The following is a 69,904-nucleotide window of genomic DNA, read 5'->3' on the forward strand; positions in this document are numbered from 1 at the left end:
GTGTTGCATTGAAAAACAGAAATGTGTTCTTCAGACATGTTACCGGGGGAAGATATAAATGTGGGGGAGATTAAGTGAAACAGTAAAGCTAGTGGGTGATTTGCTAGGTGAGGGGGAGAAAGGGCTGTACTAAGTATGCCTCTTGCATGGTCTTATTTGCAATTCCTGCCTGCCCTGGAAGAATCCCCCATGTTTCTCTCCATCTGTTTATACAGGCAGCAAACTCTTGGAGAACAGGGAAGAAAATGTGAGCTCTCCACCTGGTATTCCAGCCAGCGTTTCTCGCTCTGGAGAGGAGGTGAGTTGAGCCAGCTGGCCAGAGGGCAGCTGACAGTGCTGCAGGGCTCTGGAGGATGACATGGAGGGAGAGCAAACCCAGAGGAGCCTTGCCATCTCATCCCAACCCTGAGCCCACCTATGCTGCTGCAGCACGCTTGGGGATCACAAGGCAGGTGGGTACCCAGCATCTCACCTCAAGCATCAACTCACCACGTTCCCAGGCAGAGCATTTGAATTTTCACCTGTCACAAGAGGAACATTAGAAAGCAGCCTGCTGTTGCTGTGTTTCTTGAATGCATAAGTGCTGATGTTGAGCCCTCCTTAATTCTGGGTACACAGGTATTTGGCTGCAGCCTGTCCTGAGCTGACTCTGCCTGCAAGAAATGAGGGGCTGAAATCACTGCTCTTCCCTGCCTGGAGCCCAGGTGGGCTGGGGATGCTTGGTAGGGGACAGGCTGCCCCTGAGGCCCCCAACAATTCAAAAGAAGCCCATAAAGGGCAACTGGCAAGGGTTCAAAATGCAAAGAAAGGCTATAAGCAATCAACTGTGGCAGCAGTCACTAGGTATTTGGAAAACCTGGGGAAGCCTTAGGATGAAACGTTAGCAGGTGTCTTCCTTTAAGGGCACAGCACATGGAGTTTTTGGTGCCTGGGGTCTGGGAGCTACAGGGGGTTCCAAGAGGTGTGTTTGTGTCCCTGTGTCCGCATGGCCCCTCATGCAGAGCTGACCCCTGGAACATGGGGCTCCTTGGTGAAGTAGCGCATGTACCAGCTGGTGATGACCAGCAGCATGATGCATTTCAGCATTCATTGCTAAGTGGTTCTGCCTGGAAAATTGTCTTGAAAAATGTGTTTCAGGATGTGCCAGATATTCTCATGCTAATTTCTCAGCCAAAACCTCCCATGTGGTATCCAGTGTGATATCAGTAACTCAAAGGCAGGGGAAAATGAAGCCTCTCTTTTCTTTCAAGCAATTTATTCTCCTTTTGTCTTTTTGCATCCAGCAGCTAAGTAAATTACAGGGATTAAAATACAAAAGACATTTTTTTTAAACTGTAATTTATTAGCTCCCAGCAACAGAGTAACAAAAAATAGGAGAAATTAAGAAAAATAATTAAAACCCAAATATAATTTCTAATGATTGAAATACAAATACAATTTTAACTGATTACAGTAAGAGGACCCGTTTGAGCACAAAGAGCCAGTAGCAGGCTTCAGGATTCATGTAGCAGTAATCAGCTTCAATTTCACATACAAAACACTAAAGGGGAAAATTTCTGCTAGTGATTACTTCAACTATATTTCTGGTATATTTCTTCTTCCTCTTTATTCAAGCTGCTTTTAATTTTTCCAGCTTTATCCTTAATTCTACTTTTCTGTTTATCAAGTCTTGAGGGTTATCCAGCCCTTTGAACTGATTTCTGACATGCTCTGTGGGAGGTACGGTGCCTATCTGGGGAGCTTGTGAGATGAAAGGTCTCTTACACCCTTTTTCCAGAGGTCTGTGGCTATGTGGGAAGTCAGTTACAGAGCTGGAAATTATCTCAAGTCCTAATGTATGAGTCAGAAATAAGAGAAGCACCTACTAGGCTTAGCCCTGTTATTTTGGCACTTTTTTTTCTTAGGATACAACTTAAGTTTTCTAAACAAAACTCAACTTGGAAAAAAAAAAACCCAACACTTTTCTAAATTCTTTCAGCTTCCCATTGCCCCACCAAAACACAGATCTTCATAAAACACTGCACACTGTTTTCTGTTTTTAATGGTGAGAGCGGAGTCACTACCAGTCACAGGCATACACAAGATGCTAGCTGGAATGGTGCACTTCTCAAAGTTGTTTCCCCCTGTGAATTCCAGAGTAATAAAGCTCCTGCTTAAATCCTTTAATGTATGCTCAATATTTCAGTTGTTGCAGTACCTATATCAGGTGTAGATTGCAGGGTTGGAACAGCAATTCACAACAATTCACAGCAATTTCTCACAACAGCTCAGTGGACTTCGTACTTTGGATAGTTTTAAAGTTTTGACTTCCCATTAATGTAGTTTTTCCCAGATTTCTGTGGTTCTCAGTCTGGGATATACATGCACAAACAGGAGAAATCTGTTTTACAAATAACTAACCTAAAAGGAAATTCCTTTAGCCTTTTGCCAGGCAAAAGGCTTCACTGACATAATTTTCTACTGGATTATCGCTACTGATACACCAAGACAAATGAAAGGGCTCTCTGGACCATCTGAAGCCGTGGAGGTAGCTGCAGTTGCCTCAGATCCAAGGGTGACCAGCAAAGCCTTGCTCCTGAGGAGGATGTGGCCGAACAATGTCATCCTTGTTTGCACTCATTTAAATCAGTGCCCGGAGTCTTTCCTTCCCCCTGTGCGGCACGTCCCCCGCACAGGCTCACAAAGGGCTGTATTCATCAGTGAGTAGCAACTAGTTATAATCCTTTTGAAAGTCAACAGGCTGTGCCAGCTCTACCAAGGCTTGTTTTAAAGAGGTCATCCTTCCTTGCTTGCACAAGCCTGGGGCTGTCTCAGCTGGCTCCTCTACTTGCAGGTGGGTTCAAGCATCTAAGGACCAACTGAGGTGGTTTCCATGGGGTAGGAAAGGACTTCTTGGGTCAGCAAGTCCTGCTGAAGCAGTTATATCCCCTGTGGGAGCTTGATAACTTCCATCCCAGGAGCCATTTGTTTTCGTGCCCACACTCCTCCCACAGACAAGATGCTGCACAACCTCGCTGCTCCGGATGAGGTGAACCTTCTTTGCATTTCCAGCCTCAATTTATTCATGACCAGTTTGCTCCCATTTGTTCCCATGCCAGCACTGGCCATTAGCTTAAATAGCTCTCCCTGGTGCTGCATTTGTCCACCTCAGTGTGTTTGTAGGGAGCAAGCAGCTCCATACAGCTTTCATTTTGGAAGGATAATACTGAAGATGCTTTAGTTCTCCTTTTGCAGAGAGGCAATGCTCACTCTTCAGTCCTCCCCATTACCCTGCTCTTCTCTTGGGATAAATTGACTTTACCTGCCCTGGGCCTTCCCAGGACAAGCTGGGAGGGATGGTCACAGCCTGGCTGAGCCCAGATGCTGAGGATACAGCTGCAAAAGCCAAGAGTGAGCCAGCCATGGCAGCAAAGTCACATAAGGAGGGCAGAGCTCCCAGTGGACTTGGGCTGGAGGAAAAATTGGTTGTGGTGGTGGTGTGAAAACACTGCAATATAAAAAAAAAAGCCAGTGCATGCTTAATTAACTCTTTTCAGTCAACCTTCCTGTAGAGAGCAGGGCTGCCCTGCCTTTCCTTGTCTCCCTTTCAGAGCTCATCTCTGTGCATTCTGCATCCTGCCCCATGCCCTTCCCTGCGTCTGTCTCCTCCTGCTGATCTCCTTTCTTTCCTTTCTTTCTGGAAAAGTCTTTCACAGTCCCAGTTTAGACTGTACTGGGGGGTTGATCAAAGCTTAGCAAGGTGACTGCTTTCCCAAAAGTCATCCCCAGCATCCACCAAATGCTCTGAAGGCAGCTAAGGAAAAGCTTTAAACAGGTTTAAATTGCTAGCTATGCTTATGAGCTGCCAGCGGCTCTATGTGGGCTCCTGTTTGCCAGTAAATTGCTTCCCACTCTCACCAGAATACAGAGGTGCCCAGGGTGTTTCCTGAAACTTTGGCTCAAACCAAAAGCATGACTGAAAATTATTGTGTGACACAGAAGCTAGCAAAGGCTGTCACTTCTAGTGCACATACGTACAGTAATGAGCTCAGTTCCTGAAATTCAGACCCCTAATCCAACCTCAGCCCTGTCAAACTTGACAAGTTAAATCAGCTGCTCCCAAATTCTTCCTGTCTTCCAGTTTTGCATCCCCTCTCATGAAGCCAAGCAAAAGCTGGCCCCCAGTGGAGGTGGTTTCTGTGGCAACTCTAAGAGTCACCCTTTGGATGATCCTAGAGCTTCACACCTTCCTCGCATGGAAAGGACCAGGCACTTCAAGCAAGAAGATAATGGACAATCATAACTTGCTGTATGTTGTAGTAGTCCATGATGCTGCCTGGGAGATGCATTTATCACCTAGCAACAGCATAAGGTGACGAGGAAATAACAGATTTTTAATCTAATGGCCATGAGTCAACATCTGTCAGAGAGCAGCTTCCCAAGTCCACTGATGAGGTGGATATAACTGATTGAGGAGGCAAGAGATACCAAAGTTTTCATCAGCAAGTGGATGAGGAGGAGGGAGCAGGGGTTACCTTTCATGTATGTATAAATATATGTGTATATATATATCTCTTCATGTGGGGAAAGACAAAAAGCCTAGAAAAATTGCTCAAACTGGAGAGCAATACTCTCAGTATTGCGAAACCCTGAAGGCAGCAGTGTAGCAGGGAGCAGGCAGGGGGGTCACAGCCCACCGTGGGTTTTGGTGCACCTTTGGGCTTTTAGGGCCGGGTCCTGGCTGGCTTAGAGCAAGGGCTGGGGCTTTTTATGACATTCATGTGTTCAAGCCGCTCAGCAGTTCACAGACAGAGTTTTCCTGCTGAAGCGGCAGCTCTTTTCAGTATCGGGATCCTCTCTCAAGCAAAAGACAGGGTTGTATGCAGACCCCCTCTCAGTCAACTCTCTCCTCCCAACTTCATTACCAAGAATACAGGGGCAGGCTCCACAAATTGCCACCACCACTTGAAACCTCTATATGGGACCAACCAGCAGCAAACTTCAAAGTTTGCCTTTAGGCCAGGGAGCTGAGCAGTGACCAAATTAAATTCTTTCCCTTTTCTTGTAGAAATAGACCCAGAACAGATGCTATGCATTATTTTTCAGTACCGGGAGCTCATTTTTATACCTGCCCCTCAAAATACTGGGGATGATCCATTCAATAGCTCTAAATTGGAAGCACCCTGGATGCTGGTGTGAGGGAAGCAATTGTGAGAGGAAGAAATCTGAAATTAGTTCATTGATGGATGATCTCTCTGAAGCCTCAAATTGTAAAAGTCACAAGGTTTCCAGCAAGGCTGTGCACATTTTTATACTGCAGGAGCTTTTTCTTTTAAGAAAACAGCTAAGAAATTGGTTTGGCAATTTACTGTTGAACAAAACGGAAAAGGATTGGTCTGAACCAGGACACCAACATGTTTAGACCATTTATACTGTGTAGCACATGCCCTTAGCACCATTATGAGAGATGCTTTCTCAGAGGGCATAATTTCAGAGGCTTGCCTTTAATTAGCAGAAAATAAGCATTTGAGAACACAAGGGTTTGGACGTGGTTCATGCAAAACTTTAAAAATAAATAATGAACCTGGGTTGAGTGTGTGCATCAGAGTTGATTAGACTTCTTGACCTTTTAGTTGAAGCAAAGCCACAGAGGTATACCTCAAGAGCAGCTTAGCTTTGTCAATCATTACTGAAGTAATGGCATCACAACATAATGTCTAACTTCTGAAGTGACAGCTAAACATATTCATGGCAACACTCTTTGTGTTAAATCTGGAAGAACCACAGTTAATGGTGCATTTCAGCCATGGGCTGTAAACTTCAGTGACAATCTATTACTGACCGCCCAACAAACCGGGATCGTCCGTTCTGCAGTGAGCAGAGCTAAGGTGCAAACCATCTCTCACCCTGTTTAATTCTGTCATCCTGGATGTATCTGTTAGGATTAAATTGGTCCCTACGTTGTGCAATGAAACGTTGTATCACTTATGAGAACCACTGGGGATGCGTAGTTTTTCTGATGCATTTTCCTAGCAAACCAACCCCCGGCAGCTGAATGACAGCAGTAGAGGTGCCGGTGGTGGTTGTCTTAGGCTGGGAAGAGTTTCCTTCGTCCTTGGTGTGCATATTTGAGATCGTAGGCACAGTGCATGGGAGATGGATGGAGGTAGCATTACTTTTCCTTTAATACCAGAACTGCAGCTGAAGGTAATATGTAATGAAAGCATGGCCTCAGAAAATGATCTCCAGTGATCCTTTATTTGTAGCAGGTCCTGTTAAATACAGCCGTGGGTTAATATGGAACTAAGCCTCAGCAACAGGAATTTGTGAACAGCTATGAAAATACCGAAACAACTGCAAGGTGCTGACCTTAAACTAGTGTTCCTTTAACTTCTAGCAGCTGTTTGAGTGTGTCCATGCAAACCCGAATTCGTTCCCCAGCTAGCGGTAATTTCTGAAGCACGGGAAGCCATTGGATAACGTATTCTCTGGCTGAAGGCACAATGGGCAGAGAAGTTTTAAAAGCTCCAAATACAGAGGATAAAACACTGCTGCAAACAAAGTTCTTCCTACATTTCTCCTGCTGGCGATGAAGAGACCCAGAGCTTTGTGTTTCACTTCATGGATCACAGGAACTGGAGTTCTGTGTTTAACCTTCTTCCAGGTAACCAAACCCTTCACCGGGACCAGGCTGATTTTAAGGATTTTGTGGGGAGAAGATTTCAGCTTTTATAAAATTTATTCATCAGCCCTTTTTAATTTTTTGGGGAAGAATTTTTTAAGAACCTGATGAATTTGGGGAGGATTTAATGTTCAAAACAATTCCAATTAATGCAGAGAAAACATTACTGCCTTAATCCTTTATTTTGTCTATGGCTATTGGAATGGAAGAGCACGAGTCTTCAGCAGCAAGGGTGGGTGTTTGGCTGCATCCATAGATCACCGCCTCAGAGCAGAGGCACTTTGCTGCAGTTTAACTACGCTAAGGTAGCTCTGCTGAGGTAATTTGAAGGATGATAAAAGAGAGTCCAGAGGTTGTCATTCAGCCATGAAGAATACTCAGGGTACACATAATCACAGCAATCAGCTGTCTGTTTTTGACCTGTTATTCTAATAATCAGTTGAAGTGAAAAAAAAAAACTTAAAATATTCTGCACAAAGGTGCATGTGTGACATAGCAAATTAGCTCCGTTTTAAAAGGACACGTCTAGAAGAGTTGAAGCTTCTGTCTTTTTCTCTATTCCTCATTTGGATTTCAATCACTCATGAAATTTCATAGATAATGTTTTATATGAAAGGCTATTATACCTAAAGACCTCTGGTGAAACTAGGGACTGAAAGGCAGTGTGTGCACAGGATCAGACATGTTGTAGCGATTTGTGGGGTGATTTCTTGCTGTTTACAGTTCCACAAGCTTTGCACAACAAAATCCTTACAAAGAAGTTGTGTTAATTAGACGTGTAATATGAGATCTCTCAATTATACATATTTGGTACAAATTTCTAATACAGAATGCAGCTTTTCAGTTTGGGTTAAAGAAAGTAAAAAATCTCTGAGTTTTGGATATATGCAGAAGCAAATCCAAAGTAAAGTAATGATTTACAAATTACATTCTAACAGTTTTCTCCAATAAATAAATCTAAATTCTTTCATCTTACTCATTCTACTTCACAGTGTTATTGCGATTCTGTACCTGATCTGAAGTTTTTTGTAGCAAAGTTGGGCAAGTGTTATAACACATCTAGTGCGAGTCAGCCAAAAATTGTGTTAAATTTGATTCAATCATACCGATGAACCACTCCTGTTACTTTTTGCCCAGGTAATCTGAAACTGAGCCTAAGATCAACAAGGCTTGCAATAATAAACTTGCTTGAGTGGAGAGTAGAAAATATACCTGAAAAACAAGTTTAAGGTTCACATATTTGCAATACCTGAAACCTGATTCTGGGATTCATGCACCGCTCTATCCGAAAACAGGAAAATGCTAGGTAGAGAACACATCTGGTCAAAACAGCTCAAATTTACAGCTACATTCACAATTGGCTACTGGAAAATGAGCTACAGACCAAGAATTTGGTCATGGGACTTTTTCAGCAGACATCTGAATAGCAAAGCCCAGTTCTGTAAACAGATCTCTGACACCTGCTTGTATCTCCCTGCTCTTGTCCTTCCTTCTTTCACATCAAAAGAAACACTTTCCCCTTGGCCTAGCTTTCTTCTGCAAACTATTGAATTGAATGGAGCTCTCAGTGAGGTTATCCACCGGTATCGATATGGGCTGGCTCAGACCAGAGATGTGTGGAGACAAGAGCTCAGCCCAGTGCAGAGGTCTGGTTTTCACCCTGGCAGGAGCCAACACCTGCATGGCTCTTCCTCTCCAACTTCCCACTCCAAAATCAGTAATTATACTGGTTTTTAAAAAACAACACGTATGTGCCCTCTCTGATTTACATGTGTGTTTTCAGTTAGCAGACTCTGAGTCCGACTGTGAGCTTGACGAGAGGTGAGTGTGGCTCTCCATTTTCTCATCCATAGCTGCTCCCACCCTGGGCTCTTTCGGGGATGCTGTGCTCCTGCCTGGCACGCTGGCGCAGCAGAGGAATTGGAGCTTCCAGGAAAGGGCTGTTTAGTTTTTCTTCCAAAAGAGGAAAGGGAGGTTGGCAATCCTTTGAGTTTTCAGCAGAAATGCTGGTGGCGGGTGCCAGTGTTGAAAGGCAAACCCATCGCACGCTGCTTTGTACATCATCTGCATCTGCTCCTGTCTACATAGAGAAACTTCTAATAGGGTTCCCTTGATGGAGAAAAACTTCTGAATCCTCCACTTACCGATGATGCTTTTTTTTCATATTGGTAGGCATGCATTGGAGCCAGTACGGTCCCCTCACACTAGACTGAAAATTCCTTTTATTTTTCCCTTGTTAGGTGCATCGAGCAGAACGATGAAAACTTTAGCAGCTGGTATGTGTGGTGAGTTTCTGATCTGTTTTAGAGGGAAAAACTGACAAATAATATTCTTTGATGGATGTACAGAGAGAAAGGCATTAAGAGAGACTGATAGCTAGAGAGCATTGCTCCTGGGCTGTCCCTGTGTTCTGTCTTTACTGACTAATGGGAATCATTTATCCATATCCTCCTCACTGTACACTGACAACTGAGCTGGGCAAAACTGATGAATGATTTCGGGGAGAAATGTTTGAATTTCCAGCCAGCACTCAGCACTGAGACATTGGTTTCCGGGGACTTTGATCATGTCCAGTACACTGATGGGGAAAACGCAGCATTTAACAGCTATTTGCGAAAGATGTTAATTAATATGTTAATTTGAAGCCATGCAGCCATCTGTCAGTGCTGCCCGCAGATGGTGATGGTACTGTTCCTCCCCTGCTGCCTCTGCCTCAGGTTCCTGATGTTGTTTTTCCTGGCCTTGCTCCTGTCCTGCGGGATCTGCTGCTGCCTGCAGTGCTGGCTGAAACGGCGGAGCTGCCTCTCCCACCGACGCACCCTGGCCGTCTTTGCGCTCAGCAGCTCAGATGTCTTCTCTGGTTAGTCCTCTCCCTACCTGCTGCAAGGTCCCACTGGCCCCAGTCAGCTTCCCATGGCCCATCCATAGCCCAGTAAGAGGTGGCCAGGCTTGACTGGGAGCTGGACTGCCGCTGAGTGCTGTGTTTCTGGTGAACAGCAGGGTGCACAGCTCAGGCATTTTGGGGAGATGTTCAGACCATGGACTGGAGGGCTTAAGCAATCCGCATCCACTTTTCCCCAGCCGTACCTTCAGCTGAACTCAGTGCTGTCCATGTGTGTCCACGTGTCCCAAAGGTGCCTATTCAGGGCTTGGCCACACTAACGCTGGAGACGTGTGGGACCTTCTCCTTGGTGCCGAGACACTCAGCAGCTGGACATACTCAGCCACAGGCACTGCCTGGGGTCAGGCAGCCCTTCCCAACGTGTGACCTGCATTCCTCACTCAGGCAAGACCTCATTAATGTAATTGAGCTACCCCAGTAGGCAACTTGACTGGCTGATACACTCTGGGGTCTGTCAAAAAGTTGTCTTGGTGGGTGCTGTTCGTCATGGTAGCAACCTTCAGCATTCCCCCAGGAGCACCCAGATTTTTGAGGACTGGATTATAATGACTATGTGTAGTAGTCCAGCTCTGACCTGGAGTATTGCCAGCAGTATCAGCAGACTGGGCCAGGCAACAGTCCCTCCAAGAACAATAAAGCTAATTCTGTCATTAGACTAAGCCCTTCCCAGAGGAGGTATTGCCTGCTTTCTGGGTGGTCATGAGCAGTGTCTCCACAGGGAGGACCCACCCCAAACCCACCCAAATTCCTCTGTTCTCACTTCTTGTATCTGGAGTTCATGGTGAGAGACTTTGTGATTCCATGCTTCAAAAATTACATCCATGCATTTCTTGTTTCCAAGTGGTTTGACAGCTCCTCCCAGACTCAGCCCTCTCATCCTCATGCTTGCTCTTCAGGCCTGTCTGCTGTACGGTTACACCTTTGTTTTTTTCCAGCAAGTGAAGCTCCTCAGTGCCTGTTCTCTGGATCTCCGAGCCCCTGCATGACTGCGGCGATGTCCCCTTCTCCTGCCCCACAGTTCAGCCTTGGGGGGACTGAGTTGCCTCCATCTTATGAGGATATTATGAAGGAAAACAAGCTCTAGACGCCACATGTTGGCTTTCTGCGATTCCACTTGTTTCTTCGTAGATCTTCCATTGTGCTACAGTACTGTGGGATCAAATCAATCTTTCCACAGTTTGGCCAAGAGATTGAAAAGCAGCACATATTTCATCTGAACCTAAAAAAGGAGACAAAAATGCAACAGAATAAATGCCAAAATCATGTGTTGAATCTGTCACAGGAGCTCAGCTTGGCATTTTGATAGGGCTCTAGATTTCAAGAAGCTCCCTCAAAGGTCTGTGTGTATTCAGGGTTTCTGGCTCAGCCTCCAGATTCATCTCTCTGAGGCTGCTCAAGCTGGTGCAACCCCCCATGTTTTAGGACCGAATGTTGATAAATGACTTGATAGTTACTTCTCAAACTGGGCCGCCTCCTTCACTCGGCACAGTGCCAACAAACACCCTCTGGCAAAGTCACGTTGTTCTAATACATTGTAATGCAATCATGCCACTCTGCGATGAAGGATCGTTTGCCACATTTAAAATATTTAGCACAGCATATCGGATTTGTCTAGTGTAAAAGGCAACAAATTTATGGCCAGAGGAGGGAAAGCAAGAGATGGGGATTATTGGGGGAGTAGAAGAGGCAGGAGCTGGCTACAGAACATGAAAAAAAAAAAAGTAAGTTTGCTCATTTCAGCTGTTCTTAATTTTGTGGTGACTGTCGCCAGCTACTCTTGCCCTTGCATTGTAGACTTATGGGCTTTGTCTGGCCCAGGCCCCACATGGCAGTTCCCCACAGGCATGAATTATGAGGTTAGGTATTTGGTGCTTAGCTACAGAAATTTATTAGGACAAAGAATGCTGCTTTCTTTGAGGTGACCGCTGCAGACAGAATGGGAAGAGCCTTCAAGAAACTATACAGATTGCCTTACACCTAAACAGGATGGGCTCTACCTAAGCCTTTTCTAGGAGGTATTAACCTGCCTAGCTCTCAAATTACAGAGGAAAGATGCCGAATTTCCCCCTTAGCTGGATTTCAGATGAAAGAAAAGATTTCCTTTGTTTGTCATGGGCAGGTCACTGCAGGATGCCCAGCCTGCCCAACCTCTCTACCTCTGCTCTCTCGATGGCAAGGGCTGGAGGCTGCAGTCAGACCCCTCTGGGTACAGAAGGTAGATGCTACACCTAGTACCCTGCACTGCATGCCCTGGAAGCCACAAGCTCACAAAGTGGGCAGCTGGGTCCATCTTAGGTACCCCAAAAGATTAACGGCAGCCCACAGCCTGCCTCGTGGAGCAGCTCCCCACCTGTTCAGTGGGGTTAGTACCAGTTCTGCTGCTCAGGAAGGAAACTGGGAAGATAAATCCACTAAAGGTTATGAAGTGCTTACATATTCTCGTAATGAGGCTATATAAGTACCTTCACTGGATAGAGAATTATAGCATATTTTGAGAGACAAATTCTCTGCCAGCACCACCGCAAATTATCTCCATAAAATCTTATTTTAGAAGCAGCTTTAATGTTTGACTCTTGTGTGAAAGGAAATAAATGTTACTGTAGCAAAATGAATGTTTGTGCCAGCAGGCTAAAATATTACAGGGTTTATTAATAAGGAAAATTAGCAAGTACAGACACAGCCGGTGGAGAAGTCAAGCAATTCCTGAGTGTCCTTTCACTGGCTGCAACTAGGGTTGCAGGTAATCAGCACCTCTCAGGATCAGACCTGTTATATACATAACTGCTTCCACTACTCATCCCCTTCAATTTATGCCCTGAAGCATGAGATTTGATTATGTTTGTCACTTCAGCTTGTGTACCCTGCTAGATGGCATTAAATCAGCCATCATTTCCTTCCCACCTACACACCACGCTTGCCTCCATGACCCCTTTGTGGAAGTGAACTCCACAGGTTGTCTGCATTATATGCTGCGTAAAACACTACTGTCTCCCACTTATTAATTGCTTGGCTGTAAATAAATTGCTGCCTTTAATTTCAGTGAATGTCACCTTCCAGTCAGATGACTGAAGAGGCTAACAAGCAAGAGCTGCTCTGGTTTCAATGTCTCCATCGCTCTCCATCCCTCTTTCACAAGGTCCAGTAAGTGGCATTCATTTCCCAGGTGGTAAATTCCTCCCCAAGCACCCAAGAGAGGGCAAGCATGGCTTTCGGCAATACGCCCAGGAGGCTGCTGCTCTTGCAGAAACATTCTTGGGAAACAGGTTTGTGTTTCCGTGCTACTACTGTGCATTTAAGTGCATCCAGCTTCATGTTTGGGGTGCTTTAATTATTCACAAAAGGAATGAAATTATTCCATCAAAATTGCATTGAGTAAATTATAGTAAAGCAAGCTACTGGCTGTCACAAAATTGGGCTCCAGCTGGAGTCACTAGTGTGGGAGAACCTGTGTGCTGTGGTACTTGTGCAACATGGCAGGAGCCCTGGGTGCTTCCGAAAACTGCAGAAGACCAGGACCCAGCTGTAAAAAGAGTTCATGTAGGGTTGCTTGGGGCATAAACTGACCTTGCCGCTGGCTTAGGATGGGGAAGGAGAGTACCCTGAGAGGGGGCTCAGTGGACACTGCTCTGGTCCTTGGCTTTCTTGTCACTAAAACAGAGAAAAGGATGGGTTCTTTCCTTCCACAAATGTATTTGGGATGGCCCCACTGACATACCGTTGCCTATGAAAGCTGCTTCTCCCAGCCTGCCCCCTTACTTCCAGGGGCTCCAGCAGAATGGGCAAGTTTTCTCCAGATCTGTGTTCCCATTCTTACAAAAGCAGAGCTTTTGCCTGGTGTCTTATGCTTTTGTAAGCACTCAGCCCGTAATGAGGGCAGTTAATGCAGTTTGGCTGATGTTTCCAGAGTTAAAAGGAAAGATGAGCCATTTCTATTATAATTAATCATCTTAGGAACTGGGTCTGCTTTGGAAAAGCACTTGTTCTGCTGTGACTCTCTGGGTGCCACTCATCCTCTGACTTATACTTCCTGCTGACTTTGAGAAGAAATGGCAAACTGCTCTAGAAAAACCCAGAAAACGCTAAAATGCAGATGTATTTGTGGGGGAACTTGTTGTCTGTAAGCCTTGAAAGGGGGAAACGGGAGCAGTGCAGAGAAGCTAATTGCTTGGTGACCATCTGGAAGCGAAAGACAAAGGGAATGTGGCAAGGCGCACGGCTGGACTTTCACCTCCACACAACAAGAGCTGAATAATAAAGTCATAAACTGGCTCCCAGGCAAAATAGAGCAAAACGAAAGGCAGCTGAGTTGTAACAGGGGATCGGTCAGGGCTGCCAGCAGAGTTGCAGATTAAAGATGTGATAATGATAAAAATGCTCCTTAAACTGGTTTTTTGTGGTTTTTTTTTATTGTCATCTGAAGACTCTGGATGATGAGCTAAAGGCTTTGTGTGGGGAGGAAGAGAATGAGGCCGGCAACAGATGCTCGCTCTCTTCGGGTCACTAGATGGCACAATCCTGGCTCTTTCCTCTCTCGCTCCAAGGCATCTTACAGCAGGGACACAAGAGCTACCGGCAGAAAATTGTTCTCCGCTCCCTGTAACAGTGCTTGGACAGAATATTTTGGTCATTAATCGCTTGCCCACGATACTTAACATATGCAGCAGAGCAAACTGTGGGGGTCCAGCCCCAGTTGAGAGAGAAAACCTCGTTTTCTTGGTGGAATTTTAAGTTTCTCTCTCTAAAAGTGTATAAAATGTCTATAAGTAAATGCATCTAAGCTGGGGATAAAGTCTACAGCTGTTGAAGGGCTGTTGCTGTAGGTGTCCACTGGAGTCTGGGGTCTGTAGCTACCAGGAAAGGTCTGGGCAGCCTCCAAAATCACACCCCACTTTCCCAAGGGCTGGTCCTGCTTGTGCTGTGCCTTTTGTGTTTCCTTATGGGAGAGCAGTGATTTCCCTCACAGGAGTCAGGGCAGGTCACCGGGCAAAGTACCATTCTGGGAAAAACTTGGACATGGGTTAGAGAAACATGATGCTCAAAGACAACTGCATTTATTATATCTCACAATGTTACAATACATAAAGAAAACAGAATTCTGAAGTAACATCCTTATCTACCGAAAATAATTGTTCAGATCTACTGAATTCACACAAGAATCACATTACAATGTGAAAAGGAGGGAAATCCATGTTTTGGAAAATATTCACGCAGCTGCAGTAGGAGAAAGTCTAGTTCACAAGGTCACAGCGAGTCCTAATGAAAGCTGGAGTTATTAAGAGCCCTTACGAACAAGGCTGAACGAGGTAGTGAGAGGACAAAATATTGGATGCAGAAAAGGACATCCATTGCAGATGTCATTGTTTTATTCTGTCTCTTACTTGCCTATACCAAAATGGGAAATCAATACCTATTTGTAAGGCATGACGCTAACTTAGCAAAGAGCTTATCTACAAGACTTTGCTGTTTTCCATAACCTGCAACCAGCCGGAGGCCTGGCAGGCTGCACCCAGCTGTGAGCTGTCAGTGGAGAGGGCAATGGGGAGCCCCAAGTTCAAGGAGGCTCCACAGGGAAGAAACTGGGGAGTCTCAGGTCTCAGCTAAGTCCCTGACTCTGCTGATACCCTGAGAAATGAAGCACTGAGACTGAGATGCCCAAGCAGACAAAAGTACTCCTTGGAAGTTAGTGAAAGTCTGGAGAAGGCTAAAAGGCTGTTGGCACTGAAGGATTAAATGTTGGGCCTCAGCTGGAAACTGAGACTTAGCAGAGAGTCTTGGTAAGCCATCCACAGCCATCAGGAAGGGATAGTCAGTCTGTTGTCATTCCTAGCGAGCTGCTGCTGAATGGAATGTAGGTAGGTGTTAAGGAAATACCTTAATATCTGAGCTCACCTGCAACGTCTTTAGCCTTAGGGGCTGGTTGTGATTTTGAAAGGAAAAATAAGTCCTGTGTACTTTCTGGGAGGTTTCTTGCTGATGAATAAACAACCAAACTAAAATAGATCTGCATGGTGGCACAGTAATGAGCTAATAAGGAGTGAATAGTGCAGTCATGAAATCAGAGTCAGAATTAAACCAAAGAGTGAATTAACAATTAAATATTTACAACTGATCAAAACATCAGATAGACTGTCAGCAGGATTTGACTAATAAAGCAATGCAGCATTGGAGTGGTTGTTTCAAAACATTAACCTGGCAAACCTAAGGGTTGTTGTGACCTTTTCCTAGTCCTCTTGTGCAGGAGATAGATCCTCAAAAGCTATCATTCAGTATGGCTAGAACAGGAGTATGGTTAAAGAATTAACCCTTATTCTACATAGATGCTGAAGAAGAGGAAAGCTCACAAATGTTTATGGAACATTCTTAGTATGCAAAGAATATTTGCATGTACACTTTTTGTATGCAAAGTGTATTTGAGGATGATGGACCCTAAGTTAAGGTAGTATTTGGGGTACGTATGTGCCCTATTTGTGTACCCCCTGGAGGAGCACAGGGCTGGAGGGACAGATGAGACCAGTCTTTTATATTCACCCCTCACCAGGGCATAGATATTCAATCCCAAAGTGCCCACAGAGGCACTGCTTGGTGTGACCAATGTGTTGCAAGTCACCGAACAGCTTCCACCACGTTAAAACAAGCTGGAGACCGTTAGGACAAAGGCCCAGAAGTCTCCTCAACTATAGCATACTGGAGAAAAAGAACAGGAGAAACCAATGCTCTGAGATCTACAATTACACCCAAATTAGCAGATGATCCCAGACTATTTCTCCCCTGCTAAACAAGAAATAAATCTTCCCAGCAAGAGATAATCTTCATGTCTCAGAAAAAGCTACAGAAAACAGCAACAAGGTGCTGGTGGATGTTCCTGAGTGTTAGTGGGGAGGGCTAATGTGCTGGCTGCGTAGTCTGGGAAGGATTTGATTCAAGATTTTGATCCAAGTGATGATGTCTTCACTCAGTGCCTCCTCTCAAGGGACATTTCTGCACTGGGTGAGTCAGGCTGGGGCAGCCCACAGCATTGCAGCATCTCTCCTCCCTTGGAGAGGTTGAGGGACCATTTGTCTCTCTGGGAAGGAGTGCGGACACAGACGTTGGAGCAGGCACTCAGCACAGCTCTGCCTCTGCAGTGCGTTCACCCTCCCTCTCCCTCTTGTGTATCCCTGAAGGACAGGAGAGCAGGGGCATAGCCGAGGAACCAGACCCAAAAACGTCCCCAGACCCTCCCTGCCCTGGCGCAGTGCACCAGCGACAGCTCTTCTGCCCCAAAAGCCTCACAGAAAATACATGTTTCTGACATGACTGTGAAAAAGTTTGTTATTTTTTTTAAAAAAAAAAAAGTTCTGGATGCAGCTTCCTGCAATAACAGGCAGAAATTCCTATCATCTGCAGATTTCTTTGTGCATTCCTGGTATATTCCTTGAATGCGTCACATTGCTCATAACTCTTGTACTCCTTGTGTCTCAGGACTTTGTAAAAAAGTCTCCCTCACTTCTCCTACTGTGTTTACATCTGTTCAATATATCTCATCGGTTGGCAATAAGTTGCTTTCAGTCTGGCTAACATAAACATCTGCCAACCAGTGCAGCATGAACCCTGCAGGCAGGAAGCCTCCCTTGGAGGGGCAGCGGTGCTGCCACGAGGGCTCTTGCTGAGACGGTTGCATTGTGGTCTGAGCCTTGCAGAGGTGCTTAAGTGTGCAGCAAAGCCATATGGACCTGCTGTTGTCTCATCTGTCCCAGGGCCTGCATGTTATTTGATTAGAAGCCATGTCAGGACTGGGTTATGTTTTAATGTTGCTGGTCAGTTCAGTGCTGCAGCACAAGACGCTGCTTCCAGGACAACCTGAGAGAGGACTCAGTCCCTCATCTTCCATCGTAGGAGCTATCAGAGGTGCTCTTTGGGATGCAGCCCACTCCATCCACAGCCATCCCATCTCCCTGTGGCCCTTTTAACATAAGGCTTCACTTCATATTACCTGGGGGGAGAAAGGGAGCTTCTCCACCCAGTCTCCCCACCAAGCAGCCAGTGCAGGAAGCCTATCTCTGGTGGTGCCTCAGTACCCATGGCTGTGCACACCCTCCTGAGACTCCTCTCTTGTTTCTCCCCTGCCGCTGAGCAGGTGTATCTCTGTGCTGAGAGCCTTTTCTCAACCCCTGGTGCCCATAACCATATGATGTGGTGCCCATGGTAGAAAGGACTGGATCCGGGCAGTTCCTACCCACTCTAAGAAAACTGTGTCTCAGCTTCTCTTTCCATTAAAGGCATTTAAGAATTTTGCATACATCCTTAGGGAACATGTTAAACTAGACGGGGTTTTTTTTCACACACCCTAGTGAAGACATGGCTGATGCTCTAGCCTCATCCAGCCTATGGCAGCCTGGATTGCCACAGGGGACAGCAGTCCTGAACTGGATTTAAATATCTTTTGATAGAAAGGTCCAATAGATTTTACTATTGCTTATCTTAGTTTCTAGCTGGTACAGACATATTGTCATGTACACAGTCAAATCTTGAATGTTCACTCATTTCATCTTTGTTCAGGCAAAATTTTTACTAAGCAGAGGGAAGCTTGCAATTTCCAGATTCCAGTGAGTCTAGAGCATCTGTAATGTACATTTTAACACTTACTGAGAAGGACGGTATTTTGCAGGGGAGAATGCACGTGAATTTGCAGTGTTTCCTCAGCGTAGAGGTTCATGGGCCAAAGGGAGAGCCAGGCATTTAACACAGCTCTTTATCTTCTGCTGAGCTCTCCAGCTGCCTTCAAGAGGAGCAGACCCCCATGCTGGGCGCACAGGGTCCAGATCCTGACCAGATGATCAGTTCCACTTTTGGCCAGTATTTTCTGCTTTGTATATTCTGTTAACACCTTGCCAGACACGGAACAGATCCATCTTACAGTCTGGGGATTTTTATCCGGAACACTGGGGTCTGATCCAGGAGCGGCTGATTTATCTTACTCGTACCGATTGTGTTGAGCCAAATGCTGGAAGAGTTTGTGTTGGTTATTTCAGTCCATGCTTATGCAAGTGGCCTCAGCACTCAAGACAACAGGATTCCCTAGAGCAAGATCTTCTCTGAGATTACTTGTCTGGAGGAAGGTTTTTTTGAAGCTCTCATCATGCAAACGTAGTAGCATACAGTACATCCTTGAATTTAACTTTGTGTCTGTACCACAACCACAGGAGCTTGGGTCTCTGTGCAATCCACTACAAATAAAAGTACAGCTCTTTCTGGAGCACTTACCTCCTCCTCACACTCTTGTGTCCACTGCATACATTTTGGCAGTAGCTGTTTGCACGGACGGCAAATGCACATTTGTGACGATTGTCCCAGCTGAGGAATAGCCTTTCCTCAAGGAGTAAGCAGAGTGGAGTCTTCCAGAGCCGGTCTCTGTGAGGCAGAGGGAGAGAAATAGGATCTGCTAATGAGTTCTTGATGACTTGCGGCTCCAAAGCCTCGACATGTAGAGAAAGCAGCACTCTAAGATATGACATAATAACAAATTTTATGTCACACTTACACATCAGCTCCCATCTGAAGACCTTTATGTGCTTCCTAGAGCTGCTGAAATAACACTATTCCCATTTTACAGCTGAAGATATTGCTACTGGGGATGAGCAAACATTTTGAAGGATGTCCCTGAGGGACTTTCCCCACCCTGTGTGCCTGCAGAATGTCCCGAACGATGACTCTATCTCTGAATTGTGTTTCAGCCCTGCCACGTTTCCTCACCTCTGAAGACATACATGCAGCAGGTGAGCAGGGCCCCGGATAAGAAACAGCCAAGTGACCCCGCCATGCCGAGCCAGCACGACCAGCCAAACTTGTACTGGATGCCCAGAAACACATTGTGGAAGACCAAAGAGGACCGCTCCACGTAGACATCAACGGCGTACCACAGCGAGCCGGTAATGCCTGGGAGACCTGCAGGAGAGGAGGGAGGTGCCACACAGAGCTCCCAGATGGACTACGAGCAGATCACAAACATAAAATCTGGAGCTATAGCCCGTTGTCTGCTGGGTCAGACTTTAGGATGGGAAGACCTTCCTCGAACGGCAGGTTTGGCCCCTGTGCAGTCTCAGGTCTACCATTTTGGTGGATTCACCCTGGCTGTTTAAAAGAATCTCTCAAAGTGTTTTACATGTGCTCCCAGTGGCTGGGGTGAGTTATATGTTAAATCTGCTTATGCTGAAGCAGAGGTAGATGTTCAATATTGGCATGAAGTCAAATGAAATTACTCGGTACCTAGTTGGCTGTTTATTGTTGCATGTAAAATTCTCCCACTGGCTATAACAGCAAAGCACATCAGTCAGTCGGGCATTTATCACCTAGGAGGGGCAGATGTGTTGTTATCATTTTATTAGAGATTGGCTGCAGAGATTTCGGGCTAAGTGATTTGCCCAAGGTCACACAATCTGTAGCAGAGCCAGGAACCAAACCAGGATGCGGGGACTTTTTAGCCCTTCAGCAATTAAGTCTCTTTGCCTTAGCAACAACACTGACTTCTTCACAGTAAAACAGCAGTAAATGGAAGTCAGTCAACTCGGAGCCAACTCACCCGGTCAATACACAAAATTAAAGCAGCTCAACTCAGCTATGTGCTGAGGGGCTGGGGGCTGGCAGTGAACAGAGGAAGTTATATTGCACAAATAAAGCAAATAAAGATCCTTCCCCCATGTTTACTCTCTAGAAAATCATCAACTCCTCTCACCAGAAAAAGAGAAGGCTTTAAATCTTCTCCCCTTTGCTAAAGGCTGTCCTGCAGGATGAGGACCAGCGGGGAAATACCTGCAATGAGCAACATTACTCCAGACACCAGGCAGATGCGCAGCTTGATGAGCGGCTCATCGGGAAGGAATTTCACACAATCCAGTCCCAGGACAAGGAAGAGAAATCCAAGTCCTGCCAGGATATCTGCTGTGATCATCATGGCTCTGGTCAGCACCAGCTTCACTGCAGGACAAAAGCAGATTATTCTAGTGCACAAGGAATGGAAATGCAGGTGGGTAATGGGGTCAGATCCCATGGGAATGTTTTTTTCCTGCAGTGAAGCTTTCTCCAGCTTCCCCTGGGAGTAACACCTCACTGAGAAAAGAAACATGGCTCTAATATGTATGTGCACCAAATCACCTGTCACTGAGCAGAACAGATGCTCTTTTTGTCTACACTCAGGCATCCCCATCACTTGTAGAAACACTTGTGACTATTACATACCAGGGTGCTCGGCGAAGATGGAGTCGTACTCATCGCAAGTTTGGATCCCGTCAAAAACGTTTGTAACACATTCCCACCACAGGCCACGGCATTTTGTACTCACCTGTGGGTTGAGAAGAGAAAGAAGAGAAAGAAGACTGTAAGTTAATATACCCACCAACACAGTGGATGGTCAGCTAGACCCTTCAACAGAAATCCTGGTCCAGTTACATCGATGGCAAATGGGAGCTGTTTAGCCTGAAGAAGAAAGAAAGTGACAGGATGGAGAAAAAGGACAGTGGTTTTTTTTTTCGTGTTCCTGCTAATGGTTTTTAATTAGAGCAAAAGAAATTCAGACTAGATGCTAGGGAAAAAAGCTTTCCTGTTGGTAAGCATAAAAGTTCTGAAGGAAATTTCTGGGAGTTGCTGGGGAGTGGCTGACAGGAGAGTTCTAAGAGCAGGTTCAATCACTCCTTGACAAACGTTTGTCTAGGCTGAGCTGGGCAGGGCTATGGACCAGATGACCTGAGACTTTGCTGTCTGTGCTCCCCTTACATCATCCTGCTGCCGAGCAGGAGCAGCTCAGAGGGGAGTGTGACTGGCAGGGCAGGCGTTGCACCAGGAGCTGGGCGCCCGCAATGGGAGGTGCCTGCGGTGGAGTAAAGGAGTGCTTTGCAGAGCAGAGGTGTGGATGTGAGGCCCTCTCCAGATGCGTGTGGAAGGCTGCCCCAAAATGACTCAGCTGTAAACGCTGGCTGGAAAATGAGAGGCAGCTGGCCCCGATCTGGGCCCTGGGGCTCCTGCTGCACTGCTGTCTACAGGGCCACGCATATCTGAGCCACACTCATCGCTGAGACATCCAGACTCTGGCAGGCATTGCAGTAGCATCACAGCTAATCATCTCCGCTGTCCTGAAGCCGTAGACACCATTCCCAGCCCAGCCTTCCATAAATCACTTTAATATGGGAGGTATGTTCATTATCAATGCAAATATGGCAACAAGCACCTCTAAAACATTCCTGGAATTGCTCATACAAGGAGCGGAGTTAATGCTGGTGCAGCTTTGGGCTCCAGCCTGCCCCGCTGCTGCTGCCAATGGAAAGAGAAACTCTCCCGAGAAATGGGTTTCATGCAGGTGAAGGGGACTGGGCTTGCTTGGATGACGCCATACATTCATTTTTCTTGCACTGTGTAAATCACAAAGTGGATAATAACCTATCATCTCAGCCACTTAATAAAGTCTCATTTGGGATGTACTGAACTGCATAGCCAACTGCAATATTTTCTCCGCAATACACTGCCCAAGCCAAACTGTACACCTTCTCTGTGATACCGCACTGTGGATAAAAGATGAGCAAAAATGACTTGCTACTTCAGACTGGCAAAAAATATACTATTTCTATTTGAATGAAAACAATCTACACATTTTTTTTTCATGAAGATGAAAACTACTTACAATTTCTGAGAATTTGGGGGCAGGTTTAATAAAAAATAAAACAAAAAAAATGGAAAGCAGTGCTGGGAAAAACTGGTTTCATTGATTCTGTGTTTTTCAAGAGAACAGTGTCATGTAAAACAATTTGCCATGTTTATATTAGATGTAAGTTTGTATTGTGGCCCTCTTAATTCAGCTGCAGCTCCTGTTCTGTCTTAACTCACCATCGTTCAGGCTGTACTTGAAATTAACATGTTTTTATTAAATTACATTTTGTTCCACTTGTGTTTACACCATTTCATCTTCCTCCCAAACCACCACAGGCTCATTTATACTACTCTGGATTCGGCTAGCACTCTCAGTTACTTCCTCACTTGCTTGCATTAGTATTGTTTTATAAATCTTATAAGCAGCATCTTCATCTAAATTATTTCTAAAAAGACTAACAGGGTTCCAGGCTTTTTTAGCCTCCAAGCAAAACAGAGGTCTTAAGGTGCAACATTTGTGATCGTGGTCTAGCTTGTGAAACAACTGCTTTCCCAGACAAGGAAAAGCCTTGATAAATGTTTTGTATTTGTTGGGATGCTCCAGTTGTCTCCTACTCCTGCTAGCACTGAGCACAGGCAAAACCAAGGATCAGCCAATCTTGGTGCAGCACGTGCACGGCCAGGGATAAATGTCTCATCGCCTGTGCGGAAGCGATGGGAACAGATGTCGGAGCGGGGACTCGTGGCTGGCCTGAGCCACTGCTGAGCTGTTTGGGTTTCTGTTATCTGCCTCTTAACCTGCGTGGCCATTCCTTGCTCCCCTCTGCTTTGTGAACTGTTTGTCCTTTTGGTTGTTAATCTGCTCCCACGCTACCCTTGGGCATCTGCCCCTGTGCAGGCAGCACAGACCCTCAGGCACACAGGAGCTGGCTGCTGTGAGTCAGGGCTGGCTGGGGCGCCATGTGGGCATGGAGGGGGCACAGTTTTCTCCATCCCACGGCCAGATCCATGCACCATGTTGGTAGTACTAATTACCCACCCCCTCTTCTACCCCTCATAGCAAATCTGCTCCAGCTTCTCTGGATCCAGCCAAGGGCTCCCCCAGGAGCTAAGTAAGCATCACCGCCAAACTCCTCATCTCCCACTTTAATTACGAAACACATTGCCACAATCTGCTTTCCCTAACACAAGTATGCATGTAAAATATAAATTGCGTAACAACCATAATATATATAATTATATCCTATGCATAATGTGTAATTAGTATTAAAATAATTCTAATATAAAAAAATTACAGAACAAGCACACACTTTGCCTCCTGGGGAAAGCGCAGAAGACAAACATGTGAGCGCTGTTAGTCAGAGTGTTTTATTGCACTAAAAAGGTGCCAATATAAAATGATTACAAGCCCAGCACGAGAGTAAAACAGGCAGCATTTAACAGTAGTGGTAATATTTTTAATCCACCTGCAACAGGGAGGGACTGTGTATACAATACAGTGCTTGTTGGGAAGCAAAATACGGCTTTTTCCAGCATAAACTACTGCAAAAATTGACGCAGGCTGGTCTTTCTGCTCACACGGAGAGCACCAGTTTAAACCACTCTCTGAGTTGCCGTAACCCAGTTGTTTCGGAAGGGAAGGCAAGGTGCTGTGAGAGCTGAGCACTGGCCCACTGCAGAGGCGGCTGCTCCCAGTGCTCCCTGGCCTCTTTCTCCTGGGCTGCTCCTCTCTGGTGGGACCACAGCAAGGTCTTCATCCTCCCCAGATGCTGGGGGCCAGGCGACTTTCTGTACTAGAGGACTGGAGTTCCTCTCTCCTCAAGTCAGGCTTGCCTGAATTACCCTTTTTCCAGCTGAAAACAGGAGTCACTCTGGACTCCAGGCCCTCCTGGCCGTGGATGGTTTACCTGTGTTCCCCTGTTTAGAGAAGCAGTGGGTCATTAGGGCCATTAAGGAGATCTGCCGGTCAGGTATTAAGGCTGGGGGCATTTTTCTCCATTATTTAGTATTCACACTCAGAGCAGGAATGTGAGAGTAGTGGCTGCTAATAACCAAACTGGGTGTTAATGGAGCACTTTGCGACAGCCCAGTACAGGTGCCTTTGTGCCAAGAAGACAAGGTTACACAGCCTCAGGGCAACGGGCTGGATCTTTCCTGGACTCATTTTTCTCAGTTTCCCTCTTCTGTCTTTCTTGGAAATGATGGCAAAACCTGGGATCCATTTGGCTTTTCTGAGTGTACTGATACCTTCAGCTGACTCCAGGCAATTCCCAGCTTCCTGAAATGAATCTAAAATATCTCCTAAGTTAAGATGATAAACGAAGAGCGATATCCCAGCCAGCATCAGTGTGTACACACTGGTTTCCCTGCAAAGAGGATCACTGGGCAGATACGCCGACCATCAGCAACCTCACAGCACTGGATCTATTGCCACCTCAGCATCTACAACCACCTCTCAGGTGGAGCATTCTGCTCCCTTCTTCTTTGCAGTTTACTTCTGCCAATACTTTTCTCTAACATGAGAGGGCCAATGCCCGCACAAGTTCAAGGTATTTTTGAGTGCTGGATCTGATGTTAGTCCCCACCCTTGCCATAAATTTCTGCGAGTCTAATAGCTTAATGGGTGTTAAGAAAAAATACTTTAAAAGCGCAGATGTACATGCTGGACTTTTCCACCAAGAAGTCTGACCTACAAGATTAGAAACATCTCCAAAATATCCATGTGGGCTGGAGGTACAAGGTAACTGTACTCTAGTTTATACACATTTAAACCTCGAGCTTGTAGAGCTCTCCTGAATTTACTAAGTGAGAGTAGAGTCGGGATAACAAAGTCTGGCAGGGAGAATTACACAAAATACCACTTTTCCTCTGGTTTTGCCTCTTTCATTTTCATCCACTTTCATCCAGCATAACAGGGAAAAAGTACATGAGAGTCGAGCAGTGATAACGGGAACAAAACTCTCTCTAGGACACATTTCTTCTGGTGATTAGGCTCTCCTCACCCCGATCTTACCTCCAGGGAATCGTCAGCATTCACCATCCAGCAGTCTGTCCAGGTAGATATTATCAAAAACCCAGTAGAGAAAAAAGCAAAAAAACAACCCACATACTGGAGGAAAAACCTCATGCCAGCAGGTGATCAGCACATCCAGAAGGGTGAGAAAAACAATGCCCAGCCCTTGTTCTTAAATCTGGGATGGAGGCAGAGCCTCAGTGCCCCAGGTCACCGCTGCCCTCTTCCAGTGGCCATGAACAGCGGGAACTTCTCACTTCTGCAGATGCCATTCGTTAGTGATGGCCGCAGGAGCAACACCCACCTGCAACGGGGATGGGAGGAGGGCGAAAGCACCCACGGGAGCTGCCGCAGCCAATCCGCCCCGCACAGTTAAAGCTCTTGTCATGCCTGGCTGAAGAGAAACTGGGCTGTGCAGGTAACTGGAGTCCCGGACTTGCAAGGAAAACAGGTATCATTGCAGGGTTTGGCAACAGGGATTAGATAAGTAGGGATTAAAAAAAAATCAAAACTTGTTCTTCAGGGCAGAAGTTTTGAGCACTGCTAAAGGATACAAAGAAGAGCTCTCATGCACACACATTTTTATTCCTGCACATTGGTTCATACCTTAGCATTGAGCAACTATAAAATGTACTGGTGTAGATCCCAGGCCCTTTGGCTACCCTGTTGGTCTCTGATGGACTGATGATCTAGTTCAACACAGAAAGGTCACTGGGAAGGAAAAGGTATCAGCCACGGGCCTTCAGAGCCAACACCAACAACCATCCCAGCTCAGATATGGAGCTCTGTAACACGGGCACAGGTTGCCCAGAGAGGTGTTGGATGCCCCATCCCTGGGAACATTCAAGACCAGGTTGGACGGGGCTCTGAGCAACCTGATCTGGTTGGAGATGTCCCTGCTCCCCGCAGAGGGGTTGGACTAGATGGCCTAGGTCCCTTCCAACCCAAACTATTCTACGATTCTATGATTCTATTCTTTATTTAAGCCAAACCTAGATACTTCTTATGCCCTGGACTTGTGGGAATCTTGAACTTCTGAAGCCAGTGCCAGATGGTGGGAGTTTGTTTGTTTGGATTTTACCTGCTCACTTACTGTCATTGCAACCTTCCTGTTTTCCTGCAGGACCCCCTGTGTGAGCAGGGGTCATGCAGGCTGCCAGGGACAGAAGGACAGAGCCTCTGTAAGGAGGCTTCTCACTCAGTGCCACCTCTCACACAGCGCCAAGAAACCCTGCAGGGCTCCAGGGCATCTTCCAGGAGCAGGCCTAGACATTCCTCACATCCCAAAGGTACAAATGCACAGAAACCATTACATCCTCAGTGATCTTTATTTTTTAAAAGAGAAGTCATAAAAGATGGGAGACCTGCTTTTAGTGGGCAAGCCTTCAACACAGGCCTGAGAAGCAGATTCTTGCTCCACTTTCTGCTCTGCTTTCAATCTGCTTTTCCAAACTGATGGTGTCTGTCATCTCAGCTGTCACCTCCAGATGGAGCTCAGGGGTACTTTTACAGAACTGTTCAAAGCTTTCTCTTCGAGATCTCCCTCCAAATACAATAGCTGTAAAAAGTTTATTATTCTTACGATATATAACCCACATAATTCCTGTCATAGCCTCATGACGCAGTTTTACTGTCAGAGTTAACAATCTTTTGCCTTGATCCCAAATCACTCTTTTCCTCAGAAGTCATGCTGTAGAAGACGTCCTCAGCATGTGCTTTGGGAAGCACTAGGTAGAGAGCAAATGTCCCAGGTCAAAAAGCCAGGGTCTACAGAACCCTCTGCTGCTTTAGCTTTTCTGCTCTCTGTTTTCTAATTCCATTCTTAGAAGCTGAGAAGTGAGGAACTTTTCTTCTTCCTTCTCTGCCAGATGCATGTATTGATATGGTTATGCAGGTATGATGCTTTCTGCTGAGTTTTCTGGCATCCAAGTGTCTATACAAGGCAAAAACACCCATGATCTTCACTTCATGGCTTTCTGTGACAAGGGAAGGGTTGTGTTTCCAACAGTTCTGACCCACAGGGACTGGGCATTGGCCGTGCAGGTCCCATAAAGCATAATGACTTTTATCAGCCACATATCTATAGATGGCATTGATATGAGACGGGTACTAACAATACACATCATCTTCATGTGATTGTCTTGCACTGTGTTAATTAACTTGTGTTTTCAAAACAAGGTATCCTAGCCAATTGTTATTAGTAGTAAATCAGAAGAAGTGATATGGTGAGCTCAGAAAAGGCCTGGAAAATGTGAAAGAGCCTTCCACAAAGAGAATTAAGTGCTTAGAGGTGGCAAGAGCAAGGTTTTACAGTACCAGAGGATTAGCCAGGAAATGTATTATAGCCACATGGATCTCACTGCCTTCTCATTCTGTCCTGCACCCAAATACAAATGTTTTCCGGAGAGGATAAGCCCAAATAGGGACAATGGGGCCATTACTCCTAATTTGGTGCACGGTGAAAGTGTGCCCAATATAAGCATGACTGAGATAGAAAGTTCAGAACTTCCAGGTGAACTATAGGGCCACAGTAATAGCCAGAGTGGTGTTTCTAAGCTTTTCTAATGAGTACATCATATTCTGGCCTTCCAGCTTAGCGCTTCAGATGTCCTCAAATGTCAGCCGGACTAAACTCCACTAAGGGATGAAGGAGGGTGTCCAGGTGCCAGCACTGCCTGTGCTTTGCTCCATCTCTCAACAGCTGCCACGGCAGTCCTAGCAAAGTCTTGTTTATGTTCCATAGGTCCAGCAATTCACGTTGCTGTCGCAGCTCCACCCACCTCCCTGTGTTCACTCTCCCTGCAGGGCAGGGCAGGGCATGCCAGTGACCCTTCCTAGAGCAGGATGCCAGCGCTTCCCTGGCCATGAGTCACTGGGGGACGGGAAGTGGCTTCACACCAGCCGTTTGCATCTAGCTTAGGGCTCAGGAGCATCCTGGCCACAGTGACAAAGCAGGTCAGGATGCTCCAGTTTTCCCTGGTGTAAGACTGCTCCAGAGCGTGCAATAAAATGAAGATAGTCTTCATTTTCACCTAACAGAGAGATCAGTCCAATATCCAGTCCTTCTTTTGGTCCATGTCTCCAAAGAGTCCCATGGGAACCGCTGGAGTTACTAGAAAGAACACAATAATCTTATTCAGTAGAAACTGGCAAGGGACATATTTAATACACTTTATGTAAAACAAGTCAGCATCTTCGTGAAGCAAAGTCTGTAGCAGTTTCTCATCATACTTTGCTTCTGTAGCTTAGCATGACAGATGTCCCCTCAGCTTCAGAAAACAGCTCTCCCAAAATAACCTCCCAAGATGTCTTTGTATAGCCTAAAATCTGGCTGACATGACTTAGTGTAGCTTTCAAATGGATTTGTAGGCTGTACTATATATGCTAACTGAATTTTATTCTCTTAGCTAACTTAACATTTACAGTACTTTGACACTAACAAAAGCATTAGGGTATCCTAATACTTAATTATTACAGCTTGGCCTTGGAAGGTTCTTGAACTGCATGGTATCAATGCCGCATAATTTCGCTAACGTAACAGCCTTATCACCTTGCCTACACACACTCCCAGCTAAGAGACGAAGGCACCACGGGTCGATTGCTTTCATTACTCATTAACACAAGGTGGTCTGTGCTCCCTGTTAAAGGTGAGTCATTATATTGCAGAGTGATAGAAACTACAGCCACTCTTGGGAGGATCATAGCTGGTTTTCATCCGTCTGTCTACAAAACCACGGGCTGTCTGCCCAACCCTTCCCGCTCCTCCCTCCCAGTTGTACCCCCTCCGTTTTCCTGATTCATACACAACCGTCCATGGCCTTTAAGTGTCTTCATTTCCAGAGCAGTGCTCTCTGGACATGAGACGCATACAGACATGAATTACGGAGCAGTGCCTGTCAGCTGTGATGTACCGCTCCAGCCATGCCCATTTGGTCACCAAACCCTAGGGTTTAGCTTGCAGATAGCTTGGTAACTCCAAGGAAAACAGTAAGACTTCTGAACAACCTATGACTTTTCAAGCAGGCAGTACGTATGTTTATGTTTAAAAGAAAACAGGAAACCAAAGGCATTTCCTAGTAGATATGATCTTAAAGGATTGGTAAGTAAAAACCCTGTGTGTGTGTTTGTACAGATACTATACACAGGTACGATGCTTGCATACACGCCTTTAAAACAGTTTTTTCAATCACTCCAATGCAATAAATAATAAAATACATATTTCAGTACAGTCTTGTCAGACTTTCAAAGAACTCTGCAACTTCTCTTCAGTACAATAAATGTTGTTTTATAGCTGCCTGTGAAATCCCACACCTGAGAAGCACATAATCTCAATGATGTATTACTAATCCCATTTTAGAGCTGGGGAAACCAAGGCACTGACGAAGTGCCTTACATTGAGAGCGAGGAGTCACAGCCCCGCTCCTCTTTAACACCGGGCAGCACTCTCCGCGTGGGCGTGGTAAGATTCGTATCGGTGAAAACATGCGTGACCACCCGGGTTTCCTGAAAGCAGCCACCGAGAACACACAGTGCTGCATACCAGCCTCACCCGCGTGTACGGGCAGAGGAGCCGGGCAGTGGATCAGACACACCTTTTCTCGGCATGTCAGTAGCTCCAGTGAATGGCCCTTGTCCCTAAGCAGCCTGAGGGCTGTCCAAGCCCTGCCATGTCCCAGCAGCGTCACCCTCGTGTGTTTCCCAGCGTGAGACTGAACTTTCCCATGGCCTGACACAAAGGTGGAAAAATGGAAGTGAAGAACAAGGTCTGTGCCAGTAATAGCAATTGTGCAGAAAGGAAAGGGAGAGCAGAGTGACTGTTTAGCTCTTTCCACAGTTCCAGAGTAAAGCAAAGGAAGAAAGGTCCTGTGATGGAAGAGGTTTGCACTGTGTCCGTGCTCCAGCAGCTGCTTCTCAGAAACTCGGCTCACCTCAGCCTCGGTGAGAGGGGCCATCGTACGTGCGCCTCGCCCTGCCGCCTCTCCTGGCTGAAATCCAGCCCCTCTTGTGACTCACTTCATGGGAAACATCCGCTTCAGACCTCTGTGCCCCTTGCTCCTGTTCACAAGCCCGCTTATTGGAGGATGATCAAAGACCCTCTAGGAGACTCATCGAGGAGGGGATAAAAGTAACTGCCAGGTTAGAAATGCACATTTGGGTATCAGGATGTTTGATTTGCTATCAAAAGGCAAGGAAGGCAAGAGCTGAAGCTTGGAGAAAACAGTTGCTGCTGTGATTCACCGCCCATGAGCAAGGGTCAGTTTTGTGACCTGGTTAGGTGAGCACAGGTCAGGTTTGGGTACGGGATCTTCAAGGAGTTTCCCTGCAGAGCTCTGGGGCTGAGATTCTCTTAAAATCAGTGTCTGCCCACCTGCCTGTCACCAGTCACCACACATTCGTTGTCCCCTTCTGTTTAATACCCAGCATCCGAGCTGCACATCGAATGCTCCCCAGAGCTGACACACAGTGACTCCCAGGTCTGCGCCCCCAACCCCCCACGGCACTGTACCTTCTGTGCACAGCTGGGCTCTGGCAAGGGGGAGAAGCCAACTGCAAATGCCCCAAAGACTCCCACGAGGTCACCCCATTGCTCCAGCCCTATCCCTGCGCGGGGACGGGATAGGGCAGGGATGCCTCTGCCTCTACCCCTGAGCAAACAAGCGAGAGCAGAGCCCCTCATAGCTCACACACACCCCATCACCCTTGCCTTGCAGCCAAGCTCGGCTGCAGGCTGGCGGACAAAACCATGGAGGAAGAGTAGGAAGAAGGGGAAGGATGGAAACTCCCAGAGGAATGGAGAGACATGGGCAGAGCTGCAGTCCCAGATCTGGGACAAGAGACAACAGCAGGTGACTCCAGCTTCCAGCACTTGTCTAGCATGCATTTATATAGGAAGAGTCTTCAGGGGCATCCTCTGCTCTTTCCTGCCCTGTCCTCTCCTCCACATCAGAGTCTCTCTGTGCACCAGGAGAGGAGAGTACGGTATGTCCTTTCCCTCTTTCTTCTCCTGTCCTGTTCCTACTCTGCCCCGGTGGTCGTGGTTCATGTCAGGTTCCATTTCCCTTTCTTTACAGAGATGTGCTGTTGCTCATCTAAGCTCTCCCAAAAGAGACCAATCGCTCCGCCTGCTTCTGGCTTAGGTTTCGTTTATGCTGTCTTTGTCAACAGAACAGGGTGTGGGCTCACCCGAGTGCTCCCGAATCACCCATCAGCAAAGCCTCTGTGTACATCGAGCTTAAGGAGGAGTTTTCAGAAGCAGTGAGACACATCTGTGAGAGAAACACCTCCAGCCTCTGGCCTCCAGCCAGATAACTGGGGTTTTAGACTCCCTGTAGGCATTGAAATATGACCTTGGGTCGACAATGCGCTCTCTCCATCCTAACGATAAAGGTTATGTTAGAAAGTCCAGGGGAGAAGGTCCTTCCCTCCTCCTCTGCCTTGCACACATGTGCGTGCACAAGCTCTGCTTCCAGTGCAGATGGGTCTTGCACTTTGCAAAGGATTTTCGAGAGTTTTATTCCCATGTAGGCACTAGAATAACTGGGCACATTTGCAGACTTCTTTAAACGTTTGACCCTGCTTCCCATGGAAAATCCAGCCATGTGTGTCACAGCAGCAGCTACCGAGTGCTTCAGAAATAACCGGCTCTGATTTCAGTGTCTTAAAGGGGACTGAACCATATTGAATATCGATAATTACAAACCCCATCCTACTGCTCCTCTCACTTTCTAGAGACAACTACCTGTTATGGGATGGTTGTACAGGGTCAGCATATCTGTGAGGATGCTGAGCAATTGTTCACCAGTTCTGGCCTGTCATAAGACTTCCTACAGTATACCTATCTGTGTCTTCGATTGTTCCAATATCCAAGTACATCCCAAATAGGTTAGGCCTTACGGATCCCCAGAGGAATTCCTAGCAATATGTGGAAGAGACTGAGTTCAGCAACCCCCCAAAAAAAGACCTGAAACCTCATTTCCTAGCCTTTACGTTTCCTAATCTACGAATCTTGCAGCAGTTCATGGCAGAGCCTTTCTAGGAAGTACCCTGGATCACTTTATCTTCCCAGCACCCATTATCTGACATGCCATAAGGGCTGAGGAAAAGGATAGAGGGTGTGATTCAGGCACAAAAAGGTGAGACATAGCCATACTCTGGGATGGGAATCTTTGAGTAATCTCTAAAATGCTGAATACAGCTTGCTTTTCCTTAACATGAAGGTTGCCCCAAAACCAGACTCACAGGTACTTGATGGCTTAGTTGCTCACTCAGTGAGCAACATAAATGGTGGTAACTCTGGCTTCATGGAGGTAACTCTGTCTTCAGTATTGGCTTAACAGCAGTTCCTGTGGAGGGCTTCAGATCTAGTCATTAGGCATCTTCTGTTCTTCTTCATTCTATCTGTTTGTTTTATCATTCCAATCCTCCTCCTTCCTTCATCTGATTTCAGGAAGAACAACCTGAGGTTCTTCCAAAGACAAAAATTTTTCAGTGGTGATCCTGAAGGTGAGGAGATTCTTGCCAGCCTCAGGAAATTCATTCCATAACTAGGGCATCAAGCTCATACAGACTCCTCCTGTCACTGACTCCATGGTGGAGACTTGGTGAGGTACAAGTAGAAATGTGATCCCTGCTATAACTGGTCCCTGGAGCATATCAGGAAGACCTTTCACATATCAGGAACACAGTGAGAGCAAACAGGATGGCTGGATGCCAAGGCTTAGGTCTTCACAGAGCCCGTTTCCTGGAGGACCTGACAGAAATTTTACTAATTGCACTTAGAAAACTCCTCCATGGTTGGTACCAGGGATTAATTTTATCTTGTCAGGACAAGGTACACATCTCTCATGGCTCATGCACTGAGTATGACACTTACACACACATGAATCTGCCCCTCTCTCCCTCTCAGTCAGGCCTGGGTCTTCACTTACTCTCATTGCTCCCCCTCTCGTGCCCTGGGACTCTGACACCAGAAGCTACTGTACTCCACATGGCCCTAGTGACACATGGTGGGGAAAGTGGCCACATTTTGTGGTTGACCTTTCCAACAAGGCACACTCTCCACCTGCCACTTCACTGTTGAGCTTCTTCCCTAGATGCTCCACCACACCTATCCCATCATCTGACACCATGATTAGCTTCATACCTTTTGAGAAAGACTTTTGTCGATGCTTTGACGTAGAGCTACCTTCTATTGACAGCATGCAGAATTAAGTTTAATAACTCCCTGCTTTTCCCACCATTACCTCTCTAGTACTGTGAAACTTATTGTTTCCATTAATTTGATTGTGTCTGACTTTTGTTTTCTATCTGGCCTCTGGTACAGAATGTCCAGTGAAAGAACAATCTTAAAATAGAAAATTGAAAGCAAAATAAATCCTACCATATGGGTCAAATCTCTTGGCCTCCCTGGGATGGGTTTCATGCCATGGAATCTCTATCAGAGCTTCCAGTATCACTTTGGAAAACAACACAAGTGATCAAACACAGGACCATCTTTATTTCTCAGCAGCTTGCTGCCTTGCACAGACAAGCCCGGAGATCTGAGAGCTGTGGGTAATGACACATTCGGTGCAGCTTTGTATTTGCCAAAACCATTTGTTTACAGACAGGGATGATTTCAGTGTTTTGGGGCATTCTGAGGGACAGTCTCAGGCCTTGTGGTCATTTGTGGGTTGCTGACTCAGGAGAGGAGGAAAAACAAAGGCAACAGGTGAAAACCAAGAAGACAGGGAGGAGACACGATCCCCTCCAGAGCCCTCACCGGAGGGTGGTTTGGAGTAGAAGCCAGGAGTTCAGCCAGCCTCTGGCCTCGTAAAACTTCAGCATGTTCCACACAAGCACATTATAACTAGAGCCAGATGAAATCCATTGTGTGAAGAGTAGAGTGAAACTACTCCCAAAACTGTAGCTTGAATACAGCCAGTGAGGAAACAGGAATGTTTGAATGACTGCAAGAAGAGAGTTGATTATTAGCTTGCTTTATCTGCAGCAGCTTAGGAATTCCAGGTCATGTCTGCTGATCAAACACAGAGGGGTTTCTGGTGTTTCTGATCCCCAACACTTGAGAAGGAATAATTCATACACCCCATTTGAAATCAAATTTTCACAATATATTGCCTGTGTGTAGTCAGTATCAAATAAGTTCAGTCAGTCTCTCTAACTGATGCTGCCTTCATCAACCACAAATTTCAATTCCAGAGAGGAAATCTGAACTTTCCTCCCGGAAATGCAGATTTCAGTTCGGGTGTGTGGAGGAAAGCTCCCATTTTGGTGCTATTTGCTATCCTGTTGCCTTTTAGGCAATGAGTCATTCGGAGCAGGTCTTCTCCAACAACTTTTTTTAAAACTTTGTACTGAATGGCAATCCTGCAATAGTGAGCAGCTGATGAAGGGTTAAGCTTGCTTTGTGCTGCTGTGCTCTGCAGCCCTGCAAGCTGTGATCTTTGGCTGCTTGGGCTGCTACCATGGTCAAACACAATGTCTGCCCCTCACTGCAGCCTGGGCTGGACACAACCCCTGACTAATCCCAGAGAAGATTTGCAGCTGTCTTAGCTCCTCCTGACATCTGGGCAAAGACATCTGGGCGCTGCCTGCAAAGCAGTGTTTGGAGCTAAGGTTCAGCAGGGGTGTTTCTCTTGGATGAACGGGGGAGTAAGTGGGAGACAGAGAAGAAAAAACAGCCTGCAGATAAACAAGAAAGTAATTTTAAGGGTTTTTTTTTTTTTCTAGATAATGTAAACCAAAGATAAATGCATGTGGTCCCAGCAATCTGCCCTTTTTTTTTTTCCCAGAACATTGGGGACATCAAATGAAACAGCAAGTCATAAGGTTCAAAAGAAACAAGCTGTTGTACTTTTCCTGTGAAATACAGAGTTAACCTGCACTCCTTGCTGCAGGATGCTGCAAGTGCCAGATGTTTAAAAAAACAAACAGCCACATTTATGGAGGAAAAATCAAGTGAGCAAAATTGAAGTTGAAAGTACTGGCACTGGCTCAGGATATATTCAGACACAGATCAGGGTGGGCTGTAACATGTTTTGGGGTACTGTCACTATGTGCTTGTGTTATTCCCTGGCTCTACAACTGGCTGTCACCAGAAACAGTGAGCTGGGCTGATGTTGTCTGGCCATTCCCATTTTCTGGTCCAGATGTGGAGCTTGTGTCTTCGCTCTGAAACCAGGATCATGCAGCTGTGCCTGCTCTGCGCACCTGCCCATACTTCTGATAACTTATAATCAGAATGAGATGTTTCCCTCTAGCACATCAGTTTTAGCTCAAGGATGAATTCAGGACAGCCTGGAGGTCAGCTTCAGGGGACGCCAGGACAGAGGATCAGATGCGACCCTGTGCTCTCCAAACGCAGGCATTGCACAGTGAGACCTTCCCCAAGAAACGTCTGAGAGAAGAGGAAACCTGGCTGTTCACCTGCAAGTCCTGGCACGCGTTAAAGCTTGTTTTTGCCAGAAAAGGAAGCAGGTATCATTTACTACCCACAGAGCACAAACCTCTGCAGAGTACGGGGGCGAGGCTGCTTGCTGACTAACAACACCCAAAGGAGCGATAGGACAAAGGTGTTAAGCGTTTGCTCAGTGCAACAAGGACTGTTGCACATGAGGACAATCTCTATGAACAATTAGAGGAGCCTGTCTACCTGCAGACTGAAACACCCCGGTCTGATTTCGGTACCTGTCTATAGGCATGCCTCTTCTCACTTGATCTGTCTTTTGCAAAGGGCAAAAATTGAAGACTCACATGTTTACTTAAAAACAGGCCAGTCACTAAGGATTGTCAGTACTGGAATACCTTTAGCCTGGAGAGTACAGAGGAGATTGCGACACCTTGGATAAAGCCAGGTAGTTCAGCTGAGATTAATGATCTGAAGGAATGGTATTTCCCCAAAAAGTCAGGTAGAAAAAATGGGCAAAAATAGAGTGAAAACTCTTTGGGACTTCCAGTGTAAAAAATAATTTTAGGCAGAGGAGGGAAGGCGGTGATTATTGATAAAGAGAGGGTTTATTTTACCCATTGAACGAGTGCAGAAAATAATCTAAAGAAAACAAAGAAGATATTTCACTTCTCAAAGAAAGGAGGGAAGTCCAGAAGAGAAGACTTGATGCTCTCAGGGATGCTGTAAAATTCTCAGCAAATTCCAGAGCGCTGAGAACTCTGATGAGTGATGAAGGGGAAAAGCGGAGTTTCAGTGTTTATCTTGCTGTGTAAATTCCTTGTGATGTCCACAGAAAGAGTTGCTGAGTTTTGAAATCTTTCATGAAATGTGAGTAATAAGTATCGACTTCAAATTAGCCCTGGAAAGCAAAACTTAAATTGAGCGTTCGTGAGGTTGGGACTCTGTGCACAAGGTGTTTCTATGAGCTATCATGGTGGTCAGTGGTCACAGTGACAGGAGCCACTTGTCTTCAAGCTCTCACCTCCAGAGAGCAAAATGCAGGCACATAACTTGTGCCCAGAAAGTGTGCTCAGAGACCCAGAGAAGAGCCTGTGCTGCAGCTACATGGACGGTGGGAGGTCCAAGAGCACATGGATGTATCTCAGTATTGCCTTTCATTGGTTGTGTTTGACCCAAGGCCACTCCGTCATGCATTCACCCAGTGACACTGCCCAGTGCAACACCCAGGTGGGACAGAGGAACAGTGCGTTGGCTATACAGCCCCTCAGGCACGCAGCACCCATCTCCAGGCAGCTACAGGCTGTAATCCCACAGCACCCCTCACAGAACAGGGTTGTCTTCAGTCTAAGCTCTGTGGCCTTCTGGAAGCGGAAGAAACTGAGGATGCATGGTGTCCCTGCTGTATGTCCAAGCACTCAGACTCACAGTGTGGGCAGATTTGGCACAAATTGTCCCAAAGGTGCCACCAGGACTCACCCTGAGCCCAGCTTTTCCCAAGTACAAGGTGGACATGGACTGTAGTCCTTCCAGCAGTATGGTCGGAGTGCTGCATCAAGCAGCACGTGCCTGCGTGCCTGCTACATGCATCTCCTCAAGACCACTCTTGATGTCCCTCCTAGTGCAAGCGCAGTCAGATCGTTGCCACCCAGGACTCCTCCCTGTACTTTCCTAGAAGGTTCCGTAGAAAGCCCAAGTCCTTCCCACACAAAACGTCTCCATTCCCCTTCCCAGCTGCTTGGAGCCTTCAGCCAAAGGATCTAAACCTGCTAAAAGCATCTTTGGAACTTGTACTCCTGTCCAGAGCTGACCTCAGCTGAAGGAGTCAGCAAGGAGCTGCCTGATCTGTCTGGGGATGGCAGGAGAGGGGTGAGTCAGTTCAGTGCACCGAAGCACCTAGGAATACTGCACATTCCTTTGCAGATGGACACTACTGGGCTGATATGACTACCCAGACATCAATGATCAAATCCAGACACTCCTAACCCTGCTTTCCTCGGGTTCGCGCAGGTTTCTGCCCTGCCTCTTCATCGGGCAAGGAATTGTTGCTCCCAGGGACCAGCTCCAACAGCCAGCACCGCCCTGGTTTCTTGATGAATACACAAAGCAGAGTTTTTGATGAATATACAGAGAGATTCATCTACTTTGTTATCTTTGTGTGGCCAAAGAATGCTTTGCTGCTTTCCTCTGCTATAAAACCAGGACCCACAGAGACCCTGAAAAACCCCATTTCTTCAGCTGCAAATTCACAGCTCCCTAATTCCTTTGCAAGTGAAAAAGGACACGACCGGTAAAGTTTGCTACCAGGTAACCGGCATGGATTTCGTCACACCAGCGCTGATGGACACTGGGGACCGGCAGCAGCCGCGAGTGTTTTCAGAGCAAACCAGCCTCGCTTTGTCTCTGCCCGGTGTGGCAAGATTGCAGTTGCTTTTCTCCCCTTTGACCCCCCTCTCCGGCATTGCGCAGGACTGGTCAGGTAATCACGGGTCTGTTTGTTTGCACATCTCAGGAAGCAGCTCCAGCAAAATCTCCTAAGTCATCAGAATGCAGCAAACCATGGTGTCAAAACAATACCACCCCATCCCTACCTCCAGCAGCACCTTTATCAGTAATTATCACCTGTTTATCTCAGAGCCTGGGATTACAGCAGGTCCAGGCTGAAGGTCCCCTCCGTCCAGCCTGTGAGGATGGCAGGCGGCACCACCCAGACCATGCCATGTGCTCGCCGGGCCCTCGAATGAGACAGTATTTCCTCACTCCACCTATTCTGAGTCCGGATCTCTCAATATTCAAATATTCACGTAGGAGAAAGGGCAACTATAGTAACTGGACAAATACACGCCCGAGAAAGGGGACTCTCCTTCCTGGTCTGTAATCCTTTTGTTCAATAAGCCTTAGTAAATCACTGAAGCGTTCAAATATCAAAATTTCTCCTTTAAGGGAGACCCAGGAATGCAAAGATGTACAGCACATCGTCCTTATTAAATTGGTAGATTCAAAAGTTTGGATTTAGGGTCCTGGCACATTTGTATGGGGCTGATGAGTGTTTGCTCAGCTGCATCTTTGAAAGCCCTCTAAAATCACATCACCGATCATTTCCATGACTGCTCCATTACTGCCCCTGCAGCAGTTTATTCCCATGTGTGTTGTGTGGCTGGGGAGCCGGGCAGTGGGTCTGCCAGGTAGGAAATGCCCCCTCGCCCTTGTCTTGGTGGTAGCACTGGGATGGGCTGGGTGACAGGAACATCAGTGGGACAGGTGGATCTCCACCTTTCCCATCCAATGCGGTGGCTCGAGGAGGGTGTCTTCACCGAAAAGGGAAGTTTGTCACTCCGGCTGGTAAAGGGCAGCAACAGGCAGCTAAACCCAAGGAGGGTGAGGTGGGTTCATGCTGTGAGGGCCCCCAGCTCTGGAAGGGAAGAGACCCACGAGCACAATCAGGGCACTCTTCGGGGGTGCCAAAACCTCCCAGGGTGCCAACGCATCCCCCGGCAAGCCCCGCGGACACAGAAAGGACAGACCCAGTTCCTTTAGAGGAAGCGAAGGGAATAGTGAGCCCCGGGAGCTGCGGGTCGGGGCGAAACTCTGAAGGAGGGGGTCACCCCGAGGCGGGGGGGGGGGGGAGGGGGTGGGTGGTATTTTAGTGCCCCACTCATCCCGGGGGTGTTGGTATCCCCTCCCCAACGCTGCGCTGCAGGGAGGAAGGCGGGGGAGCGGGAGCAGCCAGGGCGGCTCCCCCAGTGCTGTACCGCGCAGGAAGGCGGGTGGGTGCGAGGGGCCGCGTCCCACCGCGGAAAACCTCCACAGCGGAAAACCCCCACCGCGGGGCGGGGCGGGGGCAGGGCCGCCAGGGGGCGCACTTTGCGCGGCTTTAAAAAGCTGCGCGGGGCGGCGCGCGGGAGGTAGTTGCGGTGCGCGGAGCTGGTTGCGCTTCTCTACCTGCCCTTCGCAGCGACCCTCCGCCGGCGCGGAGCAGCCTTGCCCTCTCTCCGCGCTTCCCCGCTTCTCGGCTCCGCGCAGACATGGCTAGCGGGGGACTGCAGCTCTTGGGCTTCGTGCTGGCCTTCCTGGGCTGGATCGGCATCATCATCAGCACCGCCATGCCCCAGTGGAAGATGGCATCCTACGCGGGGGACAACATCGTCACAGCCCAGGCGCTCTACGAGGGGCTGTGGATGTCGTGCGCCATGCAGAGCACGGGGCAGATCCAGTGCAAGGTGTACGACTCGCTGCTCAAGCTGGAGGGTAAGCTGGGGCTGGGGGCGGGAGGGGTGCGGGTGTTGGGGTGCCCATCCTGTCGGAGTTGAGGCTGGGGAGGGGTCTGTCCCGTCGGGGTTATCCCCTTCGTGCTTTCCGGTCGGGGCTGAAGGTACCGGTCCCGTAAGGTCGTTACCCCCACGCCGGTGCCGGTCGTGTCGGGGCTTGGGCTGAAGTATTGGGACTGGGGGTGCCAGTCCTGTCGCCCCCACTCTTTCCCTCAGGGGCCTGTCCTGCCGAGGGTGCCGGTGCCGCCGGGTTTAGAGTCTCTGTCCCGTTGGAGCTGCGGGGCTGGAGGTGCAGAGCTCAGGGTCACCCATCTTTTTGGCGGCCCTTCGTCCCGTTGGGGCTCGGACGCGTGTTGTGGGGAATCTCCCCGCCGGGGCGGAGGGTGACTCCCTCGGTGACAGCCCCTCGGGGCGGGGGGGGGGCTCGGCGGGCAGTATTCGGGGGAGGGAGCCGGAGCCCTCCCGCAGCACCCTGCCCGCACACCGGCTGCACGTCCCCCTATAAAAAACGGGATAGGAAGGGTCAGATTCTCCACGTGTGTTCGGGAAAACGCCGTGGTTGCGGCGAGAGTTTTTGGCTGTGGAAGTTCAGATAAGGACTGCCCCCGTTTACAGGGCTCAGCGGGGAACGGTGCTGAAGTGAGCTGTTCGAGCACAGCTCCTTTTCTTTTTGTGTTTGCCTGTTTCGTCTTTTGTTCTCTGGGAAAGCCGCTGCTACTCCCGCGGGGTTTTGAGCAAAGGGCTGGCAGGTGAGCTGGACTCCAGCCCAGGTAGCACTGCCTGTAGTTTTCAGGCGGACCAGTACATCAAGGTAAAAGCTCTAGGTCTATTCTCTTGTCCTGGGACGGTGAAGCTATCTCACACATGCGGGACCTGGCTGTCTGGAGTGTCACTCGGGGCTGTCGCACCGAGCTGGACCCAGTGAGCGCTGTTTCTAGAGCGCTGGAGCTTAGAACTTAAGCTGACACCCAAAGGAGTTTTAAAAAAAAAAAAAAACTTTCTCAATATCCATCCCGTCATCCCGAGTCCAGTAGTGTCTTGTAACTGGAACACCTTCATCCTTCTCCCTCCCCAATTAATAAAATAATAATTGCCACCTTGGTCACCTTCTCTTTCCCGAAGGAATGAGCAGGCAGTTTCGCATGAACCGAGGACCTTGGGGAGGATCCCCGATACAGGTTGCCACTAACTCTGCCAGTGTGTCACGCAGTGAAGCAGGACACCCCGGGCCCCACCTTCACGGCTAGCCCACATCAGTCACCCTTGCCGCGAACACCTGTGGGCCCTTACAGCTGGCAAATTATCTCTCTTGAGAGTGCGGTGCACCCACTTAGCACTACCGGGGTGCAGGACTGCGGGTAATCAGGGCTGGGCTAAGCACCCACTTAGTGGTTTGAGCTGTAATTATGTACAAGCCCAGCTTCAGGCCTCTTATCTCGCACTGGGGGTGGGGGGCGAAGATGCCAGCAGGGCTGAGGGATCTCCAGCCGCCCCCCTGGATGGGTTGCGAAAGGTGAAACCGCCTCGGGGGGCTGTGTGGTTGCAGCCCATTGTGCTGTAAATGAGACCTGCCCGCAGAATCAGATGCGGAGCCTGGCTTGAACGGACCCCTAAAAACCTGCCCCAGGACCTCCAGACCTGCCCCGTTCGTGGCCGAGTGCTGAAAACCAGCTGCTTCCCTCACCTTTGTCCTGCAAACAATGCCGGCTCCTCTCCTCCAGGGCTACGAGGGAGGGAGGGAGGTGTGAGGTGCCAGGGGACCCAGGCTGAGCTCTCTGTGGCCTTTTGTCCTCTAACAAGCCCTGCAGGGCACCCTTGCCTGAAAATTCCCGGGAAGCCCAAGAACTCTGGAAATCGCAGGGGACGTTTTTCCTCGTTGGGAAAGTCAGTGAGGGCTGGCTAAAAGACTCCTTGTTCTTTCCTAGCCCAGCTTGTGGCTTTCCCAGTTGAAAGCAGATCACACCTGGGGACGTACACCTTATCTGCTGCTTTCCCTCCCTGGTCTCCCTTCAAGGTCTTGCAGCCGCATAGGCTCAGGCAGGACCAGCAGTGCTGTTTTGGGTGGAGGTGTGAAAAAATACCCATTTATACCCAATTCAACAGCCTGGGACAGGTGTAGCTGTGCAGTAAGAGCTCACTCACTGCATTCATTTTATATCGTGATGAAGGTGGTACAGCTGCGTGGGCAGAAAAACAACTTCTGCCTGGCCACACTTTCCTGCCAGAGCTTCACATGCTCTGAGCCACCCGTCAGAGCCTCGTGCGCTGGTGGGAGAGGCTCAGATCTGTAATTACTTTGTCCTTGTAGAAAGGACTAAGCCTCCTCACACCTGCAGTAATTCATGGATGTGGGAATTCTGGAAAGCTTTGCCAGCTTGCGTATTAGGTAGCTGTTGCCATTCCTCCAGCTGTGCCAGTGTTTGGAGTGATGCTGCATGGCAGATAAGGGGGTGGCACAAGCTGATCAGCACTGTTAGCCAACCAAGGGGCCACCAGCCTCCTGTGTGGCTGCGCTGCCTGAGTGCACCCATGCTGGCACTTCTCCCGCAGCTGCGTTCAGCTGAGGGCTTATGTCAGTGCTCCCATTCAGGCAATAAAAAGGCTGCGTTTTGCTGGCTTACGTGAAAAGTGGTGCGTGGCCACATGCAGACATAGAGGCAACAAAAGCCACCCTTGCAACAAGGCTTTGTTGCACAGCCTCAGCATTGTTCTTGTAGCCCTCCAGCATCGTCCATGGAGCTTAGCTGAGCTTTGTGCTCCTCCGGGGTCTTGGACAGGAGGGAGAAGGGCTCCTGGTACCTGTCTCTGGAAGCTTTCAGCCCCACCTAACCGCACTCTCCTTTTCAGAGCAGAGGTTGATCTGGGTCCTGTCTAGGCTGTTTTAGATGAAAATACTTATCGCCCTGTTTGGTTTTGCTGGGAGAGGTTCTGTGCTTGGACAAGCTGAGACCCATCTACCACTTCATCACCAAACCTAGTACATCCACAATGAGCCTTTGTGCCCTAGCCCAGAAAATAAACAAGGGTTTGGATGTCCTCTGGGTCAAACAGCATCACTGAAATGTGAAATCTTTCCTCCTGCATCCCTGGCTGAGCCTGTTCCAGGAGCTGGAAAAGAGGATGGGTGGGGGAAGGAAGGGTTTGTGCTCAGGTTACTGCTGCTCTGTGGTGGGAGAGTTGGGAGGGTGGCCCTGGGAGCAACAAAGCTATAGCACAAGGGACAAGTGTGTCCAAATAGTTTGTCACCTCTCCATCTTTAGATCTGGACTAAGCAGGTAGAACCTGCTGGTATCTGCACTTTCGTGTGAGTTAAGGGTTAATTTGCTCCCATGTTTCTCAATCCTTGTTCCTTCCTCATGAAAAACCATGATCAAGTGATAAAACAGTCTCACTGTGCTGCACTTTGAGAAGGTAGAGGGTTACTTGGAATGCCACCGAGGCTGTTCCTGTGTGATGCTGTATTGTGACAGCAAGAAGGATGGGAGTCTGTTGCAATACACTGGCTTTATTGCTCTAGGAGCAGCTTCTAAGCAGCTTTAGCAGCTAGTGTTAGTATGTCTTACTAAATCTCTCGGTAAGGGAATTTCCAGGCTTCGTGGGAAAACAGGCTGCCCAGGTCTCCTCTGACCAGGAATCTGGAGATGGTGGTACAGTGTGTTGCCTGTCCTACCAGTAAGCTGTTTGAGTGACTGCAGGAGAGCATTGAACCTTATTTGCTTTGGAGCAGGCAGAGACCAAGGCCACTGTCACCTACTGAACTTGCTTCTTTTGCACTGGATATGCAGTGAGGGCTTCCCAGCCTTTGCATTTTGGCAAGAAACATGACCCTGTCCAAGTCTTGTGTCCTGCCCAGATCCCTCTGTACAGTTTTTTGGACTTGTGGGGAGATGCTTTGAAGGACTACATAGTGGAATATGATGTGATGGGGGTGCTGGTAAGGGAGTTGAAAGCTTTCAAGCCATCTGGCTTTTGGGTCCAGCCAGAATGACTGCAAAGTGGGAGATGTCTGCTGGCCAGCTCTGAAGCTGTTATGGCTTGCTCAGGTCTTCTCATTCCTTTGCCTGCTGCACAGAAGTAACTTTCACATGCTGGCAGGGCGGAACAGCGGGATCTCGGATCCTGCTCCTTCAAGGAGATTTCAACTTTCATGAAACCCCAGTGGGGAGACTCTTAAGGCTGCTGACTTCTCTTGGAGGTGGTGATCCAATGTGCTTCCTATGCTACAGGGGTGCTTGTAACTCCTGGGGAACTTCCCTTGCAGAAATTAGAGGGAGCTGCAGAGCATCTGTTTCACCTGTATTCTATCTTGGTTGCATGGATGCCCATGGGAAGGAAAGGAAAAGTTCATAGTTTAAAAACAAACAAGGCAGTCAACGAGCATCCCTATCAGAAAATCATCTGCACACAGAGCCATTACAGCAATTTTGCATTACAAACAGGCATTACAAAAATCCCGTGGCACTTTCCCAGCAGCTTTTCTGTAATAATGTAGATGACATAAACAGAATAAATAAGGAAATGTGATGACAGAAAAATAACCTCAAACATATGCAAGTGAAGTCCTTTTTCTTTTTTCTTTTTTTTTTTTTTGGTAACTAAGCAGTTGCCAGCAATTACATCTGTGTCAGGTAATCATAGTTGTGGGAAGGAAAGTGTTCTGTAGGCTTCAGATAAACTACATGATGTAGTTTGTGTCCAAACCCACTAACAATAAGTCAGAACTGTTTAACAAACAGTTAAACAAGCATGTTTTAAAAAAGTGGGTTTCATTACGTAAAACAGGTGTGAGTGCCATGTGATTTTTATCGACTTAAAACAGTATTTTATGGCTTGCAGAATTCACATTTCATATTAATCATCCTCAGTAGTTTTAAGCCTCTGTTCTTCAGTACGTGCTGCTTTCCTGCTATCGGCTTTTCAGGCCAGGTCTCTCATTACTAACCAGCAATAAAAAGGCTTGGCTTCTGAGTCAATAGTGGTTTCGTTGCCATCTGACAGCTGTTGTTGGGTGCCAGGCCATTTTGTCGTGCCTCCTATCAGACTGTGTTTTTCTCTGAGGGCTCCTGAGGCTGCCTGGGCTTTCCGACAGCCGTGGCGTGGTGGTGTACGGCGTGGGAGGCTGCGAGCGCTGCGCTACCTGTGCTGTTGGCGAGATGATTGCAGCAACAAGGAGTGTGGGGGAAATCCTGTTTCTCTCTAACATGATAAAAGTTGTAAAGTTAAATAGTTGTGGAGTAGTTCTGCTTGTCAGTAGCCCGTCCTGTTTGGCAAGTTAGGACAATATTATATTTATATAATTTGAGATTTTTAAAGCACCTGGAAAGGCCCGTGTTAACAACAGAACTAGTGTTAAACTGGCTTTCTTAGCCTCTGGATGTGCAGCTTCCATTGACAACCCAGTCGTTAATGTGCACGTAATAACTAATAGCTTGTATGATGATTAACTAGTCAGGGTACTGCACACATTGCAAAAGTGGTAGGGAGACAAAGGCGCTGTCTCCCAGCCTGTGCTATGAGCACAGGGCAGCCAGGCTGGGTCGGGGGAGGATTATTTGCTAATACAGTCATGTCACATTGAAACTTCTTGGGCTAAAGGGACAGTCTGTTCTGCAAATGCTCCAACCTGTTTGGTTTTTTTTCTGTAGTACTGCAGGCTTCCTAAGTGCTTCTGTCCTCTTTTGCCGTGGAGCCATGCGTAAGGCAGGGATGAGGACAGCGGGAGATGCCCCTCCAGGCTCCGCTGCAGAAAGCGGGCAGCCCTGGGAAATGCTCACAATGCCGCTTTTTGTTCCGCAGCTTCTGCAAAGCTGTTGTGGCGTGCATCCAGTTAATACTTGTACATCTTGAGATTTCAGCAGATTTCATACCTAGGTCTTCTGAGGTCATAGAAACTTTCAAGCATCTTCCTGTGTTTGTCCCTTAGTACTGTGTTTGAAGGTGAGAGGTCTCTTCTCAGCCTTATAACAAAGTTTTCTCGTTGTTTGAAATAACATTTCCTATTTTCAGATTCATGAAATAACTTTTTCAAAACCCTGTCCAACAGAGAAACTTCTTCTGCAGCAAGACTAAGCCCAACTTACTGTAGACTTGATGAAACAGATCGGGTTCCTCTGCAGAAAATGTCCTTTCCCATGGTATGAACCAGTGTTCAGGCGTTGGCCTCTCCAGAGCTGCTGCTGTCATGCAGTTTAGCCTTAAATGTACGGCAGCTGAATTGGTTGCCCAAGTGGTAACCTGTGTAATCTCTGACATTGTAGATAAATTTGTTAAAAATGTGTCTGGATACTGGTGTTGTGATTTATGCTGAAGTGAGAAATGGCTTTGTAAATGGGTTTCTGCAATCAATGTGATGGGTTTTGACAAACACCTGGGTGGTGTGGAGGTGTGACACCCTTCCCCTTTGAAGGAAGAGATGACATCTGCCAAGCTGATTGTGGGATTTTTCCTGAGAAAGCCAAGACTCTTATGACAGTGTGTCCCTTCCTATTGTTCTGAATATTGCCCTTTCACTGTGTTTTTAACTGGTTTCATAATCTCTTTACAGAACAATAAGGTTTGTTAGATCTGTAGATCAGATCTGTTTTAAGGCAAAACCAGAGCCTAATGGCCCTGTTGTTGGTGTGGGTCATAGGAGTTTTGAACTCCTGTCTGTGGTTCAGGTTGAGCCAAAGAACCTGCTGCTATAGCATGGGCTGCGATGGGTTCACCATACCAGCGATGAGTTTGCAGGTGCTCTGCTGAAGGCTTAAATCTTGCAGTTGCAGTTGTCTAAGCTTGAAGTACTTTGCAATACTGTCAGTGTGCTTTCTGAGGGATGAGCTCTAGACTTGGGAACGGATTCTGGTGATACTTTGCTAAAACTGTACATGTGTCGCTGCTAGATAACCTTCTGTGTCAGGGGACCTTTTTACCTCGGTTACAGTGTGCTCCTGGGAGCTTGTTCCTTTGATTAATTAGCCTTGTTTGTTCCCAGATCTTAACAGGACTGTATATTAAAATCCATGCTGTTCAAACAAACCTGATTTGCCAGGCAATAAAGCTCAGGCTCTTATTTCACTGCTATTCAGGTGTTTTGTCACCTGAGTATTTTTAGTAATTACTTAATCTAGATGATTTTCTCCTTTGGTACCAAGAAAATTAAATTCAATAGCTCATGTACATAGAGTTAGTGTGTATGTACCTTCAGATGAGTCCATATAAAACCAAATCCTGGATAAAGTACATTGAGTCTGTCTGAGAACCCAGGCAAATACAACCATTGCCTATGGGAGGCATCATTCCGTGCTCCAATTCTTCAAAAATACAAGATGATCTTAAAACATTTGCATATTTTTGAGTCTAATAAGCTAAATATTTTAGGTAGAAAAAAAAACCCCACTCTTGTTTTTCACTTGACTGGGAAAGTCCTGTTTCTGTTGCAATTGTATTTTTGTACCCTCTGGGACTCAAGCTGAGGATTTAGCACAAAAATATCTAAATCAGCACTGAGGTATTTGTATAAAAGACAGGTTTTGTAAGTGTTGAGCAATAGAGGGGCCTTGCTTTCTGCTGTGGGACTATTCATATGTACGGTACCATTCATATTAAAACATGTGCCTAAATGCTTTGTCAAGGTAGAGCCTCAATCTGAATACTTCTTTTGATAAACAGATGTGTCCTTCCAATTGGGATTCAAATGCTCAAGGAACAAAAGATGTCTGAGGGCAATTCCCAGGTCATTTCCTGCAAAAAGGTGCATGCCCTTGTTCACTATGCGATTTAGAAGAGGCTGAGAGCCCTCTGGTCCTGGTGCATGATAGTCTCTGGGAGCTTAAAGCCAACAAGAAATGTCTTGCTCGGTTGTATCCTGTGTAACAGGGAGCAAAGTATTTTGACACATGATTACTGAGCCCAGTAATTTGAATTTCTCTTTGTATCTTCAGTTTTCTTTGTGTTAATTCAAATCCTAATGTTTTCTAGGCAGTCTGCAGGCCACTCGGGCTTTGATGGTGGCTGCAATAGTCCTGGGCCTTATCGCGCTATTTGTTGCCGTGACTGGCATGAAATGCATGAAGTGCATGGAAGACGACCAGGTGAAGAAGATGCGGATGGCTGTCTTCGGTGGTGTGATCTTCCTCGTTGCAGGTTGGTAATGTAGTGTTAAATGTGCCATTTTCCGCAGGCCTTTAATCCTGCATGGGGTATAAGAGGATGGGCAAGGACTTGCTGTCATTGCTCCAAGAGCATTTGGGACTGGGAATTCCCTAGCAGACTTTGGCACAGTAGCTGCTGGTTGAGGCACCAAAGGGTCTCTTGCCATAGCAACATACTTTCTATATGGGCTGCATGCCTTCTATTGACAGACTGATTTTGACCTGTACACCCTGCTTTGGTGAAAGGCTGTCAACAGTCCTGCTTTTGGTGCCATGTATCTGTGGGTGACCTCAGATCCTTTCTTAACTTCTCTCCCAAGCAGCATTAAGTAACAGCTCAGAACTTCCCAGGGCAGCAGCAGCAGCTCAGCATCACTCCAGATGCTGGTTCTATTACACACTTATTTTTGCAGTGATTTTGTTGATTGTGTTTTTCCTAGTAAGTCACCATGTTGTGTTCCCTTCATGTGCAGGTTTGGCAGCGCTGGTGGCCACATCATGGTATGGCAACAGAGTGGCTCGGGCCTTTTATGATCCTTTCACTCCTGTCAACACCAGGTACTGACCTATTTGATATAACACTTAGAGCATGGATATAACACGTATACCATGACAAACACTTACAGGCCTTAGTTCTGAGTAGCAGTGGCTGAAAACAAAGAAGGCAATTTCCTGAGCTAGCTTGGTTGACTTTGAACTGTGCAGAAAGAGCATTAGGACTAGATCTCATCATCCATGTGGCTTATAAGTCTTGGGTTTAAGGCAGCATCACTGCCAGGGACTTAACTGCTGTGACTTCAGTGTTTTTCCTCCACTAAATGCTTACGGCCTGGCTTGCACAGTATTTGGCCCTGCTGTAGCTCTGCAGGGTGATCAGACAGACTGGACTAAGCCAGCATGCAAAGCTCTGGCTTTGAGGGTCAGCTGTGCCTCATGCTGCTCCAAACTGCTGCCTTGTAGGAAGCCACTTCTATCCCAATTTCAGCTCCCTTCAGCTTTATGTGAACATGCCAGCACTGGAATCCAGAGGCATTACTTGTGGTATTCACTTTCTTCCTTCTTTCTCCCCCAGATTCGAGTTTGGATCAGCTCTCTTCATCGGCTGGGCAGCTGCTTCTCTGGCCATTCTGGGGGGAGCCTTCCTCTGCTGCTCCTGTCCACGGAGAGAAACTTCGTATCCACCCACCCGAGGCTATCCAAAAAATGCCCCCTCCACAGGGAAGGATTATGTATAATGAAACAAGAGGAGCCACCAGCACTGGTAGTGAAAGCATTTTGGAGAGGACACTACAATGCTACTGTCCTGAGCAGAGTTCAGACTCTAGGTTCTGCCTTCCTCTTCTCCCAAAAATATGTATATTTTTGTAATCTTTGCTACTGGACATAACTTCTCCTTTCTCTCCCAGCCCGTGGAGGAAGGCTAGCCTAGGTACATAGGTGTTGCCACTGGAAAGATGAAACCTCCAAGTTTGGGTTAAGTTTAGTATTTGGGAGTAAAAGGGAAAAATGATACTTATTTTTTTTTTTAGATGGATGTTGGTGCTTTTTTTAGTTTGATTTTTTTTAAAAAAAAAAAGATGGTAACAATTGAGACCCATTAAGTTAGAGCCCAGTGTGGTGTGTGTAGAAATTAAAGGAACATATATCAAAGTAATGAAACCAATAGCTTAAGGGGACATATAATTTTAGGGAAAAGACTTTACATGTAGGAATGTTTGAAGAGATCCAAAATACTCTTGTACTGTCTTATTGGCATCATCTTCAGCACACTTTCTGCGCAGATTGGCATGACAAAGGGTCAGACACAAATTGCTGCGGCTTACCAAACAGAAACCTGTAAGTGCCCATGCACACGCTGTTGGCCAATAGAAGATGCAGTGTAAGGTGGCTTGGCTTAATTGTATGTCATCGCTCTTTTGACAAGACCTTGTAAGTTGATTGTGTTTGAGCAAAAGGCTGCAAAATTGTGACTGCAGAGGTTAGTGGACTCCCAAAGCAGCAACAGGTTTTCCTGGTGCCAGGGAAGAGCTAAAGAAAAATGATTGCCTTCTGTTTTCACTGGGTGCCTCTGGTGGGGCTGCTGCTCCTGTTCCTTAGATGCCGAGTGCTGCCGGTGATTGTTTCTCCATGTTGCCACTCTAGTACCTAACTGAGCTTGAAGCTTTATCCTCTGTGTGTTACAGGCCACCTTTTAACAAACACTCTCCTCTTTTCTTGAGTCTCTCATCTGGGCTTAGTTACTGATCTCAGTTTGCCTTATGCAGCTAAATGTGTTAAACCGAACTGAATGTACTGCTGCTCCCGATGTCTCCCCAAGGATACCTCACATGCTGCCATTGGATCCTGTCTTTTTTTCTTGTAAACACTTTGAGTGATGATATGAAGGCAAATTCCAAGGAAACTGACCCAAAGGCTATGGAATTTTCTTTTAATACAAGCTCACCAAAGAGGAAGAAACTAGCATTTTAAAGATAAAGCCATCCTTGCATATTAAGTCATATGTTTAAAAAAAAAAAAAAATGAAGCTCATCAAAGGTTCCCAACCCTTCCTCTGAAACACCCAGTCAGTCATTTGGTGTTTGACTAACACTGGCTGAGGCTGTCTGGAGTTAAGTCTCCTAATTCCTAGAAGGATGATACCAGTTCTCCAAAGCTCAACATTGTTTTTTCTACAGAAAGAAACTGGTTGCTTCTGACCAGGCTTTATAATTGTGTATGTGTTCAGAGGCATCAGACTTCTTGATTTCCTTCTGTACATGGGGAGCGCCTCTGGGGCTGAGCGATGTACAGCCATGGTGTTAGTGGTTTGTATAAGCCCTGTACCTCTGTTTGACCTAACTCCCTGCAACATAACTCAAAGTTACTAAAAGAAACCAACCAGAGCATTTGCTTCAGGCTTGAGTTGATGTTGGCCTGAACTTGGAGCTGGGTCATGTGGCTTCCATTTCTTCATGAGGAATTGCCCATGCACAGCAGCTGCCTCATGAGACCTTGTCTTAGGAGGTGGTGGCTCAGGTCACATTAAAGAGCTGCGGAAGTATGTGCTTTTGTATTTGCATTAACCCTGAGACAGGGAGCAGATGCTTGTATTGGAAACTTGTATAAAGTGTTTAAACAATTTCAATAAATGGACTTTTTTTAAGGAAAATCAGACTGTGTTACTTCATTTCGTGGTTTTGGGCAGAACTTGGACAGTGGGCATGGAAGAGGGGGGCTTGGGCTTTTGAGAGCCTGCCTGTCGGTATGGAGCTTGTTTAGCTGTGTATCTACAGCAGACGTAGGTGGGGACAAATCTTCTGCAGTGAGTCAGGCAGTCATGGCCTCTGGCAGAAACTCACCCAGTAATCTGCTACAATTGCAGCCCGGGAACCAGAAGGTCTGCTCCTCCGCGAGGCAGGCTGCACCCTGGGTGGAGCAGGAAGGGGCAGGGGGAAGGCAGATGGCTCCCTCACAGGGGAGTGGGAGCTGCAGGAATGGGGAAGGGATAGGGTGTGGAGCTGAGGCGCTCTCGGGAGAGATGCTCTTGTGTTTCAGCACTGCTTTGCGCTCTGTAGCTTTATCGGGGGTAGGGTATGTGCAGGCTGTGGCTATCTGTACAAGATGTTCTGCCTCCAGAGCAGGAAGAGACCTGCTGATCTATGTGTCTTGTAAAAACTTATGTGCAATTCCTTGACATTTCTGGATTAACAGGAATCATGAAGAGATGGGCCCTGGGAGGATCCATATTGCTCTAAAGCCTCTTTGGGGAGGAGGGTACTGTGCTTTTCCCAGCTGTGACAATGACCACAACCACTCAAGTGTACATTTTTGCAGACTGGGTAGAGTCTGGGTAGATGGTCTCTTCTAACCTGCACTGAGAGCTCCCTCTCAGTGGGAGCAAGACTCTATTCCCCTTGCTTCTACCTGGCCTGGAAACCTTTTTCTGTTTACCAGGGCTCTTTTGTTTATCCCTTTCATATTTTCAAGTACATCTGGTAGGAGACAAACTTTACTTAAAACATTTTCTTAAGCTCAGTCAAGGAGCTGCCTCCTCTATTCCCTTCTCTCCAAAGGCTGTTTGCTTTTGTAATTACAAACAAAAGGAACAGAGCTAATTAGGCCTTGTAAAGCTGGCAGAGCAAAACAGCCAGGCATGTGGCTGGCTGAGTGAGCTTGCAGTGCCTGGAGCAGACTGGTTGCCTGGCATAGTTTGGGGTCTATGGTCATTCTTATTCCAGCCTGTCAATTAGTCAAGGATTTCCACTGAGATTAATTTTTTCCCATGTTTTCATGCTCACTCCCTCTCCAAGGACTTTTGCAAGTTCCACTCTGAAGTTTCCTGGCCAGAAGAACAGGGAAGGAAAGCAATCCTACCTATAAAGTGGACAGTAGGACTTCTCAGCTGCTGCCAAAAATAGGTGACTCTGGGAGACATAGATCTGTGTGTGAGACTGGCACAGGGGAAAGAGCCAGAGGCTAGCTTGTTTGTTTGCTATATTTTTAATATGACAAAATTCACAGCCAAACATTCATTTGGATACGGTTTGTGGAATTGGCAGCAGGATGGCTGGAAAGCCAAGGATGAAGTTTAGGGATAAACTTAACTTCATATGGCTCATGATCCTAATTCTTGCCCAGTGGTGACAAGGGCCAGAGTATCTCTTGGAGGGCTGATGTCTCAAGAGATGACTCTGACCCTGCTGGGAGGGAGATTTCCAGCCCTTTTCCCCTGCCTTGATCATGCAATGCCACTTGGCCATGTTTGCTACAGCCCTTTGGCTATCTCTGCTGTAGGTTGCATAGAAAAGGATCAACATGGGTTGAAAGTTGGGGGAGAGTTTCCCACTGGATTTCAGTCCTTGCATGTGACTGACATTCCTGCTGCTGAAGCCATCTTGTAATGAAACGATGGCATTTGTCTGTACAGACAATGGGAACTTTGACTGCTTCTTGGCTGCTTCTTCCACGCTATATTTATTACTCACATGGTGCCAGGGCTGTGTATACTGTGCAGGGAACCTCACTGTCAGTGGGAATTACATGCTCGTTTATATTACTTAGATATTTCAAAGAATAAAGAGAGCTCAAGATGTTTTTAGAATAGCATCAGCCTGTTGGCTTTCTTGGCTTCTCCAACTCAATAATTTTAAGAAACTGTCTGTGCTAATGCTTTTATCAGATTCAGCTTCTGATTTGCACATGAGCTTCTTATAATAAATCTGCCTTTGTTTTCTGTACTGCTCTGAGCACATAGATATAATGTATTGAAGCCCTGAAAACTCTCTGACAATGGAGATCCCAGAACTAACCAATAGAGCTGGTGAAAGCTGGTGATAAGAAATGTTTGAGAAATATTCATACAAGCTCAGAATCTTTTTAATATAAGGCAGAAGAAGAAATAATGGCATTACTGAGGGAAATAAGTTAATGCAGCATTTCTGCTTAAAAGGAAACCCCAGAAATGCAAGAAACTTCCTAAAGTTGCTCAAATGTAGTGGATTTACAAATCTCTAGATTTGTAAAAGTAAGTAGCCAGTAAGTAACTAGAGTTACTTAAAAGTAACTAACCAGACTGAAAGAGCTCAAGGCTTTGTCCTGAGCACGGAGACATATGAAATAACTCTGGGGCAGCCAGTGAATTGATAGCGATGTAACATTATCTCAGTGTTTTCACAAAGGATGTCTAGAAGATGCCAACAGTAGCAGCATCTTCTTCCAGGGTCTTATACCAGTGTCTAGCTGAGAAGGCATCCTACAGAGTCAGCTGTGTTTGCACAGTGGCAGGGCTGCAGTCAAATCTCGCAATGCAAATCTCTCACATGGCCAAACACCTCCTGCCAGCAAGTAGCACCCGTATCTGTGTGCATGCTATCAGGATTTCTCTGCCATGATGTTGTTTGCCCACCACCTCAGCACCCACAGAAGAGACAGCTGGTGTCACACATTGTGGAGATAGGATTGCTCATCACAGACCTAGTTCAGGTGCACTCATTTTTCAGAGGGTGCCGCAATTTACCCCACCAACCACAGATGCACAGCAACCACATGTTTCAGCTGAGGCTTTGCATCCAACTGGGCAACTGACCTGGAATTCCCAAACTGACCCTTTCACTGCAACACAAACAGCATTGCAAGGATTTCCCCATTATCTCCACTCATTCCTCCAACTCCACCAGCTCCTTAATTTGCCTGGTTGCCCTTTGCTGTCTTCTAGAAGCCCCAGCCTGCAACAGAGCTTGCTCTTCTATGGCACATTGCTTTTGACCCTGCCTGCAGTTCCTGCAGAAGTCCTGCACGCGATGGCATCTGCATCACTGAGCAGAAAGGGAAAAAACACTCCTTTGTTGAGCCTCGTGCTTGATTGGAAAACATCCCAACTCCTACAGCTTTTCCAGAAAAGCCCTGCCTGGATTCCTAGCATACTACGTCAGGAACTTGGTGTTTCTAGGGTCTACATTTCCTACAGAGACCTACCAGAGACACGAGGAGCCCCCAGCCATGAGAACCTGCTGGTGCTTCTGCTTTGCTGCCTCAGCCAGCCAAAAGGTCCTGCCCAGGCTGGGGCCCAAGCACCAGGTATCCCATCTACCAGGTTTGCCTTGAGGCACAGAAATTGCCCTCCGCTCCCATCCAGTTCATCAGCCAGGCCCAGGAACAGGTTTCATGTCAGGAACCTGAATTTTTATGTTAAGTTTCCCATACTTAGATATTTTTGTATGTTCAGTTTTCGCCATGCTCTGAAATCAGGTTCTGCTCCTTGTCTGTCCTTCTTCTCTAGGTCCTCCTTCTTGAGGGAGGACTTTTCAAAAGTCCTTGCATCACCAGGTCTGTGGGACCATACTAGGTTGTTCCTGACCGGCACAGCCGGGCTGGGTTAGATGAGCTGGTGGCACACTCTGTCTGGGACATTGCACAAGTCCTGTTCTTACCATAATATTTTTGTACTTCACCTACCACATCATAAAGTTCCATACCTGCAAAAGGTACATCACTGGCTCTTGTCCAGGAAGCTGAAGGATGTGACTGACATAAGAAAAGAATGGCATTTTCACATCAGGGCTGGGAACAAACCATCTCATCACAGTTGGCGACCTCCATCTGCATTGCCAGCAAGGATCCCCAGCACTGAATGATACAAATACAGCCTTTGCCAGTGCCCTATATTTTGCAGGTGGCTTTTAATGGGGGAAGGAAAAAAAAAAAAAAAAAAGTGAGAAAGACTCTATCATGCAGGAGGAAGAGAGAAAGGAACAACGTAGACTAGCTACTACCAAGCTTTTCCTACTTCCCTGGCTCCTAGGAAAGACCCAGCTCCCTGCCATGGATTCGCCTCCTGCTGCAGACAAAGGCTTTGATTTTTGATGTGGGAACCACACAGCAACGTTCAGCAGGTGGGAGGGAGCGGTGGGATGCTGGTACTCCCAGCCCAGCTCCTGGCTGCCTTCAGAGCCAGCTCCCCCAGCAGGAGAGCAGCAGGGGAGCCATGAAAACAAGCTCAGCCAAGGGGAAAAAAAAGCAAGAAATAGCATTCTTATTACAAGGTAAACAGCACTAACTCCATCTTAGGGGAGCAGAAACACCAGGGCAGTGATAGGCTTTCCTGTCCACAAGCCGTGGAAGGGCGGTGGAACGCGCTCCACCCTCCCCTTGTGTAACATCCCCACGCAGCAGCTGTAAATAATCATTTACCTGTGCCTGCTCCTCTTTTGCTGCCTTTTTTAGGGCCATTCTTCTTAAATGCAGCTCCTGGAGGGGTGGCTGCACTGAGGTGTGTGTGGCCCAGCCTCAGCGCTGGAGCTGGCAGAGCTTTACCACATGCGACTGGGGCTGGAGCTGGTGGCTCTGGGTTACTCCTGCGAGCAAAGCTGCCAGCTGCGGTAAGGGGGATGGGAGAGCGTGGGCTGCATTTGTTGTTTTTCCAGTGGAAAGAGCTCAACAGTTCATTTTAATTATTGTTTTTCCCAGACCTACAATAGCATTTCTCCATACTTTGCAGTTTTCTAGAAAAGGCCTGGTAAAAACACATTGCCCAAAACGCATTCTGTCAGTGAGCCAGGTCTGCGTGTTTACCTGGCTCCAGGATTTCAAAGCAGGTGCTCTGGGGAGTTGTTTGAACCTTTCCTGACTTCAGGTGCTTAGAAACGAGACAGAAAAGGGAAGCCAGTCCCTTTCTATGTGTGTGGGGTTTGTTGTTTTTTTTTTTAATAGATAAAAATGCCCTACCACTGACCCAGACCTATGGTTTGTCTCTTTTGTGGAGATTTACTGGTCGTTGGCATAGTGTAACATGACAAAAGCATCCTTTGGGGAGCACGCATGGGGTGGATGCTCTGGGAGCATGAGCAGAAATGCGACTGTGCCCGTGCCCAAGCACACAGCCAGTGCAGGAGCAGGGGAGACTGAGGAGTGACGAACCCCTCTTCCGCTGCCTTCTGTAAGGGAGGGCTGTGGCCTTGGCCCGGCAAGCAGAGCCTGTACAAGAGGGAGTCTAATTCATAGTGCCCTGTAATTTGCTGATGCCGTAATATCTTTAGCTTGGGGAAAAGGCTCTGTTGATGTTAACGTGTTCGCTCACACTGGAGCTGTGGTATGTTCCATCGACACGAAAAACAACACCACACTGGGCTGTGGCTGGACCATCCTTGCAAAAATAACGGGGCAGTAGCTCGGCTAGGGCTGAGCTGTCAGGGCTTCCATGAAGTGGGAGCAGCCCCCTGAACCCTCCAGAGCCAGATAGGATGTGCCAGCTCAGCATCTGCTGCAGTAATGCTCACTCTTCTTTAACAACTGCTGCCCAGGTTAATTAGACTCAGTGTCAGCACTGAATCAAACAATATTTCCCTAAAGCTTTTGAACTGCCCCCAAATCACTGATGACAGTATCAAAAAACAAAGCTGCATCCCCCATCTACAACTTTTCCCCTAACTGCTGCTTTCTGAGTCCGTACAACAATGGTGAGGACATTGTTGTTAGTACTAGCAATGACAGCAGCAATAACACAAATGATCTCAAGGCACAGACCAGGTGTCAGAGTGATACACCCTGCACGGATGCTGGACAGACAGACTTGTACCAAGAGCAAATAACTACTGCCCGGTGATCTGGTCCTACTTTGGGAAACAACATTGTCATGGCTCAAACACACCTCCCTGTTCGCCTAGCACATTTGTTATCGGTAATTGCTTACACCTATGCAGCACTGGAGCTCATGGGACTGCTCCAGGCTGTCTGCTTCACGGTTCAGGGTAAGTCTGCAGGACTAAGCCCTGCAGACAGAAAAAGCTGTCTGAAATTCAAACCAACTCCACCGTGAGTACTTATCTCCACAAGAATACATGGCTCTCTACAGTTTTATCTGCACACCAAAAGTCTTCATCACTCTCAGAGCAGCCTGGTGGGTTGAGACCGTTCACTCTGCTTACAGATGGGCAGCAGGCAAACTATAGCCCTAAACCTTACATCTCTGAAATCAAGGGAAGTGCCTACAGATCTATGAGGCTTTGAACTTGAGTCTCCTTGTCATCTGTGCTGGTGCTGTAGCCTTCCTTCTCCACAAATCCACTCGGAGAGCTCCCTGTGTGTTGGTTTGGGGCTGACCAGCTGTGATGAGTTATTCAGCCCTAGGTGCAGGCACTGGATAAAAATGGACCAGTTTGTTCTCAAGCTGTTTTGGAAACTGAGAGGTCTCCCTTGCTCCATCCTCGCTGGCCACATGCTCTTGCCTCCTTCTTTTTGCTATCTTTGGAGCACGCTGAGAAAACAGTTCTCTGCCAGGTTTGTCACAATGGTAGTCAGACCAGCAGAAGGCAAGGAGCAGGGCTAAGACCCTTAAGCTCAGAGGCGCGGGGGAAAAGCAGAGTAGTGGGGTAGGACCATGCTTTTGGCACTGGCAAGCACTGGGGCACGGAAGGTCAGCAAAGTTCCCAGGCTTTCTGCAGAATTTCTCAGAAACAGGAACATAAAATAAATAAGACTCTGGTGTTTTATGCTGCAGAGAAATGACTAAGCTTTCCTTTCTTCCCTTCACACACCTAATTCTGCTGAAGGCATGAATTATTCCTGACACAGAGCAGCTCTTATCATCACAAGACCATGCTTTAATAGGAATTTCCTTAGAATTTTTCCCCAGAACCAGGCTCAGGCCAGCTTTGAAAGGTGATGACATCATGACCCAGGTTAGGAGCAGATGAAAACTGCTCTTACAGAATCACACTTCGCATGAACCTCTTTTCCAAAGAAAGCAGATCAGGTGTTTCAGATTGTGTTAAAAACATTAATTACAGCCATAGCAGTAGTTCAATATGTGACAGGCCTTTTATAACTTGTTTGTTACTGTAGATCACAATGTCAATATTGCAAAAGTGTAGTTTGTTTCCGTCATAATCAAGTTGTCTAGCACTGCATAATGGACTAGTGGAGGCTGCCTAGTTTTATCTTGGCATACACAGAGCTCAGCAGTGTGTGTCAACACTGAGAACACTTGAAGGATTGCATTGCTTTGTCTGCTTGGACCCAAAAACACAAGGGCTTTGGAGGGGTTTCCAGAAGATTTGTAAAGTACCTGCTCTAAGCCAGCTTACCCCCTCCTAATATTGGCAAACTTGCTTATCTGTGTCCCGGCTTTCAGAATTTAGCCCTCCCTTTCCTCCTATTATTCACCTGGATAATGAAATCCGTGCTGTGTAAAAGGGACAGCAATGCACTCTGCATGCAAACTGGCAGCCGTTTCCATCGGTGCGCTGCTAACCCCAATTCTTTCAGTATTACATAAATGATATCCTTCCCCAGCCCCTCTGAGCAGTGGCTTCAGTTTAGCTGTACCAGGTGCTGCACAAACAGCTCAGAGCTTGAAAAAATAATGTATTAAGGGTGGGACAGAACCAAATATATACACTTAAATCAACTTTCTCATGCATGACCAGAGCATAGGAATAGCTCTGGTGAAGCAAGCAGTATTGCATTGAGTGTCCCTGAGCCTGCACCAGGAATTGCAGCACCTGGACCCCCCTTTGGGATGCAACTTGGCTGTTCCTACTGACTTTAAAGGAGGGATGCCTATGGAAATAACAGGATAAATAAAGCACAGAGAGTCCCGGGACTGCCCACAGTCCCATCCCTGTTGTGGTCAGTTAAGCATTTCTTACAGAATAGCTGCAGATGACACGCAAAGTGCAGGACATGCTCTGCATCCTCCCTGCCATAGGGGAGATGTGCAAGTGAGGCAGTGCAAGTATTTCCATGAAAAGGTTTAGAGAAAGGCTTGTTTGGGGCTCTCCTGTGACATGGGTGATTTTCATTCACATTTCCCGGACAAATGGGAGCTAAAAGCAGTGATTACAACATCCAGAATCTCCCACAGGAGATTGTTTCAGGGCGTTTAAGTTTTTACTTTTTTTGCAGAACTGAAAGAAGTTCAGAAGAAATGCTGATAACAGCTAAACAAGCATTTATCCTTCTCCCCCTGGAATTCATCTGCAAAACAACTTACAATGCAGCTAGTGCAGAAAGGTTCCTCTCAGAGTTGTGCCTTTTCCTTTAAAGAGCAATTGAGGTGATTTCCTACGAAACGCTCTTCTGCTCAGTGTCTGTAGCAGTGTTTTTCTTCTCAGGATAGGTGGCCACACATGTATGTGGAGACCACTGGTGCACTTGCAGCAACACCCAGCCTGGGATGGGAGAAAGTGTCCCTCCCCACAAGCATGGCACGTCTGTCTGCTCCTAACACCAGTACCTCAGCACCGGCTCTCTTCCTCCCCGTGCTCCTCAGAGCCCCCTTGGCAGTGCAATCTCTTCCATGTCAGAGATTTCTTTTTTTTTGCTGGTGGATGTTTGTCATGTGGATTTAATTCTGTTTGTGGAGGCTGTTGTGCGCACAGACCAGAGGAACAGGGTGGGGGCAGGGACAGCTTCCCACGTTATCTCTGATTGTCCAGGACAGGTTGGCAAGGGAGGCTCTGGGCTCCATCCAGCCCCCATCCCTGTGGGATGGCTAAGTATGGTTACTATAATGATATCTCTTTCCAGAGAAGACTAGAAGAATGTGGTGGGTGCAATCTGGAACACATTCCCACACCCTCCTCTGTATACTCACACTCATTCAGCTTCAACATCCAATTAAGCTTGATGGTAGCAATTAAAAAAAGCAGCAGTATCTGTTCCTACTCATCTGTGAAAACCAGTTAGCGAGATTCTGTTAGAGATGATCAGTCAAATTTTAAGCTGACTGGTGAAATTAGACTCTCAGGATAATTCTGTCTTTTGGAAACATCGCGCATGTGTGTCAGTGTTACATAGCACAGCCCCAACACAGGCAGCCTTCCAACAGGGTGAAGTTTAACTACTCAGTAGTGGAGAACGAGCATCCGTTCTGACTGGGACCTGCAGGAGCAAAAGTGTGTTTGTGTGACTGTGCACACGTGTAGGTCACACACGCACAGTGCACTAACTTTGCAAGGGCAAATGCCAAAACATTAGAAAAGATCACAGCATCTGCCTGAAAAAAGGCTTCTAGCAGCATCGTAAGAGTAATGAAAGCTTGAGACTGCTGCCATTTGGGGGGCAATGTCTGTTATTTTTATATGAGGTTCCCACCGGGAAAAACACTAAGTCCATTTGTTTGTTTTAACAACACAGGAAGGGAAGAGGTTTTCCTTTTATCCTGCTATTACAGCTACCTTTGTCATCATATCCCTTTTCTCATCTGGTTGAGGTCCGTATTCAAACTAACAAAGCTCTTGTCCATAGCTACCATTCAGTAAACAGTAACGAGCTACAGCCAGCTTTTATCTCAACTGAATTAAGCAAGCAGCAGATCAAAGATGTAACACATTTATCTGTCCTTACACTAGAGCGGGAAGGGATATATGGGACCCTGTTAGGGAAGGGTCTCCCTTGGTTCTGACAGTAGAAACTCCTGACTGCAGCTGATCAAATAGAAAGCTCTTGAGTTCTGAGCTAAAATGTCCTAAATGTTGTTGACAAGCTTCTGACAAAACTAGTGGTGAGCTCCTGCTTCATTTGGGTGCTCATGTCAGTTCAAATCCAGAAATGATCCCAATCTCTCCAGACTATTTGAAAATGCCATCAGATTTTCAGATCTGGAAGCACCCTGAGGTAATCCTTGGCTACTGACTCTGGACTTCCATCAGCCACCAAAACTTTGACTAAGCCCTTTCTCCTTTTGGATAAACAAACCACTCTCTGCCTCCCTGATCCTCATCCAAGTTCCGAAAATGAAAGCAAGCTAATTTACTGATCTAAACTGCTCATTTCCCAACATAGTACCCAATGCTGTGAGTCATCCAAAATGACTCTCCCCTTTTCCACTAAGGTCAGAAGCAGTTTCAGCGGGGAGCAGGCAGGGCACGCTGCCTGGTCACAGTGCCAGGCTGAGCTGAGTCCAGGTGGAGGAAGGCTTCTCGCGTCTGCCTCTGCGACAGCTCCTTGCTGGCACTGCTCAGGAAAGTATATCCTTTGCTTCGATAAATCTGATTATCAGCTCAGTTACACTGTGGCACAGTAGGTATAACGCCACAGAAATCAGATGCCAGAGGAGCATAAATAAAACCCAAAGCTGGACCGTAATGTTAAATGAGGTCAGGTGAACAAGATCAGTAGCATTGCCTGAACCTTCTTTTTTAACAACTCTTTTTGGATGCAAATAACTCAGTTTAATAAAGACAGGTGCTGCCCCAGGACTCAATGTAATTTGGGTGACAAATGAGGGATAGCTGGGAGGCAGGGAGCTTCCCTTAACTTTAGAAACAGTTTCATCTCTTTCTTAGAGCTGCAGCAGCAGAGAGGACTTTTCTTTGTGTTTCTGTCCTCAGACAAACTTCCTTTGTTCTGGTGCAGTTTCTCCTCCCCTGGAATTTGCTGTCCCAACTGCCTTGCTCAGTCATGCTCAGGCTTGCTCCAACGCCAGTGTCTCAGAAGTCTGATGAAACCTTAATGATCCCCACTCCGCTCGTATGCCTCTACCCAGCCACCCAAAGAGAAGCTGTGGAGCATTTTCGTGCGACAATGTTGGCCCAGCAGCGCCATGCGGGGAGTGGGGATGGAGGGATCATGCCTCCTGGCGCTGAGCCTTTGGGTACAAATAGTGAGGGACTCAGATGTCTGGAGTAAGACTGACCCACCAGAAGCACAGGAGTCTTGTTCGAGTCCCATCTTTCCTGACGAGCGTTTTCACACCCAGGCACACCCTGACTAGAGCAAAGGACAGGGAGCCACCCAGAACAGCCACCAACCAAAGGTTAGGGCACTCCCTTGGGAGGGTGTTCGCAGCCTCCAACCTGACCAGAGCAGGAACATTAATTAAATCTTCCACCTCTCACATGAGCACTCCAACTGCCAGCACTTGCACAGTCTGCCTTTGCTCAAACTGGCCCTCTTTTCAGCTTTGAGCACGCCTGGGGCAGAGGCTGGGGAATGCCCTTGAGTTCTCCTTTCAGGCGTCCAGCTTGAGCTGCGCCTTTGCAGGGCCTCAGCTCTTGGGCACCTTGGCACAGGTTGGTGAAAGCTTGGGATCCTGATGGATATGTGGACACCCTTCAGTGAGGAACTATGGCCTCGGAGCCCGGCCCATTCCCACCAGCTAAGACCAGTCGATCAGCAGTCTTGGTGGCTGACTCAGCCCAACTCTCTCATTTGACTTCACTGAGGAGCACTTCTTAAATCATGGTGTGACTTCCGACTTGGGTGAATTAGACACTCGATGAAGGAGTCACTCTAGGATTTAAGGATTTGAGTCCAAGCTTAACTGCTTGGACCCTGTCTAAAGGGTCACAGTCTAAAGAGCAACACCAAAGGCAAAGTCTAAGGCAGCAAGATGGCTGCTGCAAGAACCCTCCTCCATTTCATTGCTGCTTATGGAGCTGTGCAGCCATTTCTTCACAAAGAATCAGAGCAGTCTGAAATCTCCTGCATCATTCTTAACCCTTAGAGTGTTCCTCTACACATAGAAAGTCATTTTTGCACCAGACAGGATCAAGCCTAGAGTCAACAAGCAGTCCTGTGTTCAGTGAGGGAATTCTCACAGCTAGTGTCAGAGCCATCTTGGTCAAAGGGCCAGCATGAGGCCAAGTTTTCCACATTAGACAGGAGCTGTCGTCATTGGAGAGAGCAAAGTTTCACCCGCAGAGGTTGCTTCTGTCGGTGCTGCCCATGCGATACCCAGTTTGGAGTTACAAGGAGGGGGGGCAGGAAGGGACCAGGCTCCCCGTCTCTGATTGAGCCTGTATCTACACCCTTGCCTTAGCTTCTTGCTTTATTCTGGTGCGCATTTGCTCCTGTGCTTTGTGGAAGCAAAACTCAAGTTTCAGGAAGCATCTCATTAAACTTTCCGTATTTTGAAACAGAGTGACTCACTCTCACCGAGCCAGCCGCCGTTTTGACCTTGCCCTGCGAGCTGATCCCAGCGCATGACTCTCCCCCACCACTGGCCCCAGGAGTCCAGGGAGCCGAGGGTCCGGTCAGCAGCCAACCCCCATCACCTTCCCCCTCAAAAAATGTCCCTTTGTGGCTTTTAGACACAAACATGAAAGTACATGAAAGGGCAGTGGGTGGGGGCTTGTGCTGAATAATAAGCAGCCGAACAAGTCGAGCAGGTCTGTGGAAGCAATTCAAGGCAGACAAGCCAAAAAGATCGGTAAGGTGAGATGTAATTATAATCCCTCTAAGCTGGGACACAGGAGCCCAAGGATCCATGACACAAACATCGGCCGTGCAGCCATGTTGCACCAAGGGGAATTAGGCCCTGAGTAACAGCATGTTTACAGCTTCACATTTGTCCCGGCTGAGCCAGCGCCGTGAGTGCATCACACCATGGCCAGACAAAAATCTTTTTTATTGTAAGAGGAGATGGGGAAGACAGGCACAGGGACATAGAGCATTTTTTTTTCCTTTCCTGTGTTCTGTCCTAAAAATATTTAACTGCAGAGGGATTTATTCAGGATTTTCCCCGTTTTCCATTGTGTGTCATGTGCTTTGCTGGTCTATCGATGAAGAAGGGACTGCAGAGCAACAGTTCACATCTAACAAAAGTGAAATGAAGGTTCAGAACCCAAGCGAACAGTCCCCAAACCTCTACTATGCTGCTAGATAACAAAGAGGCCAAAAGGTACCTCAGTTTTCATCCTGCTTATTAAGCTATCCCTTACTCGTTTTCTTTTGGTGTATGAAGTTTACAGTCTTGGCTGCCCAGTGGCACAACAAGAAAGGATCAAATGTGGCCATCGTGAGCCAAGTGCCCAACCAAAAGCTAAAAGAAAACACTAGGCTATAGCCAAAGACACAGCCTAACCTAAACGACCGTCATCATCAGAGTGAAGTAGCAAAAGCAGAGACTTTCAAATTGTCCAATCCCTTCAGATAAGAACCGACTTTCTAAAAAAAGTAAAACCAAAGGGAAGAAAAAAAAAAGAAGGGGGGGTGCGGGGGGGGGATGCTGAAAGCTTTCAGGCTTTATTCTTTCATCATAACAAAGAAGAAAAGAGGGGCACGATTGCCCCTTTATAAGTTGTATTTGAGAGCCGGACCCTTCTTCATTTCAAGCCAAGGGAACTTTTGCTTTTGAATTTGTAAAAAGCAGAATCAGGTTCATGATTTTAAATAAAGCTTAAATCCCAGACGTGTTTTAGAAACAGATTCAAAAGCACATGCTCACTGCAATTATCTACGCCTGCGGTGCTTTCGGACATGTGGACTTCAGGAAAACAATAGCCAGCCCTGTTATCAGCACAAAGGAGGATCAGTTAGGAATTACGTACCTGTAACGTCGGCAGCCCATGGCTCTGAGGGTTTCCATTCCCACTGTTGTTCAGCTGCGAATTTACTTACAACATTCCTGAAACAAAAAAAAAAAGGGCATTCCTGGCTGAAGTGTGGAGCAACTGAGAGAGCTGGCACCTTCTAAATAATAATCTTAGCAGAGGTCTTACCTAAAACCAAGGGGATATTGTGCCAGTGAAAACTGATGGCTTTTGAAGCAGAAAAAAAAAATCGGGGGGGGGGTATCTGAGCACTGGGGTGCTCCAGCTCGAATGCAGGCACCGCACAAGGGTAAAGAGGTGATGGATGTAACCCTGGCTGCAATATTCCCTTGTACAGGAGCTGAAACTTTTTCCATCCATTTAAAACACAAGACCATGATGAACCATTGCAGCCTGAGAGGATGTCGGTTTAATAGAAAGGTTTGGAGGTGATGGCAAATACCCTGATGCTACCCAGTGTGATCACTCAGATGCACACAGGTCCTTGGGTTGGGCTGGTGAGGCAGTATCTCTTGGAAGCCCTCTGCTTGTTATTTAGGTTAACTACATGTGACTCTCTTATGTATTTGAGTTTAACACTCCCAAGGATAATATTGTTAAATCTCAGAATGTTGGGTGGGACACAGCTAGGCATGGGCAGTCAAGCCTTAAGGAATGAGCTGAAAAAAAAAAAAGTGATGGTGGAAGTTTAGTGGAAGCAGTCCCTCTGCACTGTTTGCATTGCAAACTACACCGTGCAGGTAGCCATGTTGCTTAACCAAAGTGCCAGAAACCTCTTAAAAACACCTGAGAGATCTTGGGTCACTAACCCAAGGGCTGCAAATCCTTAGTGGGCGGGGCCTCTATGGTGTGTCACTGTAGCGTGTGGGTCACCCTGTGGGGCTGCTGTGGTGGAGGAGCCCACGGCAGCTGGAGCGGACACTGCTATCTGCGGCAGCCATCTTGGCTCCTTTCGTAATCGATGGGGAGAAACCAGGAGGAAGGCATGATTCACCCGACCTGCCTGACACTCCACCCCAGCACCTGCATTCGTCACAACCCTTCTGCATGGAAACTGCCCTGCCAGGCTCTGCCACCACTCCCCTGCCTGGGCGGTCCGTGTGTCACCTGCACCCGCACCACCACGTGTGTCCTCTGCAGATGGCCCTTGAACCCAGACCTGGGGCAGGACGCTGCAGCCTCCCTGCTGGCAGCTTGTGCTGTGAGTGCCAGGATGGGGCAGAAGCCATGACACGGGGCAGCACCCCCAAAACCAGCCCTGCCTCCTGCATGGGCAATCCCTTGGCACCTTGAAGTGGGAACAAGTTTGTGTCACCCTTATCGGCAGGATCTCAGCTGTGCATTTGGTTTCTCCATCTGCCAGAGGAGGAGCTGAGAACTGTGGCAGGTGTGATCCATGTGCCATTACTATGGGTAAGCCCTGTGCTGACAATTAGCAACCAGTTACATAAAACACCAGGTTTCCAGGGTATTGTGTAGTTGGGAGCTGATGAAAATTTCAGGCAGAGTGCTTGGGAGCTCCTGGACTCCTCAGTCTCTGGCAGAGGAACCCATGGGTTCTGCCTGACTGAGGCCAACCAAAACTGTGATGCTGTGTGGCAGGGAGCCAAGGTAACAGCCCTGCCAGAGGGCTTTCCCCTGCCTGGGGAATGGATACTCACACCTCCCTGGCAGGCTTATATTGAGAGAGAACTCAGCCAGTGAAAGAGGATGTGGGATGGTAGAGGGTTGTGATCCTGGAAGGGAGGAGGTGGGACAGGCTGCACTGATGGGGGTATTTGGAGAGGGGTGAGTGCTTGGAGGCTTGGCTGGGGAGCAGGGCAGAGGCTGGTGAGGGTGTAGGGTGAGAAAGTGACAGCAGCATGTGAGGAACTGGGAGCAGCCTTGCTGGGGTGATGAGATGGAGCGGGGGAAAGAGGCAGCAGAGTGAGGGAAATGTGGCAGGTTGTTTCCCAGCTTTCTGCCACAAATGAACAGAGGTGGGAGAGGCTCTGAGGACAGATAAGGAGACTCAGCTAATCTCTATCCAGTTAACCCTTCTCTAAAGACTTGCTGAGCAGGTAGCCCAACCATGAGGCATGCAGGAGCCAGCTCTGATGGCCTCATCCTCCTGTGCCCAGTGGGAACATACCGCTTGCTGCTAACTCAGCATGGGCAGAGACCGAGTGAGTCCAGGCAGTGGGATGAGAGTGCTCGGTGCCTGACTCACCCCCTGGGGCTCCTGGCAGGGACCGCACTGAGCTTTGAAGATGGATAACGGGTTCCAAGTGAACAGGTCCTGCAGAAGAGAGCCTGGCAGAGCCAAACAGCCAGCGTGTGCCCAGCTCTGCTGTGCACTGGCTGAAGTCAGGTCCGCTCTCAGCCAGAAAAACCCTCTGATAAATAAGTCAGCCAGCTGCATATTGACCTTCCAATGCCGGCCAGCACTGACATGCTCTGCAGAGCCAGGCCCAGCTCCAGGGAGAGGGGGAGTGCCTGGGAATGCTGTGGCGGCGAAGCAGGAGGATTTATAGCTGTTTGCAATGCGGGTCGGGTAGGTCACCTGAGCTGAGGGGGCCGCCCAGGTCCTTTTTCTTCCTTGCCAAGAAAGGCCTGCCTTGTTTGGCCTCCCGGATAGTTGGATCCTGCAGCCCCCTCCCAGGGAGCAGGGTCACTTCAGAGCAGTTGGTCCTGGGAAGCGAACCCGTGGGTCCAGCTCGCATCTTCTGGGGAGCAGAGCCTGTGCTGCTGCGGAGCAGATGGGCTCAGGGGGCTGCAGGGAGCTTGGCAGAGAAATGAGCTGGGCTGTGGGTATGCTCTGTGTCACTGAGTGTTTCTCTCACCAGCTGACCACTGCTTTGTACACCCCCACCCTTCCTGGCTGCTCCTGTACAAAACAGCAAGAAAAAGACATTTTTCAGGTGAAATGGGGCTGATGCCTGACCCAGGACGGGTGTGAGGGATAGGCTGTTTTCTGGGTGCAATGGCTCAGAGGGACTATGTGTTTTATCAGCCAGTGGAGCACTCTGCAGGGACTCTAGCACCCTGATGTTAACCCTCCCTGGACCGACACACACCTAGCTAAAGCTGAACGTCCCCACCTCCACTCACACTGCTTTTGCCTTTGCTCACTTGCTGATTTCTTTTTTTTTATTTTTTTTTTTTTTCCTTCCCTTTGCCAAGAATGCAGGAACCTGCTGCTTCTGGACGACTCCGAGATGAATTTCCGCTTCAAGCATTATCGCTTCCAAAGCGGAGCTGAGAGTGCAGCCAGCCGAGCTGCCGGAGAACTGCACTCCGCCGGGGCAGCACTTGGCAGAGGCTGCAGGACACCCCCACAGTGCCTGGAGCAGCCGGCTTCCCGTAGGGAATGGACGTGGGCCTGGAATGGGGGATGCATGGGAAACCCCGCATCCTCTCTGGGGTGCGGTACAGGAGCAGGGGGAGGTCGCTGCTCCAGGGGAGGCTGTGGGGGAGGAGGGCTCATGGTAACAATTTTCCACAGAACTTTGCAGAGCGTTTCATCGCAATAGTAGGCACTTAGGTTTTTCCCTTGGGTGGATTTCTGCTGTTTGGGAAGGAGATTTTGCAGGAAAAGACAGAAATCTGAGGAGGTCTAGCAAGATCTCCTGTAGCCAGGCCCTGGGGACAAGGTCACTTTCTGGGCCAGTGACTGTTGAATATTTATGCTAATTGAAAAGCCTGGCAAGGTGATGGCTGCCTCTACAGCTCCCTGTGGTGGTAGTCATGCTCCCTGCCTTGAACTGCACAGAACATGAATTTCAGCCTATTTTCTTAGCAGATATCCTGACATTTGAGTTAATGGCTGTTGGTTTGGGTACTTGTGCCTTGTCAGGGCCTTCTCTCACCACCTCTGTGATTTCTCTCCTATTCTATTTAGGAAATAACTTGCAAAGTGTTGCTGGATTGCTCCAAACACAAAGACTGATTGCCAGACTGGGGAGTCCCAACCTTCCCGTGCCAAAGCCTGTGGCCAGGTGAGGGTAGATGTGCTCCCCTCCACCCTGGCCTTGCCACCTGCCTCACCCACTGGTGCTTTGCAGGCTGGGTGCGCGCTGGCTGCTGCTGCGCAGGAGCTGCTCTCTCAGCTCCATCTGCAGGTGCTCAGCGCAGGCTGTGTCTGCGCAGGGCTCAGCTCCCCACAGCATGGGTTTCCAACCAGGTCATGCTGGGCTTGCACAGATTGTTGCTGTCTGGCCCTTTTCATCGGGTTCCTGCCCTTGGTTGCGACCCTGGGGTGGCCGATCTACCTGGCTGTCCCACTGTCTGCCCCACCACAGTGCATTCTCATGCTTCAGCCTCCAAACTCTTTGAACTAGTCTGTAAGAGCCTTCTTATCCTCCTTCAGATCTTCCCTAGAGACAGGATTTCACTGGGACACTGCGGAGAAATTCATTGTCCAGCTATGAGGAGAGGAAGGGTGTGTGGCAGTATCTTTAGCTCCGGTCCCTGCTGGGACATGGGCTCCCGGTGTGATGTGAACCATTGGCTGACATCCACATTTTTAAGCTCTCCAGCAGTTGCTCTGCTTGCTGCTGAGTTTCTCTGGAGAAACAGGACCAAAAAACCACAGGCAGCAAGTCCTGGGAAGGTGGTTTGATGAGTGTGCAGAAGTTGCCATCCCCATCTGCTCACATTAACCCCTGCCACATGTGACTGTTCCTGGAGCAGGCAGGAAGGTATATTTGGCCTCAGTGCAAAGTCCAGCAACAGTTAAGCCGTCATCATCTTGGTGTCCCTCTTCACGCAGTGCCTCTCAGGACATGCAGGAGACTGTGGCAGCCTGCTCCCAGCTCCATGCAGGGCTGTGGCTGGTCCCTCTGCCTGCTGGCAGTCTCTTTCCTAGACAGGCCACATCATCCAAAGACCAGAGTAGCTCTCACTGCTCCTTTGGTGGCTCTGATGGCTGTGATGGTGGCTCTGTATGCCTTTGAAACAGCAATTGTAGGGTTGCTGCATTGACCCAGGTGGGGTACACTTAGATTAGCACTCTACAAGGAGGGGATATGGGGATTGGGAAGACCTTAGACACCCTCATCTGCAAATAAAACCACCATCCCAGGAGCAGTGGTTACTGAGGAGGGGCCTTCTGGTCTTGCATTATTAATAACAGCAATGCAAAGCTCGTTAATAGCAATCCTACAAAACTTACTGTAG

General features: G+C 47.6%; 3 protein-coding genes across 5 annotated transcripts; 2 read left to right on the forward strand and 1 right to left on the reverse strand.

Moving 5' to 3' along the window:
* The first annotated feature begins 253 nt into the window (after positions 1 to 253).
* On the forward strand, positions 254 to 12,597 carry TMEM207 (transmembrane protein 207). 3 transcript variants are annotated; one of them, XM_010115683.2, is made up of 5 exons: positions 6,560 to 6,643; positions 8,445 to 8,482; positions 8,902 to 8,946; positions 9,379 to 9,521; positions 10,499 to 12,597. In XM_010115683.2, exons 1-5 carry the CDS (start codon positions 6,569 to 6,571, stop codon positions 10,645 to 10,647), a joined length of 450 nt encoding a protein of 149 aa, XP_010113985.1. In that variant the 5' UTR covers positions 6,560 to 6,568; the 3' UTR covers positions 10,648 to 12,597. The 3 variants fall into 3 exon arrangements, with proteins under 3 accessions (XP_086610963.1, XP_086610964.1, XP_010113985.1); XM_086754837.1 differs by lacking the exons at positions 6,560 to 6,643; positions 8,445 to 8,482 and adding an exon at positions 254 to 452; XM_086754838.1 differs by lacking the exons at positions 6,560 to 6,643; positions 8,445 to 8,482 and adding an exon at positions 254 to 452 and having other exon boundaries at positions 8,902 to 8,937.
* Positions 12,598 to 18,813: 6,216 nt separating this feature from the next.
* Positions 18,814 to 25,305, reverse strand: CLDN16 (claudin 16). The gene is made up of 5 exons (XM_010115682.1): positions 25,192 to 25,305; positions 20,778 to 20,880; positions 20,352 to 20,516; positions 19,296 to 19,487; positions 18,814 to 18,953 (listed from the first exon to the last, which is right to left on the reverse strand). Exons 1-5 carry the CDS (start codon positions 25,303 to 25,305, stop codon positions 18,814 to 18,816), a joined length of 714 nt encoding a protein of 237 aa, XP_010113984.1.
* Positions 25,306 to 39,527: 14,222 nt separating this feature from the next.
* CLDN1 (claudin 1) lies at positions 39,528 to 51,144 on the forward strand. The gene is made up of 4 exons (XM_086755051.1): positions 39,528 to 39,844; positions 47,824 to 47,988; positions 48,470 to 48,554; positions 49,069 to 51,144. Exons 1-4 carry the CDS (start codon positions 39,622 to 39,624, stop codon positions 49,229 to 49,231), a joined length of 636 nt encoding a protein of 211 aa, XP_086611177.1. The 5' UTR covers positions 39,528 to 39,621; the 3' UTR covers positions 49,232 to 51,144.
* Positions 51,145 to 69,904: the final 18,760 nt, after the last annotated feature.

Source organism: Chlamydotis macqueenii, chromosome 9, assembly GCF_036417535.1.
Source record: "Chlamydotis macqueenii isolate bChlMac1 chromosome 9, bChlMac1.mat, whole genome shotgun sequence".
Lineage (NCBI taxonomy): Eukaryota > Metazoa > Chordata > Aves > Otidiformes > Otididae > Chlamydotis > Chlamydotis macqueenii.

Excerpts from the sequence above, each read along its gene's own strand:
- TMEM207 (XM_010115683.2), top strand. The coding sequence starts at position 6,569 with ATGAAGAGACCCAGAGCTTTGTGTTTCACTTCATGGATCACAGGAACT. Across the intron at positions 8,483-8,901 it reads GACTGTGAGCTTGACGAGAG|GTGCATCGAGCAGAACGATG; the intron begins GTGAGTGTGGCT and ends TTCCCTTGTTAG. Across the intron at positions 9,522-10,498 it reads CAGCTCAGATGTCTTCTCTG|CAAGTGAAGCTCCTCAGTGC; the intron begins GTTAGTCCTCTC and ends GTTTTTTTCCAG.
- CLDN1 (XM_086755051.1), top strand. The coding sequence starts at position 39,622 with ATGGCTAGCGGGGGACTGCAGCTCTTGGGCTTCGTGCTGGCCTTCCTG. Across the intron at positions 47,989-48,469 it reads TGTGATCTTCCTCGTTGCAG|GTTTGGCAGCGCTGGTGGCC; the intron begins GTTGGTAATGTA and ends CTTCATGTGCAG. Across the intron at positions 48,555-49,068 it reads TTCACTCCTGTCAACACCAG|ATTCGAGTTTGGATCAGCTC; the intron begins GTACTGACCTAT and ends TTTCTCCCCCAG.
- CLDN16 (XM_010115682.1), bottom strand. The coding sequence starts at position 25,305 with ATGAGGTTTTTCCTCCAGTATGTGGGTTGTTTTTTTGCTTTTTTCTCT. Across the intron at positions 20,881-25,191 it reads ATGCTGACGATTCCCTGGAG|GTGAGTACAAAATGCCGTGG; the intron begins GTAAGATCGGGG and ends CTCAACCCACAG. Across the intron at positions 19,488-20,351 it reads AGTAATGTTGCTCATTGCAG|GTCTCCCAGGCATTACCGGC; the intron begins GTATTTCCCCGC and ends CCTCTCCTGCAG.